Genomic DNA, 67527 nt, shown 5'->3' with positions numbered 1-67527 from the left:
GAATAAAGAATTGCTGTTTGAACCTACAAGGCTTTGTGGCGGCTCGGTTATTTGTCCCCAGCCAGACTGTGGCATTTGGTGGCCCGTGCCGGGAACGCCTAAACCTTGGAAGTAAGTGAAATTGCTCGCCCCTGAGGAAGAGCGAGAGAATGGGTGACCATTTAAAAAAAAAAAAAGTGTTCTTGTTTTGATTTATTTTGTTTTTATTTCAAATTGCCTCTCTCTAGAACTTTCTCAGGCAAACTGGGGAAAATGGTTGGCTCAAGGTTTGAAGTTGTTCACCCCTGAGATAGAGATAGAAATGGACCATGAATACACATTTCAAGAAAATAGGAAATTTGATACAATGCATTTTTGTTCCGTTTTGGTTTCATTCTGTTTCAGTTTTGTTTTGTGTTATCTTTATAGTAGAAATATGGGATCAGAAATTAGTAAAAAACAAACTGAAAGAGTGTTAAGTAAATTGTTAGAGATTCAAACTATGTAGAAAATATGTTAGATCAAGCAAAAGAGAAGGTCTCTCGAGCTAGTCAGACAGAGGAAGAAAATTTAAAGGAAGAAAGCTTAGAGGAGAAACAGCTATGGGGGGGAAGCTACAACAGGAGGCTGCTACTAACACCGTTCTATCACCAGAGGGTGTAATTCAACCAACAGCTCCACCTATGGAGACAGCTGAGTGGCCCTCAACCCCTGTAGTTGATAGATGGGATCCTGAGACAGGACCTCAAAGATTAGCATGCCCTGTACTTGAGCAGGCAGGAGGGCAGCAAATTCACCGTGCTTTAGATTTCAAAACAGTGAAGCAGCTGAAAGAGGCTGTAACAACCTATGGTCCCCAAGCATCCTTCACTGTAAGCATGGTCGAATCCATTACCAACTTGGACATGACGCCAGCAGATTGGACTAGTATGTGTAAAGATGTGCTAAATGGAGGACAATATTTGTTATGGAAGGTTGCCGATGAGGAATTTTGCATGGAGACAGCTAGGCGAAATGCAACACCAGTTATCCTCAGAGAAATCTAGATATGTTGTTAGGAAAAGGACCTTATGAGGGTCCGAGGCAACAGATTGAATATGATCCTGCCATATATTCACAAATTGCTGCAGATGCAGTTAGGGCATGGAAGACTTTACAAGGACATGGAGATTTACAAGGTCAATTATCTAAGGTAATACAAGGAGCTAATGAACCTTACGCTGAATTTGTAGATAGGCTTATTCAAACAGCTACCAGAGTTTATGGGGATACAGAACAAGCAATGCCATTAATAAAACAACTGGCTTAAGAGCAAGAAAATCGTTTCTGCAAGCAGTCCATTAAACCATGGAAACATGAAGATTTAAACACACATATTAAATTATGTAGAGACATTAATGAACAAGGGCAAGTCTTGGCAGCTGCAGTACAACAGGCTTTAGATGCCAGGTCGAAAACATGCTACAATTGTGAACAAACAGGACATTTTAAAAAGAGTTGTCCCAAAGGAGGAGGGTTTAACAAAGCTAGGTATCAAAGGAGTAGATGCCATAGAGGAAGACATTAGGCTAATGAATGCCGTTCTCAAACAACCATAGAGGTTACTCTGTTATCAAAAAACGGACAAGGACCAGGTGTTTACCCACGATATTGTGGAGAAAAGCATCGGGCTCCATTGCCAAAAAACGGACAGGGGGGCCCAATGCTCCGGGGCCCACAACCACAAATATATGGAGCACTGGAGGAACCCAGCGACACCATCAGGGTAGTGCCTAGGACACATTGTCCATTAGATCTCTCATCAGACAAACCAGAGGGAGCTCAGGGTTGGACATCTGTGCCTCCGCCAGAGCAGTACTAACTCCAGAGATGGGAGTTCAAATCATTCCCACAGGGTTAAAAGGACCTCTTCCCCAAAAAACAGTAGGTATATTATTGGGACACAGTTCTTCTACTCTAAAAGGACTTATAATAAGTCCTGGGGTAATTGATCCCGATTATGAAGGTGAAATAAAAATTATAGCTAGTTCTCCAAGAGGTATATCAGTAATTTCACCAGGAGATATAATAGCACATTTATTAATAATACCCAGCCTGCATGATAAATTTTCCAGTAGTACTATAGAAAGAGATTCCAGGGGATTAGGCTCCACAGGCATAGATTGGGCTATGCTGTCTTTAAATTTAGATTCTAGCCCAATGCTAAAACTAAATATTCAAGGATATGAATTTAATGGGCTACTGGACACAGGTGCAGACCTTAGCATCATATCTCTTTAAGAATGGCCGAAACAATGGCCATTACAACAGGCCACTCAAACACTTTTTGAGGCCTAGGAGTGGCAACTAATCCCCATAGAAGTGCAATGGTATTAGATTGGAAGGATCCTGAAGGATGTGAAGGAACTATACAGCCATATGTATTGGATCATCTTCCTATAAATTTATGGGGACGAGATGTCCTAGATCAATTAGGTTTGACATTAACAAATAACATCAATCCAAATGTGCCCCCTATTAGGGCTGGACAAGGTTTTAGGAAAGAAAAAAGATTAGGAGAACAAGAACAAGGTATAGTAGCACCAATTCAAATAGATTAAGGAATAAATAGACATGGATTGGGTTTTCAGAAGGGGTCATTGGGACAATAAAAATTACTTGGAAATCAGAAAGACCAGTATGGGTTCCTCAGTGGCCCCTGACTAAAGAAAAGATACAAGTAGCCCATGACCTGGTCAAACAACAGTTATTGGAGGGACATATACAACCTTCCATATCTCCCCATAATACTCCCATTTTTGTCATTAAAAAGAAATCTGGTAAATTAAGATTATTGCAAGATTTAAGAGCCATTAATAATGAGATGGTTATTATGGGACCTGCTCAATCAGAGATTCCCCAATTGTCTGCTTTGCCAAAAACCTGGTATGTTTTAGCTATAGAGATTAAAGATTGTTTGTTTTTAATTCCAATTCATCCTGAGGATAGTGCACGTTTTGCATTTACTATCCCTGCACTGAATCATGAAGGAACTGATCAGAGATACGAATGGAAAGTACTCCCAACTATGTGTCAAATTTATGTTAACAAAGCAATCCAGCCACTTAGAAATCAAAATCCTGAACTACAAATATTTCACTATATGGATGATGTATTATTAGCACACAAAGATAAAAACACATTGGTAGAATGTTATGCCACACTTACAAATTTATTTAAAAATTATAATCTAGAGATAGCAATAAATAAAGTACAATTAAATTTTCCAATTAATTATTTAGGAGTTCTATTATCCTCAACCATGGTCCGTCCACCAAAAATTCAAATACGAGTAGATCAACTCAAATCACTTAATGACTTTCAAAAGTTATTAGGAGACACAAATTGGATAAGGCCTTATCTAGGCATACCAACAGGAGAGTTGGGACATTTATTTGATATCCTAAAAAGTCCATCAGATCCAAATTCACCCCGCATGTTAACGCCGGAAGCAAGAAAGGCATTAAAAGTCATTGAAACATATATGGAAAATATGCATTTGGATAGAATTGATATAAGTTTGCCTTTATTATTTATTGTACTACCAACAAAAAAATATTCCTATAGGAGTATTTTGGCAAGAAGGTCCATTATTATGGATACATTTATCTTATTCTTCTAACACTATTCTTACTAGGTATCCTGAGGCTGTAGGACAATTAATACTCAAAGGAATAAAAGCAGCAAAGGGAGTGTTTGGAATTTCTCCCAATAAAATTATTACTCCATGTACTATGAACCAAATTGATGAGTTAGCTAATGAGTTAAATACTTGGGCAATAATCATGTGTAAATCTAATGTTTCATTTAATAATCACTTACCATCTAATCCTTTATTGTATTTTTGGTCTTTGCATCCTGTAGTTTTTCCAAAAATGACAAGAAAAACACCTATCATGAATGCTCCAAATATATTCACTGATGGGTCAAATAATGGTACAGCAGCAGTAGTTACACCTGATCAAACTTTTACATTTTTAGTACCCAAACAATCAGCTCAAAAGGTAGAGCTTAATGCAGTACTACAAGCTTTTGTGATGTTTAAAGATTCTGTATTTAATTTATTTTCTGATAGTCAGTATATAGTTAATGCTATAGTATCCCTTGAAGATGCTGGTAGGATTTCCCCTTCCTCTACTGTTTTCTCCTATACAATGTCTAATCTGGGACAGAAAAGATCCATTCTTTATAGGACATATCAGAGCACATACAGGATTGCCTGGAGCCCTTAGTTTGGGTAATGATTTAGCAGATAAAAGTATACATGACATACATATTTTCTCTACCCTAGAAGAAGCTACAAATTTTCATAAAGGGTTCCATGTCAATGCTAATACTTTACAAAAGTGTTTTAAAATAACTAAGGAACAAGCTAGACAAATAATAAAACAATGTCAAAATTGTGTGACCTTTTTACCACAAGTTAATCTTGGAGTCATCCTAGAGGACTGATACCTAATCATATTTGGCAGATGGACGTCACACACTTGCCAGAATTTGGAAAATTAAAATATTTGCATGTTACAGTTGATACTTCTTCCAGATTTTTGATGGGCTCCTTTCATGCCGGAGAAAAAACTAAAGATATTATAGCTCATTGCTTACAACATTTTGCCACTGTGGGCGTTCCAAAACAGTTAAAAACAGATAATAGCCCTGGCTATACCTCTACCTCTTTTAAGCAACTTTGCTCATTATTTAGCATTACTCACATAACAGGAATCCCATAAAATCCACAGGGACAAGGCATTGTTGAAAGAGCTCATCAAACTATTAAAATGTACTTATTAAAGTAAAAAGAGGGAATTGGGAAGGGTTATATATCCCCCAAAGATAAAATTAAAATAATCCTTTTTACTCTAAACTTTTATGTTATGTTATGTTACTTTGGAAGGATATTTTAACAGGACAATGGAAAGGTCCTGACCCAGTGATTGTCTGGAGTCGGGGTTCTGTTTGTGTGTTTCCACAGGAAGAACAGCAGCCGATTTGGATTCCAGAGAGACTAACCAAAGCAATTTCTACAGACCAAAAAGAAGATGATTTGACTCAAATCCATAACAGCTGATATCCAGAACTCCAGCTTGGCTATTCTTACATCTGTGACAATGATTCTCCCACACCTGGAGGCTAATGAATAATGAACACCATTAAGGCCTATTTCAAATGTAAAAAACCTTGGGGCTTGCTTGTGGGAATACTTTCAGGCCCATATGCAAGTTACAGGAAGAAGGATGGGATATTAAAAAAAAAAAAAGTCAAACCCAGTTGGTAACCAGGATACCTTTTTTCAATATCTACTTTATTGTTGCTTTTTCCTACATCATAAAGTTCTATTTTATTTTTTGAGCTCATACAGACCTAGGTTAATGTTTTTCTGATCAGTTCTATTTTTTGACTGTGGAGTTTTTAAACATTACAATGGAGATTTCACTTGTATAAAGCTACAAGGCCTTTACTATTGTCTTATGTGTTGTATGTTATGTGTGCACACTTCTGTTTTGTGTTGTATGTCTGTATGTGCGTATGTCCATATATCATATATGAGGAGCGCTCATGAAAAAATGGATCCAAATATTTTTTTTATTCACGTGATTTAAATGGTTTAATTTAAATTAGGTAAACAGCAGTTGAGGATTGTTTTTAAAGGTGGTTAACAGATCTGTTTGTTTAATTTCACCTTTCCTTTTCATTATATTTAATAATTCTGTTCAGGATAATGTAAATTGCTCAGAAAATTATTTTCTTAGTGCCTGCTGGAATGTTACATAATTTCTTTTTAGCCATCACTGCCAGAATTCCTATCTTCATCCCAGTGCCAGTGAAGACAAAGATAAAACCAAACTATAGCTTCTTTGATAGCTATCACAGTAAACTGTATAAACTGATGCATCAGTGAATAATAACTCAACAAGTGATGCTCAATCAAGGAGTCGATTTACTTTGGGAGGAAATTGACATATTGATGGATTCCTCTGCTCTGAACTGCTTGCAGAACTTCCCTGGATTATGTATTACTTGTATGCATTGTTAACTATCTGTTGGTGCAGCATATTGTGGTAGTGCTGGGGCATCTTTGCTGATGGTGTCATCAGTGGTACAATTTTTCCAAAACAGCCGTCATTTGGCTTGGTGTCATGGCATTTTGCATCCTCCTCCCTTCTGCTTGTGATAGTCTAAAATTTGGGGGCCAACAGAGGTGAGGAAAAGAACCTCACACCCCCACTGGTGCAAAGGCCAAATTTGGGGGCCAACAGAGGTGAGGCAAAGAACCTCTCCCCCCCACTGGTGCAAAGGCCTATCCACAAGTATGGCTGTATGCTGAACCTGTAGTCAATGATGGGTATCATCCAATTGCAATGGTACCAACCTAAGACAGGAGGCTGACGCCTTAAGGTCAGCTCATCCAATGATGGGTAAAGACCATATGTAGTATTAGACAACCTAAGACAGGCACGGTCCCTAAGCCACATGCTGTTGTTTAATTAAACAGAAGTGTGGAGATGTTGAGAGCCACAGTGGAGTCAGAATGATGCCTGGCATATTGCCAGAGGGAATGGTTGAAAGGTGCTGCTAGCGAACCATTGAGATGATTATTTGAGTTAAGCTGTATATAATTGCTGTGATACTGGGTTGATTGAGTTGTATATGGACCCTGCTCTGGGAATAGGGCAGCTCTGGGAATCTGTGCCCGCTACTTTGGAGTTCCCGTGGAGTTCTCGTGGGGGTTCCGAGAGATTGGGCGTGCAGAGCCAGGTGGAGGGTGTGTGTTCCCGAGTAGTGTGTTTGCAGTGCTGGTGAGAGTTGGGGAATAAAGAATTGCTGTTTGAACCTACAAGGCTTTGTGGTGGCTCGGTTATTTGTGCCAGCCAGACTGTGGCAACTGGGGATTGAACTCAGGGGCACTTGGCCACTGAACCACATCTCCAGACCTATTTGTATTTTATTTAGAGACAGGGTCTCAATAAGTTGCTTAGCTCCTCACCATTGCTGAGGCCAGTTTTGAATTCTCGGATCCTCCTGCCTCATCTTCCTAAACCCCTGGGATGACATGTGTACACCATTGCACCCGGCAATGCCCTTTATTTATGATGATGCTTTCAAGTTTAACAACCATGTGGGCTGCAGTGGCTCATAAAACATTGAAAGAGGACTGGCATGTGGCTCAGCACCCCTGAGTTCAATCCCCAGTACCAAAAAAAAAAAAAAAGAAAGAAAAAGAAAAAGAAAGAAAAAAAAAGGTTAGCAACCATGGTACAATATAATTGCATCAGGAAGAATCCTTATCTTACGATGTATGCCCAGAGTTCATACAATCCACATTTTCTTTTCTTCTCTTCCTCCTTTTCCTACCCTGATACCAGGGATTTAAACCATGGGAGCTTTACCACTGAGCCACAAACCCAGGCTTTTTTAATTTTTGAGACATGGTCTCACTAAATTGCTTAGGACCTTGCTAAATTGCTGAGACTTGCCTCAAACTTGTGATCCTCCTGCCTCAGCCTCCTGATTCTCTGGGATTATAGGCCTATTCTTTTTGACTCACTTGACTCTTTTTTTCGTACTGGGGATTGAACCCAGGAGAGGTTTACCATTAAGCTACATGCTCAGTCCTTCTATGAATTTTTATTTTAAGATACGGTTTTGCTCTATTGTCTAGGCTGGCCTGGAATTTACAATCCTTATGTCTCAGCCTACCAAATATCTGGGATTACAAGCATGTGCCACTGAACCTATGATAATCCACATTTTCTGACAATTCCTCTATTTCCATGGATAAACCAGAGCAGTCATTTGGTAGGATAGGATTTCCTCTTTTCTGCCGCCCACAGGGAATAGCACCAGGGTCAATAGGGACCTGAGTTAGACTCATCCAAATTTTTCTCCCAGGAATTTGATACTGGGCTCAAGAATTCCAATCAGTTTCTATTTTGGCTGAGAGGAGGAACATGACAAAATCTGGGAAGAGATAAGAAAAAGACAAACTGGGCATGGTGGCATAATCCCAGCAACTCAGGAGGCTGTGGCAATAGCATTGCAAATTCAAAGCCAGCCTCAGCAATTTAGTGAGGTCCTAAAATGTCTCAAAATGAAAAATTTAAAAAGGGCTGGGGATGTGGCTTAGTGTTTAAGCACCCCTGAGTTCAATCCCAGAAGAGAAAAAAAAATGAAGAAGAGGAAGTGGAAGATCCGAAGGAGGAGGAGGAGAAGAAAGAGAGAGAGAAGAAAAAAAGAAAGGAAGGAAGGAAAGAAAGGAAAGGAAAGGAAAGGAAAGGAAGGAAGGAAGGAAGGAAGGAAAGGCCTATCCATGGCGGGCAGCAAGGGTCCTCAGAGGAAAGAAGAAAGGAGCCAGTTACTGGAATCTGTTTGCATCATGTGATTCTATCTATATGTTGTCCCCAGCTGCCTGGATTCAGTGTGGTATTAGACTCAAGTCTGGCCAGTTAGTTCTCCTTTTAGGAATTTGGCAGCAGCTTCAGTCTTTCTCTGTAGCTGGATGTACACAGAGGAGACTGGGGAATTAGAGAACTGGCATGTTCTGACTAGAGAAGGAGAGGGGTTAGTCTCTGGCCAGAAAGAAGAATGTCGAAGACAAATCATGGAGAGAAAGGCTTTCCTTCCTTTGTCCCCATGTGTATCTCAAATAAGATCCATTTTTACTTAGGAAGCTTGGGTTGACTTCTGTACTTGTCAAGATTCTCCAGAGACATAATCATTAGAAGATAGAGGGCTGAGGATATGGCTCAGTGGTAGGGTACTTGTCTAACATACTCAAAGTCCTGGGTTTGATCTCTAGTATTGGGGTGATGGGGGGACTAATAATAGAGGATAGATAGATGGGAAACAAATTATTTCAGGAATCTTAGGCCAGAAGCCTGACTTCGGGATCCCAACAAATCAGGTTTTGCCATTCTCTGCTCCTCCACGAAAAAAAAAAAAGCAATAATGAAAAGCAGAAAAGGAACTTTAATCAATATGGCCATATTAGAAAGGCAAAGCACCCCAGCTCTACCTTTGGGGTAATGGCATGGGGTTTAAGTTTAAATAGAAGGAGAATTGGGGCAGGAGACAAGAGGTATACTTAAAGTCTTGATCAGGGCTGGGGAGGTGGCTCAAGCGGTAGCGCGCTCGCCTGGCATGCGTGCGACCTGGGTTCGATCCTCAGCACCACATACCAACAAAGATGTTGTGTCCGCCGAGAACTAAAAAATAAATATTAAAAACTCTCTCTCTCTCTCCTCTCTCACTCTCTCTTTAAAAAAAAAAAAAAAAAGATATGCATGGCCACCTTGACCTGCTCTCATGGATACTTTAAAAAAAAAAAAAAAAAAAAGTCTTGATCATAGTGTGGTTTGGTTCATCATTTTCTCAGTTCTGGTTCTGTAAGGTGGCTCCAGAGGAGTCCTTACCACTTTAGGGGGGCAATCTCTATTGCTGCTCAGGATGTTTATCAAACCTCTGATCCCATGAGATGAATGCCTCAGCTTAATGCTTAGAGGGGGCAGTCTCATCCTGGGGATCTGCTTACAAGGCTCCACTATTCCTGGAAGGTGTAGGACAATGAATAGAGACTTCCAGACATCATTCCAGGGGTCTGGAACAAGCCATTGTAAAAGTTGACAGTTGTATGCGCCTCTTAAAAATACCTTAGTTAGAGCTGGGTGCAGTGGCACACGCCTGTAATCCCAGCGGTTTAGGAGGCTAAGACAGGAGAATCGCAAGTTCAAAGCCAGTCTCAGCAATAGTGAAGTGCTAAGCAACTCAGTGAAATGCTGTTTCTAAAAAAAAAGAAAAAAGAAAGAAAAGAAAAAAAAACCAAAAAAACAGGGCTGGGAATGTGGCTCAGTGGTCGAGTGCCCCAGAGTTCAATCCACATTACCAAAAAAAAAAAAAAAAAAAAAATTTAGTTAGGCTGGGCCTGGTGGCATACCCTGGGTTTAATCCCCAGTACCAAAAAAAGGTTCATTGGTTACTAGTAAGCATGTGGGAGGTAGATAAGCCTGGATTCAAACCCTGGCTCTGTCACTTGGCAGCTCCTGACTCGAGTCCTTTTCTTAGATAAATAAATCTACCCTATAATTCTTTTCTCTATACATTTGCTTATGCTGTTCCTTTATTAGGAATTTCCCTTTTTTCCATACTTTTCATTTCTTTTTCTTTTTCTTTTTTGATACCAGGGATTGAACTCAGGTGCACTCAACCAAAACTCCAGCTCTATTTTTTGTATTTTATTTAGAGACAGGATCTCATTGAGTTGCTTAGCCCTACCTCACTTTTGCTGAGGCTGGCTTTGAATCTCAATCCTCATACCTTAGCCTCCCGAGCTCCTGGGATGACAGGTGTATGCCACCATGCCTAGCCTTTCTCCATACTTTTCTAAGAAAAAAAAAAGTCTGGGGGGACTGGGGTTATGGCTCAGCGGTGGAGTGCTCACCTAGCATGTGCAAGGCACTGAGTTCGATCCTCAGAACCACATAAAAATAAAAACAAATAAAAATGAAGGTATTGTGTCCAATTACAACTAAAAAATTAAAAATTAAAAAAAAAAAAGTATGGCTGGGTGTGGTGGTACAAGCCTGTAATTTCAGTGACTCAACTCTGGAGGCTGAGGCAGGAGAAACCTAAGTTCTGGGCAAGCTTGGGCAATATAGCAAGAACCTACCTCAAATTTTAAAAGAAAATAAAAAGGGCTGGGGATGTAGCTCACTGGTAGAGCACCCCAGGGTTCAATCCCCAGTATTGCAATAAAAAAATAAAAATAAGGGGCTTTTGTTGTGACTCAGTGGTAGAGTGCTTGCTTAGCACAAGTGAAGCACTGGGCTCGATCCTCAGCACTATATAAAAATAAATTTAAAAATAAAGATATTGTAACTATCTACTACTAAAAATAAAAAATAAAATAAAAAGATAAAAATAAAAGTGAGCTCTCTTGAGTGTGTGTTTCTTGCTCATTCCTGTCCTATCTCACCTATGCTCAGTTTCCCTTCTACTGTGTTATGGATAAGCACAGTGGTCTTTAACAGATGTGTCCCCTTGATTTTCTACTTCCTAGTCTCCAGAACTGTGAGCCAAATAAACTTCTATTGTTTATAATTTACTTAATCTGTGGTATTTTATTACAGCAGCAGAAAACCTACTAAAACACCTAGGAATCAGTTAAAACTTTTTTGGTAGCACATTAACAAAATTGTGATTATTTATTTAGTAAGTTTTTTTTTGCTGTACTAGGGATAGAACCCAGGGACACTCTATCACAGAGCCACACCCCAAGCCCTTTTTATTTTTTACTTTGAGACAGGCTCTCACTAAATTCCTGAGGCTGGCCTCAAGCTTGCATTCCTCTTGTCTTAGCCTCCCATTTAGCTGGGATTACAGGCCTGTGCCACCATGCCCAGCATGATGACTTAATTTTAGATGTCAACTCGATTGCATTCATGAATATTCTGAGTGATGGTAAAGCATTATTTTTTGTCTGTGAGGATATTTCCAGAGCAGATTGGCAGGTGAGTCTGAGTGGGAAAGATCTGCCCTCATTATGTGTGGGTACCATCCTGTTGGCTTGGGGTCTGCATAGACAAAAAAGGCAGAGAAAGGATGATGTCCCCTCTCCTGCAGCTGGGCATACTGTTCCACTCCTGTCCTCATTAGAACTACTCCATGTCTTACATCAGTGACACCTCCTACCTCTGTGTTTTCTGGCCTTTGGCCTCAGATTGATTATTATGCCATCTTCTTCCCTGATTTTGAGGCCTTTGGACTTGAAATGAGCCATGATACTGGCATCCCAGCGTCTTGAGCTTTCAGATGGGCTGTCATAGAACTTTTCAGCCTTTCTGATCATGTGAGTCAACTGCCCTAATGACATAACAGAGTAATAGAAGCGGCTTTTGCTAAAAGCACTGACTTTTCATTTGGGCCTACAGATGCCCCAAATGGAACTGAAAGCAGGATAAAGCTTGACATTTCTGCCTTCATTTTGTATCTGTCTTCAGACTTCTGCTCAGTTCTGTATGAAGGCATATTAATCATTTAAGGAGTGTTCATCTAAAGACTGATAATAAGGTTGATTAGTTCTAAATTTACCTAACATTTTGTCTGCCTTTAAGACTGAGGACACCAAGGTAAGACTAACTAAGGTATTTTTATTTTTATTTTTGGTGGGGTGGGTAGCGGGGATTGAACTCAGGGGCACTGAACCACCGATCCACATCCACATCCCCAGTCCTATTTTGTATTTTATTTAGAGACAGTGTCTCTCACTGAATTACTTAGTGCTTTGCCATTGCTGAGGAGGGCTTTCAACTCGTGATCCTCCTGTCTCAGCCTCCTGAGCTGCTGGAATTACAGTTGTGTGCCACCACACCAGGTACCACTGATCTTTTTGAAGGAATATGATTCCTCTGGATTTAGGGCAGATGACTTCTTAATCTGAATCTGTAAAATGCAGGAACTAAATTAGATGATACCTAAGGCTTGGTCTAGGATTCCTTCCTGTGAATCCAACTTCAGATTCATTGCAGTTTATTTTTTGGCCATCCTGGGTCTGGTAGATCAAATGAGCCTGCCAACGTTTGGGATCTTCTAGGAATTTCTAAAAAAAGTTCTGAGTCCTTGGAGGCTATCCAGAGGACTTATACTGAGGTTCACGCCTCATCTCAGAACATTCCTGTGAAGGGGTGTGACTTGCAGGCTCAAAGCATCTGATCCGGCCACCCGAGGTCAGATAGTACATTTGAGCCACAGAGAAGGACCCACCTGGGGAATCTGGGGAGCAATTTCCAAGCATTTAAAATGGCAAATGGAGTCAGAGGATGCCTCTGAGAATAGCCATTCCAAGGATGATAAACTCCAGTTCGCTGGCTTGTTTCTTTTGGCTTCCACAATGTTTACTGAAAAATTTGAACTAGTTGCCAAATATTTAAAAATGGGAGATTCCCAGATTTCTATATTCTCAAAAGACATGACAACACATGGAAACCACCATTTCCATGATTGGCTGGACTCTGACAGCCCCTTTGCTATGCTGCCTTCTACAGTCCTGGAGTCCCTATATGCCCATAAACCCCTGGCCCCTGAGGCACAGGATTCTGGGAGGCCTGATGCAGGTCAATTCCCTTGTTCTACAGATAAGGCAGCAGAATCAAGAGTGAGAAAAGGACTAAAACTAGAATCACAAAGACTAGAGAGACCCCAGATTGCTCCCAACTCTCAGCTCCCAGATCTGTTTTTCTTTCCTCTGAAAGAAGGAAGCCATGAACCAGAAAATCAGAAATTCTTGTGCTTGATGTAAAGCTCAAGAACCTATTGAAGGCCTGGAATCTCACATAGAATAAAATAGCAGTTTCTATTGGACTGGTGCCTCACAATTGCATGTAACCTACCACCTCTTTCTCTTCACCCTTACCCCAGAAGTTTAAGAATCACCAAACAGGGCTAGGGTTGTAGCTCAGTGGTAGAGCACTTGTTTAGCATGTGTGAGGCACTGGGTTTGATTCTCAGCACTGCAAATAAATAAATGAAATAAAGGTCTATCAACAACTAAAAAATAATAATTAAAAAAAATAAAAAGAATCACCAGACATTGGAATAGACTATATTCTTGCCCATATAGTTCTAGCTGCCAGAAAAGAAATATGCTGGAATCTTTGTTCTTTACCACTCAGAATTTGACTGTGGTTTCCCACAGAAAGCCTGCCCTGAACCCAGTGTGGTAGAACACACTGGTGATCACGGCAACTTGTGAGTCTGAGGCAGGAGGATCTCAAGTTTGAGGCCAACCTCAGCAACTTAGTGATGCCTTAAAAAACTTAGTGAGAACCTGTCTCAAAATAATAAATAGGGCTGGGGATGTAGCTCAAGTGGTAACGCGCTCGCCTGGCATTTGCGGGGCACTGGGTTCGATCCTCAGCACCACATAAAAATAAAATAAAGATGTTGTGTCCACCGAAAACTAAAAAATAAATATTAAAAAATTCTCTCTCTCTCTCAAATAAATAAATAAATAGGGATAGGGATGTGACTCAGTAGTTAAGTGCCCTGGGCTAAATCCCCTATACCAAAACCAAACCAAAACAAAAACCTAGTAAGTCCATCATGGGGGTCTAACCTTCATAACCTCATTAATTTTAATACTTTTCAAAGGTCCTCAACCTCCAGATAACACTAAAATAAATTTGAGGATTAAGATTAAGACATACAGCTTGGCATAATGGTGCATGCCTGAGGCTGTGATCTCAGTAACTCTGGAGCTGAGGTGGGAGGATCACAAGTTCAAGGCCAGACTCACCCACTTAGCAAGGCCTTAAGCAACTTAGTGAAACCTTGTCTCAATATAAAACAATAAAAAGGGCTAGGGATGTAGCTCAGTGGTAAATCCCCTGTGCCAAACCATAACAAAATACTTAAGGTGAAAAGAACGTGTCCCACAAACACACCTACCTGCAGTTCCAGTGTTAACGCTGCAATATGTTTATGACACATTGGCTCATTTAAGTAGGATTTAAGCAAGATAAACTGGGCTGGGGATGTGGCTTAGTGGTAAAGCACTTGCTTGCATGGGGACCCCTGAGTTTGCTCCCCAGCGTGGGGAGGGAGAGGAAACAAGATAAAGTTGTATATGTTCATTAGCATTATGAATTTGAAAGTTATGCATTAAAATAGGAAAAATGTTTGGATGAAATGTTTGAACAAACATTTTTAGTTTTTAGTTTTTCTGTTTCAGTGGTTGGGCTATGGATATATATATATATATATATATATATATTTTTTTTTTCCTTTCCTTTTGCTTTTATTAATTTTCTCAAATTATCCCTTAAAAAACAACAACAAAATGGTAAAAAGCCGAGCGTGGTGGCACACGCCTGTAATTCTAGCAGCTCAAGAGGCTGATGCAGTATTGAAAGTTCAAAGCCAGCCTCAGCAAAAGCAAGGCACTAAACAACTCAATGAGACCCTGTGTTTAAATAGGGCTGGGGTTGTGGCTCAGGGGTTGAGTATCCCTGAGTTCAATTCCTGGTACCAAAAAAAAAAAAAAAAGGTAAAAATAAGATCTCTTTCTTTCTCTTATTTTTTTCCAAGGGTCTGTGCTAGTTTTTTTTTTTTTTTTTTTTTTTTTTTTTTTTTTTTTTTTTTTTTTTTTGCGAGGGGATGGGTGGGTCTCACTCATTCTAGGCAAGTGATCTATCACTGAGCAACATCCACCATCCTCAGGAGGACTAGTTTAGTGGCATCCAAGCCAGGATATCATGGATCACCTTGGTAGCGAGCCACAATAATAGGAATTACTTTTTTTTTTTTTTTTTTTTGGCACTGGGGATTGAATTCAAGTTTGTTTGTTTTGTTTTGTTTTGTTTTGTTTACCACTGAGCTACATCCCCAGTCCTTTTTACTTTTTGTTTTGAGGCAGGGTTTCAATAAATATCCCAGGCTAGCCTCAAACTTGCAATATTCCTGCTTCAGCCTCCTGAAACTGAGATTATAGGTGTGCACTACTGTACCTGCCTAAAAATTTAAAAATTTTTCAAATATTCATTTAACAGATATTTGAGTCCCTGAGCAAGTTAGCAAGATTTGTCTCAAAAACAATATTTAAAAGTCTGGGGATGTAGCTTAATGCTACAGTGCTTACAAAGCATGTGTGAGGCCCTGGGCTTGATCCCCAGAACTGTTTAAAAACAAAAGGCCCTGACATTTGAAACTTTGCCTAGTGAAAAATACAAAATAAGAACTAATAGTAGCTGGAAATGATGGTGCACGCCTATAATCCCAATGGCTCTGGAGCCTGAGATAGGAGAATTGCAAGTTCAAAGCCAGCCTCAACAAAAGTAAGGTGCTAAGCAACTCTGAGACCCTGTCTCTAAAGAAAATACAAAATAGGGCTGGGGATGTGGTTCAGTGGTCAAGTGCCCCTGAGTTCAATCCTTGATACCAAAAAACAAAACAAAACAAAACAAAAAAAAACCCTCAAAACTAATAGTGAAGTTGGAGATGTTCTGAAAGGAGAGAGATAATAAGGTACTATTGTCAACTTTAACAAAAAGAATTCATTATTTAGAATACGTGGGGCAGCCTCTCTGAGGAATGCATTCAAACAGGGATCAATTTATAAGCTGGAAAGAGTATTTTGTTTTTGTATTTCCTCTGTTATGAGTTGCCTACTTGTGTGTGTCTTTTGTTTTTATTTGTTCCAATTAGTTATACATGACAGTAGGATGCATTTTGACACATCATACATAAATGGAGTACAACTTCTCATTCTTCTGGTTGTACATGATATAGAATTACACCACCAGGGTAATGCACATAGAGTAATAATGTCTGATTCATTCTACTATCTTTCCTATCCCCATTACTCGTGTCTCTTGCCCATTTATTTTTTCTTGAAGTCTTCTTTTTCTAAATTGAGATAAAATTCATATAAAAGTCACCTTGTAAAAACACATGATTAAGGGGCTTGGACTGTAGCTTAGTGGCAGAGCATTTGCCTATCATATATGAGGTACTAGTTTCGATCCTTAGTACCATATAAAAATAAACAAATAAAATAAAGGCATTCTGTCCATCTACAACTACAAAACAATTAAAAAAAAATATGAGGGCTGGGGATATAGCTCATTTGGTATTATGCTTGCCTTGCCTTGCATGCACAAGGCCTGGGTTCAATCTCTAGCACCACAAAAAATAAAAATTAAAAAAAAATATGATTCAGTGGCATTTAATGTATTCACAGGGTTGTGCGATGGAACATTCTTTTAAATATTTTTTTCATTATTTGTTTATTGTATTGGAGAATAAAACCCATTGAGTTCCTATCCCCACACCTCATTTAAAAAAAAAATTGTAGTTGTAGATGGACAGACTACCTTTATTTTATTTGTTTATTTTTTAAAAAAAATATTTATTTTTGAATTGTAGTTGGACACAAGCTTTATATTATTTATTTAGTTTTATATGGTGCTGAGGATTGAACCCAGGGCCTCACACATGCTAGGCAAGCTCTCTACCACTGAACTATAGCCCCAGCCTCCATTTCTTTCTTTCTTCTTCTTCTTCTTTGTTGAACTCAGGGGTACTTGACCACTGAGCCACATTCCAGCCCTATTTTATATTTTATTTAGAGAGGGTCTCACTGAGTTGCTTAGTGCCTCATTTTGGTGAGGCTGGCTTTGAACTCGCAACTCTCCTGTCTCAGCCCCCCCCCCAAGCTGGCATTACAGGCATGTGCCACCACACCCAGCACTTTTCTTTTCTTTTTTTTTTTTTCCCAGAGAGTCTTGCTATGTTCGTGAGGTTGACCTGCAACCTGCAATCCTCCTACCTCAACCATCTGAGTTACAAGAAATATAATCATGGCCACCACACCTGCCCCTAACTGATTTTATTTTTATTTTATTTTAAGAAACTCTAGCCACAGCAATAGACAGACAAAAGAAATTAAAGGGATATGGATAGAAAAGAAGAAATCAAACTATCACCATTTGCCAATGACATGATTCTATATCTAGAGGATCCAAAAAAAAAAATTCCACCAGAAAACTTCTAGAACAAATAAATGAATTCAGCAAAGTAGCAGGATATAAAATCAACACTTATAAATCAAAGGCATTTCTGTACATCAGTGACAAATCGTCTGAAAGAAAAACTAGGAAAACTACCCCATTTACAATAGCCTGAATGAAAAATAAAATACTTGGGAATCAAATTAATGAAAGAGGTGGGCTGGGGATGTGGCTCAGGTGGTATAGCGCTTGCCTGGTGTGCGTGCGGCCCGGGTTCGATCCTCAGGACCACATACAAAGATGTTGTGTCTGCCAAAAACTAAAAAATAAATATTAAGAAAAAAAATTAATGAAAGAGGTGAAAGACCTCTACCAAAGAAAACTACAAAATACTAAAGAAAGAAATTAAAGAAGACCTTAGAAGATGGAAAGATCTCCCTTGTTTTTGGATAGGCAGAATTAGTATTGTCCAAATGACCATACTACCAAAAGCATTATACAGATTTAATACAATTCCAATAAAAATCCCAATGACACTCCTCTAGAAATAGAAAAAGCAATTGTGAAATTCACCTGGAAAAATAAGAGATTCAGAATAGCCAAAGCAATCCTTAACAAGAAGAATGAAGCAGGTGTATCACTATACCAGACCTTAAACTATACTACAGAGCAATAGTCATAAAATCTCATGGTATTGGCACCAAAACAGACTTGTAGATCAATGGTACAGAATAGAGGACACAGAGACAAACTGAAATAAATACAGTTATCTCATACTAGACAAAGGTGCCAAAAACATATATTGGAGAAAAGATAACCTCTTCACAAATGGTTCTGGGAGAACTGGAAATTCATATGCAGCAAAATGAAATTAAGCCTCTATCTCTCATCATGCACAAAACTTAACTCAAAGTGGAACAAGGACCCAGGAATTAGATCAGAGATCCTGCACCTAATAGAAAAAACAGTAGGCCCAAATCTTCATCATGTCGGATTAGCCCTGACTTCCTTAACAAGACTTCTAAAGTAGAAGAAACAAAATCAAGAATCAATAAATTGGGCTGGGGATGTGGCTCAAGCGGTAGCGCGCTCGCCTGGTATGCGTGCGGCCCGGGTTCGATCCTCCAGCACCACATACAAACAAGGATGTTGTGTCCGCCAATAATTAATAAATAAATAAATATTTTAAAAAAAATCAATAAATGGAATGGATTCAAACTGAAAAGCTTCTTCTCAGCAAAAGAAACAATCAGTGAGGTGAAGAGAGAGCTTACAGAATGGAAGCAAATTTTTACCACACACATATCAGAGAGAGCACTTATCTATAGGATATATAAAGAACTCAAAAAACTTAACATCCAAAAAAAACCCAATAACCTAATCAATAAATGGGCCAAGGAAATGAACAGACACTTCTCAGAAGATTATATACAACCAATCAACAAATATATGAAAACATGTTCTACATCTCTAGCAATTAGAGAAATGCAAATCAAAACTACTCTAAGATTTCATCTCACTCCATTCAGAATGGCAGCTATTAAGAATACAAACAACAATAAGTGTTGGCAAGGATATGGGGAAAAAGGCACACTCATACATTACTGGTGGTACTTCAAATTGGTGCAACCAATCTGGAAAGCAGTATGGAGATTCCTTGGAAAATCTGAAGTGGAACCACCATTTGACTCAGCCATCCCACTCCTTAGTTTATATCTGAAGGACTTAAAAATAGCATACTACAGTGATGCAGCCACATCAGTGTTTATAGCAGCACAATTCACAACAGCTAAATTGTGGAACCAACCTAGATGACCTTCAAAAGATGAGTGGATAAAGAAAATGTGGTATATATACACAATGGAATATTACTCAGCATTAAAAGAGAAAATCATGGCTTTTGCAGGTAAATGGGTGGAGTTGGAGAATACCATGCTAAGTGAATTAAGCAAATCCCCCAAAACCAAAGGCTGAATGTTTTCTCTGATGTGTAGATGCTGATCCATAATGGGTGTGGGGGGCAGAGCACAGGAGGAATAGAGGAACATTAGATAGGACAAAGAGGAGGGAGGGGAATGGAGGGGATATGGGGGTAGGAAAGATGACTGAATTAGATGGACACTATTACCCTAAGTATATGTATGAAGACACGAATGGTATGACTCTACTTTGTGTACAACCAGAGATGTGAAAAATTGTGCTCTATATGTGTATTATGAATTGAAATGCATTCTGCTGTCATGTATAACAAATTAGAATAAATAAATAAATTTAATTTAAAAAATAACAGAGAAAAAGGACTGGGATTGTAGCTCAGTGGTAAGGCACCCCTGGGTTCTATCCACAGTTAAAAAAAAAATGCTGTCATGGAGCTGGGATTGTAGCTCAGTGGTAGAATGCCCACCTAGCATGTGTGAGGCCCTGGGTTCAATCCTAAGCACCACATAAAGATAAACATATAAATATTTGTCTATCTACAACTAAAAAACATTTAAAAAATGCTGTCATGATAAAAAAGTTAAACAAAAAAAGGAAAAAGAACTCTTTTTACTTTATTTTAAAATTATTATTATTATCATTATTCAATTTTTAAAAATACTTTTATTTTTTTAAATTTTTTTTTAAGCAGAGAGAGAGAGAGAGAGAATTTTTTAATATTTATTTTTCAATTTTTGGCAGACACAACATCTTTGTTTGTATGTGGTGCTGAGGATCGAACCCAGGCCACACACATGCCAGGCGAGCGCCCTACCGCTTGAGCCACATCCCCAGCCCTATTTTATTTATTTATTTTTATGTAATTCTAAGGATCAAAACTAGTGCCTCACACTTGCTAGGCAAGTGCTACACTGAGCTACAACCCCAGACCCCTAATTTTATTTATTTATTCATTGATTGATACTAGGGATTGAACTCAGGGGCACTCAATCACTGAGTCACATTCCCAGCCCATTTTTTTGGGGGGGGGGTATTGGAGATTGAACTTAGGTGTACTCAACCACTGAGCCACCTCCCCAATGCTACTTTGTATTTTGTTTAGACTCAGGGTCTCATTGAGTTGCGTAGTGCCTTGCTTTTGCTGAAACTGGCTTTGAACTCCTGATCCTCCTGTCTCAGCCCCCTGAGTCACTGGGATCACAGGTATGTGCCACTGCACCTGGCTCTGGCTAATTTTTATCATTATTTATTTATTTTTTGGTATTGGGATTGCACCCAGGGGAGCTTAACCATTGAGCCACAACTCTAGCTCTATTTATTTTTATTTATTTTTTTTTAAAGAAAGAGTGAGAGAGAGAATTTTAATATTTATTTATTTTTTTTTAGTATTTGGCGGACACAACATCTTTGTCTGTATGTGGTGCTGAGGATTGAACCCGGGCCGCATGCACGCCAGGCGAGCGCCCAGCCCTCTATTTATTTATTTATTTATTTATTTATTTATTTATTTATTTATTTATTTATTTATTTCTGAGGCATGTTCTTGCTAACTTACTTGGAGCCTTACTAAATTGCTGAAGCTGGATTTGAACTGGTGAATCTTCTGCCACAGCCTCCCAGGAGTGACTGGGATTATAGGCGTGGACCACTGCTGCCGGCTTTCTTTTCACTTTAAGGATATTAATTCTTTCTCTGTAATATGTAGCCTTTTTTTTTTTTTTTTTTTTAGTTGGCAATTTGCCTTTCCTAGTGTGTGTGTGTGAGAGAGACAGAGACAGAGACAGAGAGGCAGGCCATGGTTTATCATTTACCTTGTTTTCTGTCCCCTTGACTTTTGCCTTCAGTTAACTAGGAACAAAAAAGAAAATCCTGGGGCGGGGTGTGTTGATCAGTGGTATAGTACATGCTTAGCATGTGAAAGGTCCTGGGTTCAATCTCTGCACAGGGTAGTGGGAGTGGAAGAATGAAGAGAAAGAAAAAAAACTCTCAAAAAGTATAGAAAATATAAAATAGTTGTGCCAGATGTGGTGGTTGGCACCTATAATACCAGCAACTCAAGAATGAGGCAGGAGCTTCTGAAGTTCGAGGCCAGCCTCAACAACTTAGCAGAAACCCTGTTTCAAAAGAAAAAAAAAAAAAAAGGGTTAGGGATATAACTCAGTGGTAAAGTGTCCCTGGGTTTAATATCTAGAACCCACCCCTGCCAAAAAATAAAATAAAATAGTTGCACATGAATATTTTTTTTCTTCTTTGTTCTTAATTGAGAGTGACAAAGAGTCAGGAAACTTGGCTGTTTATAAACCACAGGCCACAGCGTCCCTGTCAAGCCCAGAAGACCACAGCACAGATGGGTGGAGGCAGGGTGGGAGATAGGAACTCCTGCAGGATCTTTGATGGAGCCTAAGGAGCTGGCCTCCAGGGCCCACTCTTCCTAGTTACAGTTGTCAAAGAGAAGAAAAAGAGGCCTAGGGTTCAGTGGAAAGAGCCTGACTGTTTTAGTCAGGGAAGTCTGGGCTCTATTTAGATTTCACCCTCCATTGTTGCAAGCTTGGATGAACCACCTGACCTAGTAGTTACCTCACTTATAAAAAGGAGCAGTGCCAGGCCTGGTGGCAAGTTCCTGTCATCCCAGCTCTCTAGAGACAGGCAGACAAATAGCTTGAGCCCAGGAGTTGAGGCAACACTGTGAGACCTCCATCTAAAAAAAGGGGAGGAGGAAGGAATAAAAGAAAAATTATAAAAAGGGAGCAATGATCCTGCTTTCAGAGGAAGGGTATGGGGACTAAACGAATTCCTGGTATCTCTCATACAGAACTACACTGTCCAAAAGTGGCAAAGCTGGAACTTCAACTTACGTCTCTCTTGTTGCAAACACTGAGCTCTGTTCCTACTTAATGTCCTGTGCTTGCTCAGCACCTTATTGCTATTCTTATTAGGGAGTCAATTGTGCAGCATTGCAGAGAGTGAAGGAAGTGGGCTGGTCTCATCTGCCTTCTAAGCAAGCCTGATAAGGTAAGTAGGGTGGTTTCTTGTTGCCTGGCAGAAACTAGGACTACTAGTTCCTAGGCTTCCCTCCCTTACCTCCTCCGTTTAGGTCCTCAACAAAGCATGGCTGCCTGGGTGTTTCGGGAAAGCCTCATGTGAAGGCAGAGTTTCCAAGGCAGCTCACCTTGCTGCATGCTTTGGGTTTCCCTTTCTCCTCTGGCCATTCCTCAGTTTTCTCATCTGTAAAATGGGAATTATCAGAATGGGTAACTCACATGGTACAAAGAGCACTCTCAGTCAGCATTGTGGCTGGCCCAGTTAGTGTTCAGCAATGTTTGCTAGTATTGACAATGCCTTGTTCTTGCCTTATGGGGAGGGGGACTTCAAAATGTGCTGAGAGGAAATACATTTTTATTAGACAAGATTATATAGTACCATTTAAAACAGGACCCAATAATGTTCCAAAAGGAAGAGGAGAAGCAGCAGCAGATGGGTATGATGGCAAGTGACTGTAACTCCTGGTACTTGGGAGACTGAGGCAGGAGGATTGCAAATTAGAGTTCAGTTTGGGCAACACAGAGAGATTCCATCTCTTATGAAAGAAAAAGAAAAATATTATATGTATAATGAGAATAGGACCAAAAAGAAATGTTGGTACTTAACTCTTGGTGGTGAAATTATAGATTCTTTCTTTCTTCTTTCTTTCTCTTTCTCTTTCTTTCTTTTTCTTTCTTTCATTTTTTTGTTGTGCTGGGGATTGAATACAGGGGTGCTCTGCCACTGAGCTATGTCACCAACCCTGTTTATTTTTTATTTTGAGAGAGAGAATCTCATTAAGTTGCCCAGGCTGATTTTGAACTTGCTATCCTCCTGCCTGAGCTTCCTGAGCATCTGGGATTACAGGTGTGCATCACTGTACTTCGTAAATTATAGAACTTTATTTTACTTTTTGGTGTTTTCATATATTTTCTACAATCCACATATCACTTTTCCAATCAGGAAAAGAAAGAGAGCAAACCTTGTGAGAGCTGAGTGGTGTCACTTTGATCTGGGGTATTGGAGGTGATGGTCCAGGGGAAGCCAGCTTGATCAGGTCTGGGAAAGATGGGAGAATTTGAACTGGGGAGGGGAGCCAGGAAAAACCTTTTGTTGTTGTTGTTTTTATCTGTCTCCTCCTCTAGAATTTGGGACCCTTGAGGGTAGGGACTATGGTCTAACTTGTTCACTGTTGTATTCCTAGCATCTTAAAAAAAAAAAAAAAAAAAAGCTTGGTGCTTAGTAGGTGCTCAATCAATACCAGTGTAGTGAATGAATGACCTTGACAGCTCCGCTTAGCCTGGGAGACGAGGATGCTCTTAGTTTGCTATCCAGCTGGTGTGCAGCCAAAACTGAGGTGTGTGGTTTCCATGGCAACAGAAGAAGGTCCGACAGGCCAGCAGCAGGAGGCATATTCAGGGATTGTGAGCTCTGCATGTTTTCAAGGTGTGGCCTAGAAATTGGGAATATGGCAATGGGCTTTTTCAACAGATGTTGAGAGGAAAAGGGCTTCATAAATATGATTAACTCAGTACTTTACTGAAAAGGTTTGTCAAATTAATCAATGAATACTCATTTAGGTTGTACAAGTCTTTTAAAGGAGTTGGGGGATGGGGGCTTTTAGTATTGAAATTCCAGGAACTTAGGAAAATTTGATTTTATTCCAGAACCAGCTGAGTGACCTTGGATGAGTTACTTAACATCTCTGGGTCTCAGCATGCTCATTCATAAAATGGGAGGTTTGATCACTCTAAAATTACTTATTTAAAAACCCTGCATTGTAGGAGCATAAATGGTGTGGCCCCCCTGGCAAACATTTGATGGTTCTACAAAATGTTAAGCAGTATTATATGACGTAGCAATCCACTCCTGGATATATGCCCCAGAGAAATGGACATTGTTGCTTAAACAAATATTGTGCATAACTGTTCCTAGAAGCACTATTCATAATAGCTAAACTACCATCAGTAAGTGAACAGACAAAGATGCACACAATGGAATACCATTCATCATAAAAAGGAATGAAGTATTGATACATGTTCCAAGATGAATGAGTCTCAAAAACATTATATTAATAGAAAGAAATCTGATTTTTTTCCAAGCACAGTGGCTCACACCTATAATCCCAGTGACTCAGAAGGCTTAGGCAAGTGAATCTCAAGTTCAAGACTAACTTCAGCAATTTAGTGAGACCCTGTCTCAAGATTAAGAGGACTGGAGATGTAGTTTAGTAACTTGGGTAATGTGCCCCTGGGAGGGAGGGAGGAAGGAAGGAAAGAAGCCAAACCCAAAGATCACATATGTTGTATAACTCCATTTATATTTATATAAAATATTCCAAGTAGGTAAATTCATAGAGACAGAAAACTGATTGGTGGTTGTCAGGATTTGGGGGAAGAGGGGAATAAAGAATGACTTTTTAATGGATATAGAATTTTCTATTTTAGGTACTGGGGATTGAACCCAGAGGTGCTTAACCATTGAGCCACATCCCCAGCCCTTTTTATATTTTATTTAGAGACAGGGTCTTTCTAAGCTGTTTAGGATCTTGCTTGATCCTCCTGCCAAACGCTCTGGAGCTGCTGAGATTACAGGCCTGTGCCTTCACACCCAGCTAGTGAATTATATTCTATGTGTGTGTTAATAAGAGACAGAGGAGAAAGAGAGAGTGGGAGGGTCAGACAGATGGACAGACTGGGGATTTAACCCAGGGGCACTCTACCACTGAGCACCCTTTTTAAATTGATTGTGAGACAGGGTCTTGCTAAGTTGCCCAGCCCAGGCTCAAACTTGCAATCCTCCTGCCTCAGCTTCCCAAATTGCTGCGATTACAGGGTAAGTACCACTTTGTCTAGCTGAATTACCTAACGTATAAATTCACATAATATATGGAATGTGAATTTCACCTTAAAAAAAAAAAAAAGATAGATGTGTATTCTGCATGCATGCCTTGAAGCCTGAAGTTACATAATGGATTCCTTGAGAACCCAAAGGATGAATAGGATGGAAAGAAGAGTTATGAATGAAATTGACAGGTCAGCATAGGTCAGTTCTCCAGTCATTGCACAATTACAATTGTCAAATGACATTGAGGATAAAGCTCTGGGTTGGGGTCAGAACTGAGATCTGGACCTTTTTTGATCACTAAAGATTCTGGACATTCAGGCTCCTTGAACACACATAGGGCTGATGTGTGTTCTCCATTTTCCTCAGGGTACTGTGGATGAATATTTGGAAAGCATTCTGTGAGTTTATCTTCACAGGGTGAACCCCTGGAATACAGCAAGTTATGACATCCTAGGAACCTCTGATGGGGTTCTGAAGTCACTGGTGAATAGGGCTAGTCAAGTTAATCTGCTGGGATCCTGGTACCATCCCTAACTGTTTGGTCTTGGACAAGTCACTCTCTTCTTCCAGTTTCTCCAGTAGTAAATGGAAATAGCTACACCTACCTTGAAGGGAAGATGTGTGTGCACAGTGGACACTCATAGTTAGATCCCTGCCCCTTTTCTTTGTGGCTGCTCCTGTAGCACTCTGGAACACAAGAATTAGAATTTGCCTCCCAAAAGCTTTGGTTGAATGGTTATGGTACTAGCCTGCACAGTTTGGGCTCAAGAGTTCAGATTTCCTATCTCAAGCCTCCTTCATTCTCTCCAAAAGGAGTTTGGCATATTCTATGCCTTAAGGAGGGTGGAATGTGCAGAGACTGAACCCAGAATTAGCCTCTGCAGTCATGATCCTCATCTCTGAGACAGGTGCTGCTGCCTAAGGTGTATGTGTGCAAGTCAGGAAATCGACTGGACTTTGGCTCAAGTGACCAGCACCAGGATACACAATCAGAGGGTGCCAGTATAGGATTCGAACTTGAGTTCTCCCGCCACGCCACGCCCGGAAGCCGCAGGGCGCGCGTGGCTGGACGCGAGCTGGCGCAGCGGTGGGAATCCCGAGCGAAGTTGGAAGCCGGGCCTGTTCATTTGCATGCTAATACCCAGAATGCTTTTCCCCACACACCGCTTCTCTTAATGGAAGCGCTCAGTTTGGAACCGGGGAAAGTTTGGAACACATACTTAGCTCCCTCTTTGCAACTGTGGGAACTTGCCGCTCGCTTACACGATACCTGCAGCCCCAGGATCTGAGCTGAGCGGCTCGGCGGCGGCTGCTTGCGCTTCCCGGGCAGACGAACCTTGGTGTCCAACCCTCGAGCGGTAGCATCCTGGGGCGGGCAGGGGACAAAGCGTCCAGGCCTGGCAGCGGGGCCCGTGGCCACAGCCCGGTGTTTCTAGGGGCTGCGTGTACTGGGAATGCTCCGGGCTTGAGCAAGGCCCGAGGGCGCTCCTCGACCCTTGAGGCATCTCTACTTCCCTAGAGACTCCTGGGAAGCGCGGGGGGTCCCTGCTCTTGTCCGTCGCCCTATTGGTGCCATTTCCCTGAGCTGGTGACTTCCCGCTCCCCGAGGCACAAAGCTCGACGAAGGGCGGTTTGGGGAGAGGCTAGCGGCTGGCCTCATGTCTCCTGGGCGCCTAGCCCATTCACTTTGGTCAGTGAGCAGGGTGCAGAAGCGGCTCTCGCAGTTTCGCCTGCCCCGGCAAGGACCCCCAGCCCTTCCTGGGGCTGGAAGCAGGGAAGCGGTCACAAGAGAGCTCTGGGGATTTTGCGCATCAAAGCGGGGTTACCAGAGTGCCAACATTCGTCCAACCTGCGGGTGCGCACCGCAGACTGGGGGGCCCGGATCTACACCCTTCGGTCTTCCACCCCCCGCCCGCTCGCCGCCACACTCAGCGGGCAGGGGAGGGGCAGTAGGAGCGGGTTTGCTGGCTCGGCGCTACGTTTGCATTGGTCCGGGGGGGCTAGACTGCAGCCCCCGGCCCCGCGGGCGGGGTGGGTAGGCGGGGGCCGACGGGGGCTCAAGCTGCTCTTGCATTGGCGGAGCTGGGGAGTGGGGAGGGGGGGCAGGAAGCGGGGGGAGCGGAGCTGCGGGGGGGGCGTATAAATAGGGAAGGGGGGACGTGCATCCTCGGCTGGGTGAGGGGGGGTCTCTCGGCACAAAGAAAGTGGAAAGTTTGCAGAGCGGGGCGGCCCAGGCTAGGGATCCGGGCGCGCACGTGCAGGGCCGGGGGCACCGGGGGCCCCCCACGCCGAGCTCGCGGTTTCTTTTTTTTCTGCAAGCGAGGGGGGGGGTGTTGTTGGTATCGCCCCCTCCTTCTCCTCCCCCCAGGGGTGAAAGTGCAAGAGGAAGTGCAGCCGCTGCCATCTTTCCTCCGCTCCGAACACACGGAGCCCGGGGCCGCAGCGCCGCCGCTCCGCCGCCGCTTGCGCCTGGCCCAGGGAAGGGCCCACCCTGCTGCCGCTGCCCATCCGCTCGCTTCAGCTGCCGCCGCCGCCAGACTCCAGGACTCGGCCTGCGCCACCGCCCCCGTGCGCGCCCCGCCGCCGCCGCCTTCGCCTTTTGTTTCCTCTGCTCCGGCGCCCCCGCCCCGGCTCGCGCTTTGCAGGGGACGCAACGCGCGCCCCCAGCGGGCCCGGGAAAAGCCGCGCGCGCGCCTGCGCGGCGGACCCCTTCTCCTCCTCCCCGCGTGTGCGCGCCCCTCCTGGCTGCGCGCCGGCGCCGCCTGGCGGGCGGGAGGGGAGGTGGCAGGCGCGGTTGCAGGAGGGGCGCACCTCTTCGCTCGCTTACCCCCGTGAAGGTAGACTGTGAAGGGGAGGCGGGCAGGCGGAGAGAAGAGAGCTGCTAGCCATCCAATTGGGGTGGGGGTGGCTATGTTGGGAGTGGTGCGCCCCGTAGTCTAGACAGTACGATCCGGGCAGGGGGCGTGTGCGCTGGGCGCACCTGCGAGACTACAGAGCCCCAGGCGGGCACGTGTGGGGAGTGTGGACACATTCGCTGCGCCCCGCTTTTCGCTGCCTAGGGGAAGGGAGGGGGGCGGGCGGAGGGTGCCGCGGCCCGGTTATTGGGGAGGGGGCGGTGGCCATGGAGCGGGTAAACGACGCTTCCTGCGGCCCGTCGGGCTGCTACACCTACCAGGTGAGCAGACACAGTACAGAGATGCTGCACAACCTGAACCAGCAGCGCAAAAACGGCGGGCGCTTCTGCGACGTGCTTTTGCGGGTGGGCGATGAGAGCTTCCCAGCGCACCGCGCTGTGCTGGCCGCCTGCAGCGAGTACTTTGAGTCGGTGTTCAGTGCCCAGTTGGGCGACGGCGGAGCTGCGGACGGGGGTCCCGCTGATGTGGGGGGCGCGGCGGCAGCTCCCGGCGGCGGGGCCGGGGGCAGCCGGGAGTTGGAAATGCACACCATCAGTTCCAAGGTGTTCGGGGACATCCTGGACTTCGCTTACACTTCCCGCATTGTGGTACGCCTGGAGAGCTTCCCAGAGCTTATGACGGCCGCCAAGTTCCTGCTGATGAGATCGGTCATCGAGATCTGCCAGGAAGTCATCAAACAGTCCAATGTGCAGATTTTGGTGCCCCCTGCCCGCGCCGACATCATGCTCTTTCGGCCCCCTGGGACTTCTGACTTGGGCTTCCCTTTGGACATGACTAACGGGGCAGCCTTGGCAGCCAACAGCAATGGTATCGCAGGCAGCATGCAGCCTGAGGAGGAAGCAGCCCGGGCCGCAGGTGCAGCCATTGCGAGCCAAGCCTCTTTGCCTGTGTTACCTGGGGTGGACCGCTTGCCCATGGTGGCTGGACCCCTGTCCCCCCAACTGCTGACTTCCCCATTTCCCAATGTGACATCAAGTGCCCCTCCACTGAGTGGCAAGCGGGGCCGGGGCCGTCCAAGGAAGGCCAACCTGCTGGACTCAATGTTTGGGTCCCCAGGGGGCCTAAGGGAGGCAGGCATCCTTCCATGTGGCCTTTGTGGGAAGGTGTTCACTGATGCCAACCGCCTCCGGCAGCATGAGGCTCAGCATGGTGTCACCAGCCTCCAACTGGGCTACATCGACCTGCCTCCTCCGAGGCTGGGTGAGAATGGGCTCCCCATCTCTGAGGATCCCGATGGCCCGCGAAAGAGGAGCCGGACCAGGAAGCAGGTGGCTTGTGAGATCTGCGGCAAGATCTTCCGAGATGTGTACCATCTAAACCGGCACAAGCTGTCCCACTCTGGGGAGAAGCCCTACTCCTGTCCTGTGTGTGGGCTGCGGTTCAAGAGAAAAGACCGCATGTCTTACCATGTGCGGTCCCATGATGGGTCGGTGGGCAAGCCGTACATCTGCCAGAGCTGTGGGAAAGGCTTCTCCAGGTGAGAAAGGCACCCTCCCCTCCCCTGCCATGACCTTAGTTCTGGTTCATGTAACAGTTTCTTGCAAAGATCTGGGGATATGGGACTTGTGGAGGATCACTAGATCTTAATAGGACCATCCTGGGTTTCAGGAGATTGTTTTAAGAGTATTCATTTTGAAATGGGGTGGTCAAGACCTGCTTTCTCTTCCTTCAGGCAAGTTCTCTGGCACTAGACATACCCTACTGTCTTTCCCAAGGGGCCTGTGGGAAGGGGCCAGATTCTTCTGGCCAGAGCCATGGCCTGGCCATTCTTCTCCCTGGGCTCCCTTTGTGTTTCCGGCACCAGGCGTGGGGCCCACTCTGGGGGCGGGAGGCTGGGCTCCTCTGCAGACTTTCCCTGCTTGAATAGCTGTGGAGGGAAGGACTGGAACAAGTGCATCTGGGACTCTTTACACTCCTGAGGCACCAGATCCCCCAACACAGCCATCCTGGATTAGTACAGACTCCAGCTTTGCCCCTTACAGGATCCTGGGATTGAGAGACACAGAGCCGAGCGCCCAGAGCTGCATTGTAATACTGAAATCGTTGATCTTCTCTAACCTGGTGGCCCCAGAAACTAATCAAACCCACAGATCCCCTATATGTACTCATTAGTTTTTCAGGAAAGAATGGAAGGAGGGCAGGACCTCTTTTTAGATTCTAGTGAGCCTGGTAGGGAACTGAGGACTTGTCTGGGAGCAGAGGGCTTTTTAATTTTTTTTTTTTTGCTTTTCTCTTAGAGAATATTCAGAATAAAAGACTGGTTTTAACTTGAATCTTGAAGACCTTGTGTATGAACCTAGGGATGGAAAACTCCCTCAGAGGGGCCCCAATTAGGAACCAGTCTTACCGGTCAGGCAGCCCCTGCCCACCTGCTCAGGCGGGCATCTGGCTTACCAGCCTAGCTGGGGACTTAAGGCTTCATTGCTGGTCTCTGGGGACTGAATTCCATCCGGGTGGCATTCATTGGCTGCTGTGGCGGGAGAGGCTGGGGGAGGGGAACACTGAGTTTCTAAGGGGCTTTAGTCTGGACAATGAATCACACCCCCTCCCGGAAAGGCTGCAGCAAGGCCTCATTCTAAAGCCTCCACCTCCGGTCCTAGAAATCATTTGAGTTTCTACTGGGGGAAATTGTCAGGGGTGGGTAGGCAGAATCAGAAACAAATGTTCACTTCCCTTCCCCCTCTAGAGAAAACTAGGGCAGAGAGCCTGGGCCTATGGAGCCAGACCCTGGTGGTGACTTATCTTTGTCATGCTGGGTTAGAGAAGAGGGAGTCCTTTCCTGTAGTGTGTGTGTGTAGGGCCTTGTGGGTGTTGTGTGGTCTAGTCAAATTTATACCTCGTATTTCATGTCCTGTTTTTAAGTCCCTCTTGGTTGTCTTTTTTCCAGGCCTGATCACCTGAATGGACACATCAAGCAGGTGCACACTTCTGAGCGACCTCACAAGTGTCAGGTAGGGGCCGGGCCAGGGCAAAAATGGGCAGAAGGAGAATGTTGCTGTTCTCACAGCCTCGGCCATGAGCAAGCTGCTGTGTGTGCTGGGGCCGGCTGACTGACCACCGCTTTGCACACCTCCCCACTCTGTCCCTCTACCTTCCCTCTGTCCTCCTTTGTTCCTTACCCCAGCCCTCCTTCCCCCATGGCTGATGTTCTTTCCTTCTTGGTTGCTTGGTCTTGGTTCCCACCCTGTCTCTGTCTTCATTCTTTTGCTTGGCTTTCCTCTCCTGGTGTTTGTTGGCTCCTTGGATGATGGGCCACATTGTTCAAGTGTTGTCCTGGGGGACCTGGTACCTTGCTGGGCCCAACTGCTGGTTCTAAGCAGTTTGCAGGTATTGCACAGATTTTAAGTGGCTCTGGGAGGTCTAGCCAATAACTTTCCCCTTTGTCTGGTCTGAGTTAGAGCTCTATCCGGGTCCCCTCGGCCTAGAATACAAGGCAGTGAGGGAGGCAAGTAGTAAGGAGTGGGTGGTCTTATCTCTTAACACCAGCACCTGCTTAAACTATCCTGAGCCACAGATTCAAGCAGCCAGGGCATTTGGAGGATTGGAGAGCAAGCATCTCCTTTTCCCTCAGGCTCTCTGCATAGTAGCAGCACTTTGGGAAAGCCGGATGAGATTCTTACCCTTGTCTGCTTGAACAACATCTGGGGACCCTGCTGGTGCCCAGAAAAGTGAGTTTCCTCTCCTGGCCACTGAACATTCCTTTGTGAATGGAAAACATGCTTCTGTCTTCTTGGTTGTCTCCCCCTCTCGTGGGCCAAGTTGCTACCAAATGAGGGCAAGACAGGGTTGTGGATACTACTACAACCTCTAGCATGGACAAGCTACTTCTCCTTAAACTGTTGGTGGCATGGGAGAGGGTTCAGGGAGACCTGTAGGGAGGGATGGATGTGCTATAGTAGGGCAAAAAGCCCCCAGGGGCCAAGCATGGACTATAGCTAGGTGGTCTCTCCCAAAGAGGATGACCCAGGGTGGGCCTGCTGGGATCTATCTTTGCCTGCTTCCTTCTCTCTATCTCTTGATTTTTTCATCACAGAGCACATTCTGACTCTCCCAGGTAGTGTGCTGAGGAGCCCCGGGCAGAATAGGAGGAGCCCAGAGGGCAGTGGGGGCATGCCCGGTGGCCTGGGGGGGTAACCTGCACTCTCTGCCCTTTTTCCAGGTGTGGGTTGGGAGCAGCAGCGGCCTGCCGCCCCTGGAACCTCTTCCTAGCGACCTGCCATCATGGGACTTTGCCCAGCCTGCTTTGTGGAGGTCGTCCCATTCAGTTCCTGACACCGCCTTTTCCCTTTCTCTAAAAAAATCATTCCCAGCCCTTGAAAACCTGGGCCCAACACACTCCAGCAACGCTCTCTTCTGCCCAGCCCCGCCAGGATATCTGAGGCAGGGCTGGACCACCCCAGAGAGTAGCCGGGCCTTTACCCAGTGGCCTGTAGGCTAGCCTGGGCTTCCTTGGAGATGGTGTACGGTGGAGGGGAATGGGAGTAGTGACTGGCCTGAGACCCCAGTTTTAGGAGAGGCCAGTAAGGTGGTTCCTACCCATCATGCCCAGCTCCTCCAGGGATGACTTGGTAGTTTGTCCCAGCTCAGGGTCCCCAGATAGGGGTAGCAGGGAGCACCCTTCTGGATCCCCCCAGTAGCCTCCAAGTTTCTTTCTGGGATCTCTTGCCTGCTTCCCCTCCCCACCCCTGCAACAGGTGGTAAGCCTGGGCCTGCTGGAGGTTGGTGCTTTCCCAGGAACTAAGCCACTAGTTTATTTCCTTTTCCTCCCCTGGCAACACTTTCCCATAAGGCATGGGAAGTGGGGTCTGGCCACCCTCCTCCCACACTGGGAGTGATACTGCCTCCAGAGAAGCCTCTGGTGCAACTCCACCGAGGATCAACTGTGCTGCCCTTTCCCCTTCCCATTCAGATAGGTCCTGCTTTCATTTCTGGCTAGTAAATTAGACTTTTGTGCTTTTGAGGTTTTTTAGCTGATCTGCTCAGGAACTAAACTAACCAGTAGCTTTATATTGGGCTATTCCAGTATATAGCTTTAGGGGTTGAAAAAGCAGATATTGATCCTTCGATCCCACTGGTATGTCCCTCAGCCCCTGCATGCTCCATGGGGAGAAGAGGAGTGATGATAAAAGTTTTCATTCTAACATTTGAGGCTTTGTGTGTTTTGTCCTTGGTCTGTGTCATAACACTGACATCATTGTCCCTTGGTGTATAAGCCCCACTCCTGCCCTGCTCTTCCAGCACACACTTTCACAGACCTGCTCACCCCCTTCTGGCCCTGTTGTCAGAACTCTCCTAATGAGGACCCAGCAGGTGAAGATATGCTGGCTCTCATATTCTGGGCTTGGTTAAACAGTAAGGGCACCTGTTTGGCATGATGTGGTATGCGGAAAGCATCAGAAGTGAAGAGATGGCTTTCTGGGAGTTGGTTCCTTGAGCCCTTGGCAGGTTGGGCACAGGCCATATAACCTCTCAGCCCTTCCTGATGCCACAGATGAAAGGGGCCAGTTACAGAGTCTGGTGCCATGGCTTGAGTGGAAAGTCCATCTGAATGTAGGGGTAGGAAGCCTCAAGTTTGGCAGGGACTCACAAGTCTACTTGATGCTTGGTCCAGTTCTCCTTGACTGGTTCATGGGCCCCAGGCACTGCCAGATTTGTGCCTGTGGGACATGTCACCCAGGTGGAGTGTAGCCTAAAACTGAGAGTGGGGAGCAACTTAAGACTTTTCCCATTGCTTCCAATGGCCCCACTTGTTGGGCTGGTTAGAGAAGGAATGAATCGGGGTACCCTCAAGAAGAAGGGATTAACAAGGCATATGGAGCTGGACCTCTGTGTATTTGCCATTAGACTTTTCCTGCACAGTAGGAAAAAGGCTGCTCAAGATGTCCTCTGAAGCTGCCAGACTTCAAAGACCACCAGGGGTAGGGGTGTGCACTAGTGTCCTTGGTACTGTTTGGGCCCCATTCCCAAGCTGCTCAACTCTCAGAAAGAAAACCTTTAGAAAGTGTGGGAGGTGAGCTCAGTGTTGAGTGGTAGTGACCAGAGGTGATGGCCCAAGCTCAGGAAGTCTGGACCAGGACCTGGCAGATGTGCTTCCTAATATTAGCAGGCTGTGTAAAGCACTGGCTGTGGGCAGGGCAAGCATTTCAAGTACCACAAGTGATCAGCATTCTGCTGCTAGCTGGCTTTCTTCCCATCAGAGTCCCTCTGTCTTCTTGTCTCCAGAACAGGGAGTACTCTTCTCCTGAGTGACCCTAGCTTGGAGGTTCTGGGTGTCCCCTTCTTTGAAATCTGTCTCTCGGCCAATTCTCTTTACTCCTGGGTCGTGTGACCAGGCTCTTTCATGTTTTATGTTGTCTGAACTTCTGGCAGGCCTAGACTTGGACGCGTACACTTTTACAATTTACCCAGAAAACCTTGGGGACTCTAGCCATAGAGGGTTAATCCTGGCACAGAGAAGCCAACAATCACTTCAGCTTGGCTTTGTAACACAGTGAAAGTTTTTGTTGTGTGTGTGTGTGTTTTCTTTCCCCAGTAGCAGATTTACATTCCTAATTATGTTTGTTCGGGCTGAAGTTAGCTTTCATTCCTTGAGAGATAATCAATGGAGGATGGGGTGGGGGAAGCCAGCCTGCTCTGGGATTTTAATTTTGCTTAGCTAATCCCCAAATGGACAATCCACTTGTGGATAATTGAGGGTTGGCTGTCCATCATCTTTAGGTAGAAAGGCATGACAGGCAAAGCCTTTAGAGGGCAGATCCAAATAAAGGCTGGCAAGAGAAACAAGGCATCTCTTTCATACCCCTCTACTGGCTCCCTCTCCTGGGGACTATGGGAGAGAGAATGCTGAATGTGTGCTTTCAGCTCCATTTTCTTATACCTGATCCATGTTGCTTCCTTTGAGTTCTGAGGCTTAGAACATACTCCAGCTCACTGCTGGAAGGGTGGTTCTCAGGTCACTGCCTAGCAAAACCAACTCTTGTCCGTGGGATAAATGGACAGGTACACCATCTCTCCCAGTGGTATTTATGGCAGCCCTTGCTCTGGTTTACAGGCTGATTGGCTGGATGGAGGTTTCTGAGTTTCTCTCCCACTGTGGCACGTCATCAGGTCACAAAGTGCCAGACTGAGGTGGGGCCCACCTGGGATCATAAGACCAAGTACCCAGGATGTTTTCTCTCTTTCTTTCTTTTCTTTTCTTTTTTTTTTTTTTTTTTTTTTGGTACCAGGGATTGAACCCAGGACACTCTACCACTGAGCTACATCCCTAGCCCTTTTTATTTCTTTAGAAAGGGTCTCGCTAAGTTGCTGAGGCTGATCTTGGAACTTGTGATCCTTATGTCTTGGTCTCCTGAGTCTCTGGGATTACAGGCATACCACTGCACCTGGCTTGTAGGATGCTTTCTAAGTTACCCATGTGCTGAAATTTCCCTGTACAAATCCATTCATTTTTCCCTAGCAGGGGAGTCATGGTTACCAAGTACACTGTGTTAATAAGCACCAGCATTTTTTTTTGCTACCTCTTCCAAATCTGATGATGGAAAGAGCAGACTCAGAGCTGGTTTACACCCCAGCTGTCCTGTGTCCTCTCAGAGTCTCCATTTTCCTAGATGTAAACTGGGAAAAGAAGATCTGAGTAGTTAGGAGGATTACTCCAGTACTTACCTGGCTGTGGTGAGGGTGTTTAGATTGCTATTTTTTTTTTCTTTTTTAGAGATTGCTACTTTCTTCAGTAGCTAAGTTTTGGGCTTTGGGCAAATTCATTTTCTAAAGTTAGCTTCCTCATTAATCAAACAAATAAACTGAACATTAAAATAATAATAAAAAAACTCCAATAGATAAAAGCAGTATTGCATTAGTGTAACTTGTTCTGTTCAAGTTTATCACTTTTACAATAAAACAATGACTGGAAACAGCAAGGTTTGTGCTAGAGCAGAGATATTTGGAGCCAGATTAGTAAATGGTGATATCTTCTACCTCTACAACATTGTATGTGTTTGCTTCTTGCTTTGATTGTATAGTAAGGAGTCAGATAAACATTTGTAAATAGTGACAGTGTTCAGACACTTACCATGAGATTTCAGGTCCTGAGGATCTACTTCTAAACAGACTACTGGAATATCTCCATTCTAGTTAGTTAATGGGTAGTGGTTCTTCAGTGGGTTAATAGTTGATCTGTAGACTGGGGATGTGGCTCAGTGGTAGAGTGCTTGCCTTGCATGCATGAAGCCCTGAGTTCAGTCTTCAGCACCACTGGGGGAAAAAAGTTGATCTGAAATGTGTAATGCCCTTAAAGGGAAATGCTGCTTTCTTTCATAGTTCTAAAGCAGTAAGCACACACATAGAGAAAAGAAACGAGTGAAACTTGACTAGAACCCCTGAAGTACCTCCAAGGAACCAAAATAGCTTGAACATAACTAGTTTCACCCCTTCTCAGGCTTTCTGACATTTTGTTTCCCCCAAGGCTGGTGTTACCTTTTCACATCTCAGCAGAGGAAGGGATGGTAGTGAGAGATATTGCCCGATACTAAGGTCCTCTGGTACTGGGAAATACCTGGAGACCTGGGACCTGGGACCCGGGGTGCAAATGCTTGGGTCATCTATTCCTGGAACCTGGCTGTGAGTTGGTGTTCACACTATGGCTTTCCTTGGCTGTGTACAACTAGAAGTGGTCACACAGCCTTCCTCAGAAGGCTGCTATAACTGTAACAATGGACTACATGAGACAGATGCCTCTAATAGGCTAAGGGGCAGGTCCTTCTCAGTCAGTGTAGTCTGATATCATTGTTTTGTTATTACCAGCTCTTCCTCACCTTAACATTTCACAAATGCTTTCAAAGCTTCCACCTCTTGGCCTTGTTCTTTCCGAGGATTCTCACATTAATAGAATATTATGAGCTGTTGCCTTTCCCTTTCTCTCCTCTGCTCCCTGACTCTTTTGTCTCTCTTTACTGGGAATTAAATCCAGGGGCACTTTACCTCTGAGCTACATCCCCAGCCCTTTTTTTTTTTTTTTTTTTATTTTACCTTTTGCTAAGTTACCAAGGCTGGCCTTGAACTTGTCATCCTCTTGTCTCATTATCCCAAAGCTGCTGGAGATATAGGCATGTGCCATTGTGCTCAGCTGATGGGCTGCTTTTTCAATTCAAAGTCATAAAATTATTATGAAGAGTCATCTCTGTGCTTCATCCTGCTTTTCCATTTCTCTGCAACCAAGACTAATGTCCCTTTTGAATAAAATGAACAAATTGAATTCTTTTTTTTTTTTTTAATTTTTTTTAACATTTTATTTTTTAGTTTTCGGCGGACACAACATCTTTGTTGGTATGTGGTGCTGAGGATCGAACCCGGGCCGCACGCATGCCAGGCGAGCGCGCTACCGCTTGAGCCACATCCCCAGCCCAAACACTTAGCTTTGAATTCTTTGTATAAAACTAGAGGAAAGCTTGGGATGGAAAACAGAAAGACTGGTTTAGATGCCAGTAATTCATCTGTAATTCACTTATAGCCAGCACACCTGAAGTCAATGCTTAATGATTAAGAATGAACGAATATTGGGCTGGGGTTGTAATTCAGTGGTAGAGCGCTTGCCTAGCATGTATAAGGCACTAGATTCGATCCTCAGCACCACATAAATATTAATAAAGGTTTTGTGTCCATCTACAATTCTGTGTGTGTGTGTGTGTGTGTGTGTGTGTGTGTGTGTGTGTGTATGAAAGAATGGACAAATATCTAACACTTAACTTTGTAGAGGTGTGTAGAATTTATCTTGCCATGTTCTGGGAATGTTCATAGAACCAGTAATTCCAACTCAGATGTTCTATAAGGAGGCATCATGGGAAATAAGAGCAGCTACTTGGCATTCTGGGTCGAGAGCCTGAGCCAGACTCTAAAGCTCCTTCTAAAGAGAGTCCAAGCTCTGGCCAGAACCTGTTTTTGTTTCATGTTTTGGTTGGTCAAGTGAGGAATGCAGGGTTTCATCTCATCTCATTTTCCTTTCTGCCCTCAGACCTGCAATGCTTCTTTTGCCACCCGAGACCGTCTGCGCTCCCACCTGGCCTGTCATGAAGACAAGGTGCCCTGCCAGGTGTGTGGGAAGTACTTGCGGGCAGCATACATGGCAGACCACCTAAAGAAGCACAGTGAGGGGCCCAGCAACTTCTGCAGTATCTGTAATCGAGGTAATCTTCCCACTGTTTCTTCACTTCCAGAGGATGGGCCTGAGCTTGTATGGGAGGCCCAGGAGTGTCTTGACCACCCTGCCTCAGACTCTACTCTTTGCACAGCCTTCCCTTCCCACTGAATAATAAATGCCTTCGTCACCCAGCTAGCTGTTTGCAATCCCTTCCTTCCTAAGAAGTTTGGGGTGCTTGAAATGGAAGGTCCTGGGAGACCTAAGATGGAAATAAAGAGAGAGGTGATTCCCCAGCGTGGACCCATAACACATCTGCTGCTCAGGTGGCAGGATGGATGCATTTTGCAAATGTTACTTAACTACTGAAGTTGGAAGGGGAGTTGTTGGTTCTGAGTAGGACATAAAGGGGTCCTGCTTCAAAGATTTTGATGGCTGATTCACTGGCATATGAATCAGCAGCCAGGGAGGAGGTCAAGTCTGGAGATGAACAAGAAGCAGAAACATTCTAGCAGAGTTGGTCAGAAGAGAGAGCTCAAACTCAAGCATGTGGCCTTGACAAGAGAGGAAAGTAGGCGTTCTGAGCAGGGCAGTGTGCTTGAGGATGAGGTTGGCCTAGGTAGTGTTTAACTGTGGCAGCAGTTGAGATGGATGAAATCAGGCTCTGCTGGGTCTAGTTGACTGTTGGAAGTATCGGAAGTTTGTGTTTGCAAGCACAGTGTCTGTGGAGGAGGCTTGCTCTCTGTCTGTGCTACAGGAGGTTGGGCCAGCTGTCTGTGTGGGTGTGAGGATGCTTCTGTACTACATTCTTGCTTTGGCCACGTGAGATGTTGCTGGGGTGTCTGCATCTCTTGGAGCACTCTTGTCTGGAAGTCTGGGGTATGGCTTAGAGGGTTGAACACTGAACCAGGAGTCAGGGGCTCAGGGTTGAGTCCCAGCCCCTTGCTATGTGGCTTTGAGCTCCCCCTTATCCTCACCAAGTCTCAGGTTCTTTTTTTAAATGGGGTCAAGAACACCTCCCTTTCCCACCTCACAGAGTTGTTGTGTGCATTCAAGAAACAAGGTAAGTGAACGTTTTCTGAACCCACAAGGAACTACACATTTGGGAGGCCCCCATCTGTGTATTTTGTAAGAATGGTAGGAAAAATACCGCTCAAAGACATTCTGGTTTGGACCAAGCACAACAATCCTGCAGGTCTTGACTGAACTCCTTGGGTGCCTGTGCTGTCTCTGTGTGTACTGAGGTTCCTGATGTGGGGAGGTTGCTGAATAGCAGGGTATTCTTGGTATCCTGGAACTGGGTGCCTCCCTGAGACTTCACACCTGGGGTTTGCCATGAAGGCAACTGGATGTTGTTGTTTGTTCCACTAGAAAACCTGCTGTGAAAGTTGGTGAAGTAGTAATTAAAGCTGCTTAGGCTGTCTGTCCTGTTTTCTGACATGTCACAGCCCATTTCTGGTGGGAGCTTCCCCTATGGAGCAAGCAGTAGGGTTGTGCATGCAGGGAAAATTATCAGAACAGTTTTGGCCAGGACTGCCTCAGCCCTAGAAAAAGCTGGTTGTTTATCTTGCTTCATGCTAACCTGGCTCCGTGACAGTAACCCAAATAACTCTAAACCTGCTGTAACGCACTGTCAGCAGGCCTTTTATTAAGTTGTCAGTGTTGAAGTTCCCAGTCCCAGAACTGAGGTCAGAGACCAGAATGGAAAAGGATACCAATGATAAAACCTGGAAAGTCCAGCCCAGACTGCGGATCAGAGACCCAGGATCCTTGGGAGTCCAGCTCAGGAGAAGAGCTGAGAGCAGCTGGGAACAGCAGGAAAATTGACCCAGTTAGGAGACAGCTGATGTGGCCAAGCCAAAAACTATTGTATCTCAGAATTTTTCCCCCCAAGAGCTAGCAGAGAGGACTTGGGCAACAGTCATGAGCCTTATGATTAGAGTGGGGAATCCATAGGAGTAAACTGGAGTCCACCTTTTCTCAGAAAAGACAAGACGAGATCTGGATCACAGTTTAAACATTTTTGGGTCCGATAGTCAAAGGAGGAAGTCCCATTCCTCCAAGAAGAAAAAAGAAAGCTCTGGTACTAACCATGCTGGGTATTCAGAAGGAAGAGAAAACAATTGTAGTCTTTATCAAAGAGAAGAAGCATAATGCCACCTCTGGACTCATTTCAAGGGCAGAAATAGGAAGAGGAAAGAAGGCTTTTTTTCTAGGAAGAGGAAGAGGTTCTTTCTGGACAGTAACAACACTGAGAGATTGGAATTAGAATGCAGAGAGAGAGAGCTCTGTGTCATCCTTAGCTCTCCGTCCACCAAGACTGAATACAAAGGCGTTGCCTGAAGAAATGGATGTTCTTGGGGATAGAGTGCTTCCTTCACACCTGAAAGGCTCTGGGTTTCATCCTCAGCACATTAAAAACATTTAAAAAAAATTTTTTTAAAAAGTTATTATTTTTGCAAGAGTTCAAGCAAAGGATAAATGTTAGCTAGCTGGTCAGAACAGTTAAGATTGAATTAGGTGGCTGGGTGCAATTGTGCACACCTGTAATCCCAGTGATTCTGGGGAGGCTGAAGCAGAAGGATTGCAAATTTGAATCAGGTATCCTCTGAGATCCTTCAGTCTCAACAGTTCTTGAACAATCAACTTAACTACCTATAGACCTGCCTTTTTCCAGCCTTTGCTACAAAACTACTGGCTGTGAAGAATGGGAAAGGTAGGAAGATATAGCCTGTGGGCCCTACCCCCACACTTGAGTCCGATGCAAGTTTAGGAGACAGCTGGATGGTGGTACATGACTGTAATCCCAGCGGTTTGGGAGGCTGAGACAGGAGGATTGAGAGTTCAGAGCCATCCTCAGCAACAGCGAGGTGCTAAGCAACTCAGTGAGACCCTGTCTCTAAATAAAATACAAAATAGGGCTGGGGATGTGGCTCAGTGGTTGAGTGCCCCTGAGTTCAATCTCTGGTATCCCCCCCCCCAAAAAAAAGTTTAGGAGACAGGTGACTCTCTTTATCCTAGAGACATATCAGGACATGTTCTTTATCATTTGTAGAAGAAGATTGTTTGTGGTAGAGAGTATATTATAACTAGAAAAGCTTGTTCCCATATTCTCAGGTTGAAGAAATCATTTGAGTTGTGAATATTGGGAAGGAGAGAAGGTCCTGGCCTGGTGATTTTCTTCTTTCTTTTAAAATTTCTTTTTCTTTCTTTTTTTTCTTTACCTTTTTGGTACTGGGCATTGAACCCACAGGCACTTTTCCACTAAGCTACCCACCCTCCTGGTTTTTTGGTTTTTGTTTTCATTTTGAGATAGGTTCTCAATAAGTTGTTGGGGCTGGCCTCGAAGAAGTTTTGATCCTCCAGCTTCAGCTTCCTAAATTGCTGGGATTACAGGCATGTACCACTGTGCCTGGCTTTTTTGTTTAATTAATTAATTTATTTTTTAGCTGTAGATGGACACGATAGCTTTATTTATTTATTTATTTAAATGTGGCGCTGAGGATCCAACCCAGTGCCTCACATGTGCCAGGTGAGTGTTCTACCATGGAGCTACAACACCAGCCCCACTGTGCCTGGCTTTTAAAAAAAAATTCTATGGCAGAAGCTGGGTATATAGTTCAGTTGGTAGAGTGCTTGCGTAGTATGTACAAGGCCCTAGGTTCAATCCCCAGTACCACCAAAACAAACTAACAAAAAAAATTCTATAGCAGTATCTTTGTACAAATATGGGGATAAGGAATAGACTTATTGGGAATCTGCCTTTGACAGAGACATTTGGATTCAAACATTATTGCTTAAAAATAGAAGAAGGTGGGTTCGGTGGCATATGCCTGTAATCCCAGTGGCTCTGGAGGCTAAGGCAAGAGGATCTCAAGTTCAAAGCCAGCCTCAGCAAAATCAAGGCTCTAAGCAACTCAGTGAGATCCTTTCTCTAAATAAAGTACAAAATAGGGCTGGCGGTGTGGTTCAGTGGTTGAGTGCCCCTGAGTTCAATCCCTCCAAATGACCCAGGCAACTTGTCATTCTCATGAATTGACAATCCTAGTGCACAGTTGAATATGGCCTCTCCAGGGTTTGCACAGAGAAAAAACAGTCTCTAATCCCTGCGTGGACATGGAATCTGCCAGAGGAGAATTTGCTTCTGGAATGTGAATTGCTGGGGCACCAGGCAAGAAAATACAACTGAGGAGCAGTGGTCTTTTGCTAATAAACTCTTCATCTCTGAAGAGAGAGGGGGTTTCTTTGGTTGTAGCAGCATCCACATGTGCATAAAGCATTTTCGTCACATGGATCATAGATCCGGATCCTTCAGGCTCTTAGTTAATCAGTGGTGAATGGGCTGGTGAGTTTAGAATTAAGGCTAAATATGTCTGGTTTAAAAGCCGTGTTTTGCTCAGAAGCTCAGCTTGTTTCATCCCAATACTTGGCTGCCAAGTTGCTCTGTGTTTAAATTTTGGGCTTTAAGTGGCAGCTGTGGATCCATTCCTGCTACCCCACCAAGTGGTTTTGCTATAGATAGTGCAATCTACAGCTGGGGTAAAGTCAAGAGACCCAGCCACATGTTTCTCAGACTGTCTTTCAGGAAAAGGCAGAAAATTTTTATTGAGTATCTGTTGTATTCTCCTGGTATAGCTCTCCCTACAAGGAGTAAATATGATAATTCCTGGTGCTTTCCCCCTCCTTTCCCATCTGCTGCGGCATGCCATGGCAGTGCAGGGATAGGGGACATTCATGCTATTTTAGAGGACCACAAAGGATTAAAAACCAAAGGGGGAAAAAAATCTTTTCTAAAGTAATATCATATGTAAGGTTCTTATGCTTTTTGCCAGAGGCCAATATTTCCTGTTTTAGCTTGGTTTTGGAGGTTCCCACAGCACCAACTCAAGGGGCAGGACTAAGAGCCTTTTCCCAGTAGCTTTGTCTTCTTGTTTTTGCCTAGAGCCTCCCTTTTTAAAATGTTTACATGGGCCCAACCAGTCTGTCCTCTGGTGACTGGCCCCAGGCCAACCGCTTCAAGTTGCCATCCAAGATAGCTCACTCTCCTAGGCAGGACAGGACACTGGCACCTTGTACATGCAGATCTTTTGAAGTAGCTGTGTTGAAAGGAAAGAAATTCTCTGTATTTCACATTTCCTTCCAGAACTACCAACTGCTGCTGTTAGGAGTGTGTAAGCTTTCCACAGGCCAGTTCTCTGTCTACTACTTGCTTCCATCCTAACCCACCAATATGGCAGAATATTGGTGATAGTGAAATCTACTGACAGAGTCCAAAGGATGTTTCTAGCACCAGGGCCAAAATACAGGACTCATTAAAGAGTCTTGCCAAATTCTGGTGGCACATGGTTGTAGGATTAGAGTGAGTCCAGGCCTCTTGTTTCATAATAATAATTTCCAACACATAGGTGTTAGGAAAATTCTGTGAAATAGTATGGGCAATATGATAGACCCTGGTATGCTGCCACTATTTACTAAAGATAAGCCTTTATTATAGTTCTAGCAGCATGCAAAATGCTATGGTATTCAGACTTACAAATTTGGGGCAGACATTATATAGTACACTCTATCCTCTGACCCTTTAGCAATAGATCTCACTGTGATCCTGTGATTGTAATTTAAAAAGGGAATGAGAGTGTCTGAGAATGTGTTGACCAGATCTAGAATGGATTAAAGGGATACTGTCAGCACTTGCACCCCAAGTGGGCCATATACTAAAAAAGCTTTGGTTCCTGCTGAAGGCACTTTCTGATCCTTGACCACAGTGTAGTTCAGTGACATACCTCTTTCCTGTGAAACTAAAGTTGAAATTCTTCTACCTGGCCTAACTGATACTGTATGGCTCAAATTGACAGAGCACCTGGGAGTAAGTTGGATCAGCTAGCTCCAAGATGGCTGGATTGCCCCTCCCTCAAAACAAAATAAAGACAAACAGAGATCATCCTGGTTTCTTCTTCTCTAAGTGAATCTGGTGGATGAACCAAAAGAGCACCATATAGAGATGACCATGCCTCTTAAACATAATTTCCTATTTTTGTTGTTGTTCTTCAGAAGGTCTAAGTAGTTACTAAATCCAATTATTCTGAAGGCAGGAAAGTTAGCAAAAGAGAACATATCTTAACAGGTAGAAGGAGGGGAATCCTTGGAGGCATTCCTTGAGGATTTCCTTTTATTGCCATCTGGTTTGATGTTCAGTTTCCCTGTAACAAATGTTAAGTAGGCATTCTGCTGGCTGGGGTCCTGGAGCTGTCCTAGAGCCCCACGTACTTATCTGGCCACATTTCTAGCCATGGTCCCTGCATTTGACCTGGAGTGTGGGCCATCCACTCAAAATGTCACTGAAGCATCCTATAAGCCCAAGGGCAATTGGGAGCAGGATCTGAGGCCATCCCACCAGGTGGCTGGCTGGTTCCTTCAATGAGCCTTTCAGAATGGGCTTTTCAGAGAAGCTGATTCATGGACAGTGCCATTGTTAATCCTCAGCCACTTGGCTCATTTGGCCACAGCTGTTTTTGAGCCAAGGAGGGGGTCCCTTCTAGGTGCAGCTGACCTGGGAAAGCTAGCCAGAGCCGCCAAAGGAGAGGCGCGGGGGAGCAGAGTGGTCTCTCTTGCTGGCCGCGGGATCTCATCTCCTTTTGTCTTGTTTAGGTTTCTCCTCTGCCTCCTACTTAAAGGTCCATGTTAAAACCCACCACGGTGTTCCCCTTCCCCAGGTCTCCAGGCACCAGGAGCCCATCCTGAATGGGGGAGCAGCGTTCCACTGCGCCAGGACCTATGGCAACAAAGGCAAGCGACCCCTTGCTCTGCACTTTGCTTCTCTGCGCAGACTGTGTTGTGGGGGCGCTGGGCCGGGTGTGGGGAGGCGGGAAGGCTGCCGGCTCTCCGGCTGCCTTGAGGAGGCTCAGAGATTGAAGAGGCAGTGGCATCCAAAATAAAAGTCACTGTGGGTATCTCACTCCAGGGTACTGAGTGAAGCTTTAGGGCACTGCCAAAGTCCAGCCTCCGCCTCCTCTTCCCCAGCCCTCCTTCCTCCCACCTGGCCAGCCTCTATTGTCTGGAGCCCTGCAGGGATACCCCAGGCTCAGGGCAGGAAGAGAAGCCCTGCATGATGAGTCCCTCTGGGCCTGTTGGTTGCCTGTTGCCCGTAGGATGGTGTGGAGCTGCAACTGAATGCTTTCTCCTTTGTTGACCCTGTGAGCTTGTAGGAGCCAATGATTGGTTTCTCCCACAGTAGAGGTTGTTGGTTGCTCTGAGTGGTCCTTTCTGGAGAGGCTTGGGCTGTGTTTGTGAGATGCATGGCAATAAATGAGCTACCTGATTATCTCTGATTTGGAGTTGGTTTGTGGAGAGCTCCCAGGCCCACCTTTATTGGTTGATTCAGGTTGTTGTGTTCTATGTCATTGTTGTTGTTACTGTCTTGGAATGAGGCCAAGGGCTTGGACTATGGTAGAGATGGCATGCTCCATGCTCCCATCACAGACCTCCCTTCCCGGCATGGCTTTTTGGACCCAGGCAGGAAGCTGATAGTTGGTAAAAGACTCTGGTGTAAGTCGTGCAAGGCAGAGCAGTGAGGGTTGTCTCTTGGTCTACTTGTCCTGGGCCCTGGGTAGGGACACCCAGCAGACTCAATTGTTCAGAGTTCTTTTAATTTGTGTGCTTTGGCTACATGGTCCTGGAAGGGTTTGAGCAGGAGGAAGGACATGAAGTCAGGGCTTGTGTTTGGATTGGTTTGTGTCTGAGCCATTGATGGAGTCTTGTCATCTAGGAAGAGACCTCATAGTTCTGGTGCTGCCTGCCTTGCAAGGATTGCAGCCAGCTGGTACAGGAGATGAGGCCACTGTTTGACTGCTCAGCAACATCAGAATAGTTGTACCCCAGGAAGCATCCAAGAGAGCACTTAGGAGTTGGGGGTCTTTGAGTCATTCTGGGCAGAAGCAGTAAAGGTCCCCTCTTTGTATCCCTTCCTTAAAGCAGGCTGAAATGATGAAATGATGGTGAGTCATTACATGTACACCTGCATGATGAGTCCACATCGAGGGAGGCTGGCAGCCCCAGGGCCCTGCTGTGTCACCCCCATAGGCACTCCAGGCTCCCAGACTGACCAGCCAAACCTCCATGGGTTCTGTCAGGGCAATGGCTGGCCATCAGCTGCCCTCCATAGGCCTGTGAGCAGGCCTCTCATGACCCCTCCAGAGGGGGCAGCTCCAAAGCTTGGCCTCATCTCTCCCCTGTGTTTTGTTTTTTTCATAGAAGGCCAGAAATGCTCACATCAGGATCCGATTGAGAGCTCTGACTCCTATGGTGACCTCTCAGATGCCAGTGACCTGAAGACGCCGGAGAAGCAGAGCACCAACGGCTCTTTCTCCTGTGACATGGCAGTCCCTAAAAACAAAATGGAGTCTGACGGGGAGAAGAAGTACCCATGCCCTGAATGTGGGAGCTTCTTCCGCTCTAAGTCCTACTTGAACAAACACATCCAGAAGGTGCATGTCCGGGCCCTTGGTGGTCCCCTGGGTGACTTGGGCCCTGCCCTTGGCTCACCATTCTCTCCCCAGCAGAACATGTCTCTCCTCGAGTCCTTTGGGTTTCAGATTGTTCAGTCGGCATTTGCATCATCTTTAGTAGATCCTGAGGTGGACCAGCAACCCATGGGGCCTGAGGGAAAGTGAGGCAGATGCTGTGTCCCCACAGAAACAGCCATCTGGGGACTGCTGAAAAATGCTGTGAATGCGGAGGGAAGTGATGTCTTTGGGTTCTGTAGCTGAGAGATTTTTATTCGTTTTTAACTCCCCCCAATCCTACTCCCTCTCTACTACCCATTCCCCAAATGGTCTTTAGAAATAGGTTCTCATCTGCAGAAATATCTGCAGGTCCCTCTATGGGACAAAGGCAGAAACACTACATAGGCCTTTAAGGCAACACCAGTTCTGGTTTCTCTAATGGGCAGAAATCAGAATCCTGGTGCTCAGTTCTTAGTGATTCCAATTCCAAACCCAAACCCTGTGGCATTCTGGGACCTCAAGAGATTTAGGTTCCATCCCACTTCTCTAATTCCTCATTCCCTCTTCCCATATCCCTCAAAATAAATCATAGTAGGGTCTCCACCCACTCATACAACCTTGATGCCCAACTGTTTTTAAGGAAACCATAAGCCTACAGCATCCCATGGACCATGGGGTGTGTGTCCTCCAAGAGCCCCTCTGAGCTTAGCCCTTGGCCTGGAGGACACCAGACTTTCCTGAGCCTGGCTGGAGGCTAGAATTTCGCTGCTAGGACAAGCTCAGCCATTGAGGACACCCCCACCCCAAATTCCAGTTCTTACACGATTTTAACCATTCAACTTGCTGTTGGGTTTTAATTCTCTAATTATTATTATTATTGTTATTATTTTTTAGGACCAGTTGTAGTGAATTGCTACTGAAAGCTATCCCAGGTGATACAGAGCTCTTTGTAAACCGCAGTCACACAGTTAGGGTTAGTATTAAAACTTCGTTTAGATGTACTATAATTAACTTGGCTAGTTGATTGTTTGGAGTCTATGGAAGAAATAGTTTTATGCAAAAATTTTAAAATGCCAGTCTGGTCAGGAAAGTAGGAGTTTCAGTGCTGTTGGGAATCAGGAAGGCAGGAGAGCCAACAGGTAGGGCTATTGTGTACCTTGGTTGTGTCATACATGAGCAAACCCAGGTTGACCTTGTGATGTGAATTGATCTGATCAGACTGTATTAAAAATGTTAGTACCTTATTCTGCCTGCTCCCTTGAGTCCAGTTTTTCGGCTGGGGGCGGGGGCGGTCTTTGGGACCTGGAAGTGAGCAGTCTACACCCCTGTATCTGGGGTGTGGACAGGATCCCAAGATACTTCTCTTCTTCACTGTACAAGGTCCACTGGGACTATTAAGTGGATGTTCCCACTGAAGACTTAACTGCATCCAATTTTGTAAAAACAAATATTACTACTTGTCTGTACTGCTTGTGTGCCAGGCAGGGTTTTAGGCCCTGTGCTGAACAAGATACATCTGTGGAATTTAATGGGAAAGACAGTTGATAAGCAGATTTAAATATGAGTCTGTATGATGAGGAGTACAAGGGGAAAAAGTGGGCAAGGTGAGGGGATAGTAATAGAGGAGGGTAGGTAGGCTAGTCGAGGAAGGTGTGAGGCAGATATTAGGCCTTTGGGAGAGAGGACCTAGAGAGGGGACTCAATACAGCAACCAGCTAGGAACTAAGAAGGGACATAGGCAGGAAGAAAATCCTCAAGACCAAGGGGCTCTAGACTTTGCAACTTGATGTTACACAAAAGGTTGTGGCATCATTAGTGATGAATGTATGAAGGAAAGTGGGAGAGAGTACAGCAAACAGGGCAAGAAATAAGCATGACAGAAAATTAATGGGAGCAAGAATCAGGATTAAGGGACAGGCAGACTTAAGGCACCCTGGATAGCTTAGAAAATCTCAAAAGAGGGAAACCTTTAAATGAATAGAAACAACATTTAATTTCTAAGCAAAAAGAAAACAGTGATCAAAGAGAGAGAAAAATAAACACAGACCAGGAGGGAACAAAGTATAAACTTACTTAGACCCACATTAATACCAGTAGTCACATTGTTCTGGCTTAAAGGCAGACTCCCAACTGCTTTAAAAAATTTTCATCCATTTACACAAAATCTTGGGTAATGGGCTGGAGTTGTGGCTCAGTGGTAGAGCACTTGTCTAGCATGTGTGAGGCCCTGGGTTTGATTCTCAGCACTACATATAAATAAATGAATAAAATAAAGGTCCATCAACATCTAAAAAATATATATTAAAAAAAAATCTTGGGTAAGTTGTTAGACTGTGAGGAGAGGTGTAGGCCATGTGGTGTGAGTTAGCAAAGAAAAGCTTGACCCTAGAATGCCAAGGTTCTGTGGACATGTGGTTTTGTGACCACCATAGAATCTGCCAACTTATCACACCTGCTGGTTGGTAAGAGAACCTGGCCTTGAGCCAGGGATTTGACTGGGCTGGTCTCAACTCCTTCAGAAGACATTCTTAGTCCTGCCTTCTGGACACCCCTGGTAGGGACTATAGTTAAAAAGGAGTATTTGTCATGGCAGGAGAGGAAGAGTAAAGTAAGCAGCAAGCCCTTTCCAAAACATGACTCACCTGGAGGCTTAAGCAGCAAGTAGAGGTGCCCAGCATTCCTCCCATCCTCTCTATTCTCCATGACACAGGAAGAAAAGCTGGGCAGAACATGGATGCGTAAAGGGTAATGAGTTTTGCACATGGTCTAGAGTAGAGAACCTGAGTTTTGGCTTCTCAGTTCCATCTGCTCACTATCAACCATGGGTAAATCCCTGAGCCTGTGTCTTCATCAGTAAGACAAGCTGAGAAGACTATCAGATACCATTTTCATGGGCAAACAGACTTTGTACCTAACTCTCAGCATCACCTTCCAGATGATAAACAGACTCCAAGAGATGGAAACATTTCCTTTGGGTCACATAGTAAGTGGCAGAGCCAGGATTCAAACTCAGGTCTGTCTTGACTCCAGAGACTGTATTCCCAAGATCCGAGTGATAGTTCCTTAATGCACATGTAAGTACCCCATGCTATTCTCAGCACGGAAGAGGCTCTTATTCTGCCACATCCCAAGAAAGAGGGTCTGAGCAATGCAGCAGAAAAAAGCCACCGAGGGACAGAGGAAGGGCCCAGAAACCCTGGGCCCTTAGTAAGCAAGATTTTCATCCTTAAGACTGACCCTCTGGGGTAACTTGGACTCTACCCCAAGCATTTCTGAGTCACAGTGAAATGAAGGCAAACTTGCCTCTGCTCAAGGGCCTGGGCCAAGAATACATCAAGACTGGGGCACAGCACTCACCTTATGTGGCAGTGACTACCATCTCTGTCCCTGTACAGGTAAGGGAGGCCCAGTTGTATAAGGGAACCTGGTGAACATTATCTGCAGAGAAATATGGCCACTGATAGCTAAGAGTAGATGGGACCCAGGGCCTAGCAGGTGGGGCTGTGGCCAGTCTCAGGATATACTTTTTTGAGATACTTTTTACAATTCTAGCTATACTCCAAGCCTGGGCTTCTTTGTCTAAAGTGGAGATGACAGAAAAGAATAAAGCTTAATAATATGTATCAGGAGCTGAGTACAAAGCCAGGCTTCCCAAGGGTGAATAAATTTAAGTCTTTATTTTGGCCCTCTTCATTCCTTCTCTTGGTGGCCTTGGGGAACCCCTAAAACCAACTGCACATAAGCTCGCTTCCTCTGGATTTTCCCTATGCTGCCCACTTGGTATTCCCAAGCACAGGTCTCCACTTGTATTTTTATTTTTTATGTGTCAGGCCTTTTTGATAAGCTCATAACAAAGTGTTCCTAATAACAATAACCATAATAATGACACACATAGTCGAGTGAAGGGTATCAGGCCCCCTTCTTTATGTGTGTTTACATTTGCCCACCAAGGTAGACACTATTTTTATAACTAAGCAACTTTCCCCAAACACAGCTGTAGGCAGCTCAGTGAGAATCTGAGCCCAGCAGTCCAGGTGTAGGGTCTTTCTTCACTGCCACCCTTCACAGGGGACTGCCATGGCTTGTCCCCAACTGTCCTAGCTAACTGGAGTTCTCCTGCACAACTCCTCTCATCCTCAGAAAATATCATTAGATTCCCAACCCTAAACATAGTATATATATATTCCATGGAAGGCTTTAAGTGTCTAAGTCTTACCTTTTTCACAGCCTTTCTTAGATCAACTACTGATCTGCAGTACTGCATGTCCACTTCTCCAGGTCATCATCACTGTGCCCTGGCTCATGGGTGGCCTCAGGAGACAACCAGCCTGGTGCAGGCCCTGGCACCACCACTTTCTAACTCCACCATTTTGGCAAATGCCTTTGTTTCCTCATTAGAAAATGACAGTTCTTATCCTCACTCCTTATGTTGTGAGGACAAATGAGCTGATACTTGTTAAAGCATTCTTATAAACTCCATTTTGTTTCACCTACACTTTCGCTTTAAGCCAATCACATCCTCATTGTTATGGAAAGAGTGAAAAAGAGCAGGAGTCAGCAAAGTTGTTGTTTTTTTTTTTTCTTTGTAGTGCTTGGGATCAAACGCAGGGCCTCATGCATGACAGGCAAGTGCTGTACCACTGAGCCACATCCCCAACCCAGCAAACTTTCTGTAAAGAGCTAGAAAGTAAACATCTTTGTCTCTGACACAGGTACTCAACTCTGCAGTTGTGGTGCAAGAGCAGCCAGGCACAGACAATACATAAGTGAATGGACGTGACTATGTTCTGGTAAAATTTCATTGATGGATACTGAATACTGAATTTCATAGAATTTTTATATGGTACAAAATATTATCCTTTTGATTTTTTTCAACTATTACATGAAAACTGTAAAAACTGTTCTTAGCTCACAGAATGTAGGAGGGTTGGATCTGGTCCATAGGCTACTGTGTGCAAACCATCCACAAACCTGGCTTCTCTGCTGCTTCTGTAGGCCCTCCCCTGGTTTTAGATCTTGGGCTTCACTCAGACTCGGGTTCCAGCCTCCCGCAGGCTCACAGTTTATGTGAGTTAAATTGATCTGACACCTAGAGCTTGTGATTTCTTGGTCTGCCAGTCTATTCATTGATCCACGCAGAGTGCAATGCCATGTCCCCCAGCCAAGGGCATTCTAAGGAACTCCAAAGCCCACACACAAAAAGCGTCTAGTGTGTTCAGAACTAAACTGCCTGCCCAATTGACTTTCTACACTGTTTTCTGGTTTGGGTCCCCCCCCCCCCCCCCGTACTGGGGGTTTAACCTAGGGGTGCTCTATCGCTCACTAAACTATATCCTTGGCCTTATTTGTTTTGCATGTTTATTTATTTATTTTTGAAACTGAGGATTGAATCCAGAGGTGCTTTACCACTGAGCCACATCCCCAGCCACTTTTTTTTCTTTAATATTTTGTAGTTATAGTTGACACGTGCCTTTATTTTATTTATTTATTTATATGTGGTGCTGAGGATCAAACCCAGGGCCTCGAACATGCTAATCGTGCTCTCTACACCTGAGCCAAAACCCCAGTCCCCCAGCCACTTTTATTTTTTATTTTGAGACAGGATCTCGCTAAGTTGCTCAGGGCCTTGCTAAATTTCTGAGGCTAACCTCAAATTTGTGATTCTCCTGTCTCAGCCTCCCAAGTTGCTGGGATGACAGGTGTGTACCCCATGCCTGGCCATTTATTTATTTTTAAATTTTTAGACAAGGTCTCACTAAATGACCCAGACTGGCCTCCAACCTGTGATTCACCTGCCTCAGCATTCTGAGTAGTGAGGATTACAGGCATGCACCACCACACTGTCTCACTTTGTTTTCATTAATGTCTTTTTGAGGGCGGGGACAGATGGAAGAGGGTAAGCAAGGAGCTGGCAGAAGGAGGGAGGGGAGGAGGGCTCAGTAAATGAGCTACTGACTGAATGCCTGTAATGTCTGTCTGGTTCTTTCTGGGTGCTTACCTACCTCTGCTTTCTGTAATTCCTAAAATGGTTGTTCTCTAAGGTACCAGAGAAAAATGGAGGCTGCCAGTTTAGGAAGTAAGTTCAGAATTTCATAGCTCCTTCCCTTTGCAGGAGGAAATTTCACAGGGATACCCTCTCCTACTTTGAATGACAATGGTTAGCATGCACCCTATAGGTACCTAAAACTTAGAAAGCTATCACCAGAATCTTGCAAAATCCCTCCAGGCCCTTGAAGGAAAGAGGCTAGTGAGATTCTCTCCAGTTTACTTAATCATGCCTGGCTATTGAGCACCTGGCAGCAAGGCCTCCAAATTCTAGTCCTTACACATCCCACCTCTCCCCTCTCCCATGGCTGTTCACCCTCCCCTGCACTTCTCCAAGAGTAGAGGGTGCCTATAAGATGGTATGACATGGGAGGGGGAGGGCAGAATGAGTAATGTCTGCATCTGTATCTCTTATTAAACTGCTGTGAAAGGAAATGTCAAATATTTATCTAAGAGACTAATCCATCCTAACAAAACAAGTTTGCTATGAGGACAGGGTTGGGCTGAGGTAGGAGCCTCTGAATAAAGCTTCTTTGTATCAATGTGAATGGTCACACCAGGAAAATAACTTTTTCCTTCATGGAGGAGTGTACTGCTCTCTGAAAACTGGTACCTAGCCCATAGCCTGTCTATACCAGGCAGAGGTCAAAACCTGTGGCAGTCTTGAGACTATATGATTATTGATTCATTCTCTCTCTCTCTCTCTCTCTCTCTCTCTCTCTCTCTCTCTCTCTCTCTCTCAGTTGTAGATGGACACAATACTTTTATTTATTTATTTATTTTTATGTGGTGCTGAGGATAGAACCAAGTGCCTCACCCAGTGCCTTACACATGGTAGGCAAGCACTCTACCACTGAGCTACAACCACAGCCCAAGGTCATTCTCTTCTGGTATTCTCTCCTTTTTTTTTTTTTGTTGTTGTTTTTGTTTTTAATATTTATTTTTTAGTTCTCGGCGGACACAACATCTTTGTTGGTATGTGGTGCTGAGGATCGAACCCGGGCCGCACGCATGCCAGGCGAGCGTGCTACCGCTTGAGCTACATCCCCAGCCCATGGTATTCTCTCCTTTTGAATCATAGCTTTGCCTTGAGCCTGCTGAATATTTTGGTGCCTGTGTCAAGGAGCAGAAACTCCCTGAGCAGTAGAGGCTGTATTTAATTTTTTTTTAGCTGTTGATGGACCTTTATTTTATTTATTTATATGCGATGCTGAAAATCAAACCCAGTGCCTCACACATGCTAGACAAGCAATCTACCACTAAGCTGCAACCCCAGCTGTTTTTAATTTTTTGTAAAGCTTTTCTTTGGGTGATGATAAACTATTTTTTTACTCATGCAGTTTCCTCCCCTTAAAGTTCTTCTCATGTCTACCTGGGCAACTCTGATTCAGAAGCTCAGATCAGATTGCCCCTTATTTATTCAAGAGCTTTCCCTGTCCACCTCTGCAAGATAGCTGGCATGTATCAGCTCACTATGGGCCAAGTATGGTGCCAGGGCCTTATATACATCAATAACTCTATGAAATAGGTACTATTTTATTCTGAGACCCAGAGAAGTCAAGTGACTGCTAGTGTCACATGGCTATGAAGGGCATAGCCAAGACTTAAATCCAGAATTGACTCCTCTGTGCCACCTCACTGTTCTGTTCTGCATTTATTTCCAATTTTCCATCATCCATTTATTTGTTTGTTTGTTTGTGTGTACATGTATGTATGTATGTGGTGCTGGAGATTGAGCCCAGGGGCTTTGTGCATGCAAGACAAGTGCTCTACCACTGAGCTATATCCCCAGCCCCTGCATTATCTTATTATGGATCTCTCTCCCCACAAGACACCACATTTCTTTGCAAATGGGGTTCATGCAAATGTAATTCATCTCTCTATTCCCATTACCTAGAATGGTGCCTGGCACTTAGCAGCCACTAATTCATTCAATAGATTTTTTTTTTTAAATTTCTCCTAGTACTGAAGATTGAACACAGGGGCACCCTATCATTGAGCTACCTCCCCAGCCCATTTAAAAAGTCTTTCTTTTGAGGCAGAGTCACACTAGGTTGCCTAGGCTGGCCTTGAACTTGTGATCCTCTTGTCTTAGCCTTTGGAAGTCACTGGAATTATAGACATGTGCTATTGTGCTGGTTCAGATATTCTTTCCTGAGAGGCTACTATGTGCTGAGACTTAATGCCCAATTTCAGGAGCTTTGGCATTAAAAAATAGTACAGGATATGAGACATATACAAAAATAAATGTCTATAATTCAAGAAAGAATGTGAGGTGAAGTGTGGGAAAATTAATGTTCTGGTGAAAGTTGAGATGCCAGCCAGGACTGAGAGGTTGGTGGCTTTAGAGTAGGACCCTGGAGCATGCTTAGGACTTGGATGTATAGGCATGGTTAGGGAGGTGAAGGGGAACTTACAGAGGGAGGACAAACTTGCCCTTGAAGTTCAAATGCCCAGCTGACATTTAAAGTGAAAAAAACATTCCACCAAGGGAGAAAGAGCCATGCCAAATTGTAGGAGCTTCTGGAAAAAATTAGCTAGTCATAAGACTGTGAAGGGCTGGGCAGGATAGACCATGTTATAAGGTGTGGGCCACTTTGAGTTAGCACCTACTGTATAAAAGAATGAACATAGATACACAGATAAAATGATGTTATCTGCCTTAATTCAAGGTTGTATTTCACAAAAACACAGCCCTGCCCCTCAGAACTTCTTTGTAAAGCCAGGACCAGAGTCCAGGAGCAAAGATTAGGCTAGGTCACTAGAGAGAGGTGGAACCCAGGATAAGAGGGCTTTAGCTATTTGGGGCCCCTTCCCAGGTTTCATCCCACACCAGGTCCTGAAAACTTTGGGGGATGGGTACCAGGGATTGAACCCAGGGGCGCTTAATCACTGAGCCACATCCCCAGCCCTTTTTATTTTTTGAGACAGGGCCTTGCTAAGTTACTTAGTTGTTGAGGCTAGCCTCTAACTTGCAATCCTCCTGCCTCAACCTCCTGAGTTGCTAGGATTATAGGTGTGTGCCACCATGCCCAGCCTGAAAGTATTTATAAATGCTTTTAACTATGTAAATAAATAAGAAGCATCTGGGAACCCCAATTAGGCCTCATCTATGGAAGTCACAATCCTTGTGGCTTTCAACATTTCCTCAAACTACTATTTAATATCAGCAGCCTGAGCTTCTGCCCTCCTGACCTCCCCTTTATGGGATCATCCTTCTCAATACTAATTTCATAGAATGGTTGTAGCTCATCCCACAAAGGGAGGAAGGTGTCTCCTCTAATATTCCAAGGAGTTCAAGGACTCCTTTTTTTTTTTCTAATTTCTTACTTTAGTAGAATTCCCTCTCACATTTATATATGGTCACTTTCTTTCTATTGGCATCAGCTCAGACATGGAACACACATAACTTTTTCTTTATTTTCTCTGAAATCAGTGTGTACCCAAATTTGAAGTGTTAAAGGGAGAGGTTTAACTCATAGCCAGTACAGACACACCGAATGTTCTAGTCCTTTCATAATTCCTGTCCTAGGGAATATCTCCCTGGCTAGACTGTTCTTCAGAGTCCCTTTGGGTAGCTGGTCATTCTCACTCACCCCTGCTGCTTCCTTACTTTATTGGCTCCCTTATTTCCTTCATCCCTGGGTTTACCTCACCCTATCCCCAAGAATCAAAATTCCTCTCACTATATTTTGCAGAATACTTATCTCTAACTCTGAACTATCTGGACTAGAGAAAAGGAAGAACAAGAATCTATTTTTCTTTTCATATTTCCTGAGCAAAGACAGTTTCCCAAGAGGAATCCTACAGTCAGCTTTTCAGATAACAATCTTTATCTCATCTCATTGTAATAACAATTACTTTTTTTTTCTTAGCAAACACCTCTGATTCTCATGACCATGATAAGTATAGTCATCTCCATTTCACAGATAAGAAAATGGAGGCTCACAGATTTAGCACAGAATGAAAATCCCAAGATTTAGAGTCTGAATATCTTACTTTCAAGCTCACTCTTATGCTGATAGTAGAACTTTTTGGAAAAGAATTTGTTAGAATTTATCAGTCTTAAAAATATCCACTGCATTGGGACTGGGGTTACGGCTCAGTGGTAGAGCACTTGCCTAGTATGTGTGAGGCATGGGGTTTGATTCTCAGAACCATATATAAATAAATAAGTAAAGGTGCATCAATAACTAGCAAAAATATTTTTAAAAATATCCACCTCCTTTAAAGTACTAATTCTACTGGCAGGAAGCTATCCAACAAAGTGATGCTAAACAGCGTAATACACAATAATGTTTGCAAAATGTGAAAGTAGCCTAAATGGCTTGTTAATACATAGCCATTTAAAAATGAAATGGGGGGTTTAGGTTGTGGCTCAGTGGTACAGTGCTTGCCTGGCACCTGTGAGGCACTGGGTTAGTTCATCAGCACCACATAAAAATAAATAAAATAAAGGTATTGTGTCCATCTACAACTAAATATGTGTATTTTTTAAAAATAAATAAAAATAAAAATTAAATGGGGCTGGAAATGTAACTCAATTCTACAGCACTTGCCTAATATGTACAAGGCTCTGGATTTGAACTATAGCATCACTAAAAACAAAGCAAAATAAAGTCTCATAAGCATTGTCTCCATTTGGTATTTAAGATTTATTTTTAATGTTTACATATATAAAAATATTTTTTTTTCTTTTGTAATGCTGGGTATCAAACCAAAGGCCCTGTACATGCTAGGCAAGCATACTACCATTAAGCTACATCCCCCAACTCTAATACTTTTTATTTTAGTACCTGGGATTGAACCCAGAGGCCCTTAACTGCTGAGCCACATCCTCAGCCCTTTTTATATTTTATTTTGAGACAGGATTTCTCTAAGTTGCAGAGGGCCTCCATCAATTACAGAGGCTAGCTTTGAACTTATGATCCTCCTGCCTCTTGAGTTGCTGGGATTACAAGTATGTACCACTATGCACAGTTCCCTAATACTTATTTTTAAATATCATCTCAAACTTCCCTTCAGAACTCTTAGATTATACCTGTTTCTGGGGAAGCAAGACCTGGCCAGGCCCCTGGAGAGCTTGAATAGAAGGTGGGTGTTATAGTTTGGATCTGGAATATCCTCCAAAAGGCCTGGTCCCAAAAGAATTGGTCCCAGGACTGGCGTTTAGCTCAGTGGCAAAGCATGTGTCTAGTATGTGAAAGGTCCTGGGTTTGATCCCCAGCACCATCAAAAGAGAGAGAGAGAGAGAGAGAGAGAGAGAGAGAGAGAAAGAAAAGGCTTGATCCTCAGATTATCATTATTGGGAGGTTGGTGGAGCCTTTAAGAGGTGGGGTCTAGCAGGAGGTCTGTAGATCACTGGGAGCATGCCATTGAAGGGGATAGTGGGGGCCTAGGCCCCTTCTTCTCCTCTTTCACTTTCTGTCATGAGATGAGCCAATATGTTCTGCCATGTGTTTCTGTCATGATATGCTGCCACAGACCCAAGCAATGGGACAAATCACAGACTGAAACCTCTAAAACTATGAGCTTAAATGAACTTTATTTTTTCCTTTATAAGTTGATAAGCTCAAATATTCATTATAGTAGCAGAAAGCAGACAGTGGGGAATGTGATCTGTCTACCAATTCCCCACTTGTTCCTCTCTGCAGTCAGGGTGGGGACAGGGATGGGGAGTTGGTGGTCTTCCTAACTGAATACTTGAGGTAATGGTGGTCTTTTTATTGATTGCTGCTATTATTCAAAATTGGCTGTTGTCTCTCTGTATATGGTAGCATCCAGAAACTTGTTCTTTTGTACAGAACATTTCTGAATCTCTAGCTTCCCTCTCTGTAAAATGGAAAGAATACAAATTACCTTAGTTGGGTGATGTTGAATAGAAAACATGTATGGGGGTGCTGGGGATGTGGTTCAAGTGGTGGTGCGCTTGCCTAGCATGTGTGAGCCACTGGGTTCGTTTCTCAGCTCCACATAAAAATAAAAAATAAAAGATATTGTGTCTACTTAAAATTAAAAAATAAATATTTAAAAAAGAAAAAATGTATGGGAATATTAATAACTCCAAAGAATATGTAAATGTTTATTATTCCTTTGAAGAGTCATATCTACTATTATTTCAAATGGACACCTCCATTCAAGAGATGAAATAGGGCTGGGTGCAGTGGCACATGCCTGTAATCCCAGCAGCTCTGGAGGCTGAGGCAGGAGGATCACAAGTTCAAGGTTAATCTCAACAATTTGGGGAGACTTTCAGCAACTTAATGAAAACCTATCTTGAAATAGAAAATAAAAAGGGTTGGGGGGTGTAGTTCAGTAGTGAAGCACCCCTGCAGTACCAAAAAAAGAAAGAGAGAGAGATGAAATAGGCATTTCTTTCTCTTTTTTTGTACTGAGGATTGAAATCAGGGGCCACTGAGCCACATCCCCAGCCCTATTTTTTATTTAGAGATAGGGTCTCACTGAGTTGCTTAGCGCCTCACTTTTGCTGAGGTTGGCTTTGAACTCACGATCCTCCTGCCTCCACCTCCCAAGCTGCTGGGATGACAGGCGTGCACCACCACACCTGGCTTATTGCTTTCTTTTTGTGTATGTGTATTTTAATGGGGATTAAACACAGGAACTGAGCTACATTCCCCAGCCCTTTTTATTTTTATTTATTTAAAAAAAATTTTAGTTGTATGTGAACACAATATCTTTATTTTTGTTTATTTTTATGTGGCACTGAGGATCGAACCCAGGGCCTCATGCATGCAAGGCAAGCGCTCCACCACTGAACCACAACCCTTGGCCCCTTTTTATATTTTGAGACAGAGTTCAAGGCTAGGCTGGCCTTGAACTTCTGATCCTCCCTGCTTCAGCCTGTATAGCTGTGATTACAGGTGCACCACCAGGCCTGGCTTCAAATAGGTATTTCTTCACTTGAAAGATCTAAAACAACTGGTGATTGTTCCCTCAGATCTGCTTTTCTCCTATTCCTCATTTTAGTAAAGGGCAACTCCATTCTTCCAGTGATGCAAGCCAAAAACCTTGGAGGTAGTTTTGGCCCTTTCCTGTCACACTGTCAGCAGACCCTCCTGTCTATACCTTTAGACTATATCTCCAAGTCAACTGTCTTCTCACTTTTACAACTATACCATACAAGCCACATCACTTCTCTCTTGCAAATATCCTTTACCTGATCTCCTTTCTCTACCCTTTCCTCCCCCTGACCAGCCTCCACACTGCAGTCAGAGTGAGATTTTCAGACCTAAATTGGCTTACATTACTTTGGGCTCCAAAGCCTCCATGGTTTTCATTCTCACTCAAGGAGAAATCCAAAGTCTTTGCCAAGGTATATAAGGCTCCTTATGACCTGGCTCTTGATTCCCTCTCTTATCTTTGTCTTATTATTCTCTCTTTTTCACTTACCCAGCTTGAGCCACATTGGTTGTCTTGCTGTTCCTCCCACAACCCAGCATGCTCCTGCCTCAGGGCCTTTGCACTCTCCAGTTCCTCTGCCTGTTATACTCTTTCCAGATAGCCACAGGGCTTAATCCTCGCTTCATTAGAAAAGGTTTCTCTGGCCACCAAATTTAAAATATCACATTCCTGCCCTGTCCCTTTTTCCTGGTTTATTTTTCTTCTTAGCATTCAGTGCCTTGGACATATTATATCTGTTTATAGTCTGCCTTCCCTATTAGAATGCAGGATTGTCTCCAGCTCCCAGCATAGAAGTGGGGCTGGGAATATAGCTCAGTTGGTAGAGTGCTTGCCTCACATGTACAAGGCCCTGGGTTCAATCCCCAGCACCACACACACAAAATAATAATAATAATAATAATAATAATAATAATAATAATAATAAACAACTGTTGTTGTTTTAGATTTATAGAAAAACTGAGGAAAGTCCAGGAATAGTGGTGCACAACTATAATTCCAGCTACCCGAAAGGCTGAGGCAGGAGAATGACAAGTTTGAGGTCAAGTTAGTGAGACCCTGTCTCAAAATAAAAAGGATTCAGTGGTAAAGCAATCCCTGGATTCAATCCCAGTAAGAAAAAAAAAAAAAAGAAAGAAAGAAAGTGACAGATTTCCCATATTGCCCCTGTCCTTACACATGCCCAGCTTCCCCTGTTATCGACATCTCCCACTGGAGTGATGTATTTGTTACAACTGATGAACCTACACTGACACATCATTATCATTCAAAGTCTCTAGTTGACATTAGGGTTCACTCTTGGCATTGTACATTCTATGGACATCATTATAGTAAAATACAGAATATTTTCACTGCTCTAAAAATCATCTATGTTCTGCCTATTCATTCCCCACTGTTAGCAGTCACTGTAGCCTCCCTTCCTGCCCTCATGCTGGGTGTTGAATCCAGGGACTTGTGTGTGCTAGGCAAGCACTCTATTACTGAGCTGTATCCCCAGCCCTGCAGCCTTTTCAGATTGGCTTCTTTCACTTAGTAATATGCACTTAAGGTTCTTCCATGTGTTCTCATGGCTTTTCATTTCTTTTAGCAGCAAATAATATTCTATTATTTCCATGTACCATGGTATATTTAGTCACTCACCTTACAAAGGACATCTTGATTGCTTCCAAGTTTTGGCAATTATGAACAAAACTGCTATAAACATCCATGTGTAGGTGGTTGGGTGGACATATGTTTTCATCTCCTTTGTATAAATAACAAGGAGCATGATTTCTAGATCATATGTCTAGGTTTTTAAGAAGCCACCAAACTGTCTTCTAAAAGAGGCTGTACCAGCAATCGTGTATTCATACCATCAGGGAATGAAAGTTTTTTTGTGTTCCACACTCTCACCAGCTTTTGGTGGTATTCGTGTTATCAGGTTTCAATATTTTGGCTATACTAATAGGTTTGTAGTAATATTTCATTGTTTTAATTTGCATTTTTCTGATGAATATGATGTGGAGCATTTTGTGGGGTGGGCATTAGGGGTAGAACCCAGGGGCACTTAACCACTGAGCCACATCCCCAGCTCCCTAGCTCCTTTTTTTTTTTTTTTTTTTTTTTTTTTAATTTTGAGACTGGGCCTTGCTAAATTGCTGAGGCTGGCTTTGAACTTGCAATCTTCCTGCCTTAGACTCCCGAATTGCTGGGATTACAGGCATGCACCACCATGCCCTGATAGAGCATCTTTTTATATGCTTATTTGTCATTTGTATATTTTCCTTGTTTAGGTGTTTGTGAAGGTCTTGGCCAATTTTTTCTTGTTGTTGTTGTTCTGAGATTTGAACCCAGGGTGATTTACCACTGAGCCCTTTTTACACCCCCAGCCCTTTTTATGTTTATTTGGAGACTGGACCTTGCTAAATTGCTGAGGCTGGACTTAAAACTTTCAATTCTCTTGTCTTGGCTGCCCAAGTAGCTGGGATTACAGGTGTGCAACATTGCACCCAGCATTTTTGGCCAATTTTTTAAGAGGGTTGTTTGTTTATTGTTGAGTTTTAAGAGTTCTATTTTGGGTAATGGCCCTTTATCAGAAGTGTCTTTTGCAAATATTGGCTTCCATTCTGGTTCATCTACTCGTTCTTTGGACATTGTCTTTCACAGAGCAAGCAAATTTTAATTTTCATGAAATCCTCAATCTTTCCTTATTCCCTTCCTTCCTCTCCCTACCTTCTTTTTGTAACACTGGAGATTTAACCCAGTAGTAATTTACACTGAGCTACACCCAACCCCTTTTATTTTATTTTGAGACAGTGTTTTACTAAGTTGCCAATGCTGGCCTCAAATTTGTGATTGTCCTGTCTCAGCCTTGCAAGTTGCTGGGATTGTAGGCTTGTGCCACCATAGCTGGCTAGATTAATTTTTTTTTTTTTATGTGGATGGCCAATTGTTTCATCACAACTTATTGAAAAGACAATTGTTGGGCTGGGATTGTGGCTCAGTGGTAGAACGCATATGAGGCAGTGGGTTCTATCCTCAGCACCACATAAAAATAAATAAAATAAAGGTATTGTGTCCATTTACAACTAAAAAATATTTTTTTTAAAAAAACAATTTTTTTTTAAAGAGAGTGAGAGAGGAGAGGGAGGGAGAGAGAGAGAGAGAGAGAGAATTTTTAATATTTTATTTTTCAGTTCTCGGCGGACACAACATCTTTGTTGGTATGTGGTGCTGAGGATCAAACCCGGGCCGCACGCATGCTAGGCAAGCACGCTACCGCTTGAGCCACATCCCCAGCCCCTAAAAAATATTTTTAAATAATTTAAAACAAACAAACAAACAAACAAAAACACCAAACCAAAATCCCCAAAACCTAAAAACAAACACACAAACAGACAACACAAAAAGATTGCTTTGAATCCATAGATCAAGTTGGGAAGAACTAACATCTTAATAATACTGAGTCCTCCTATCCATGAACATATAATACCTTATATCTTCATTTATTTAGTTCTTTGATTTTTTCATCAGAGTTTTACAGTCTTACTTAATACCTATCTTGAATGCAGATATTCTGTTAGATTTATGCCTTAGTATTTCATTCAGGAGAGCTAATGTAAGTGGTGTTTTTAATTTCAAATTCTACTAGTTGACTGCTGGTAAGACAGTAGTTGAGTTTTGTATATTAACCATGTATCCTATAACCTTGCTATATAATTGCTTATTAGTTCCAGAAGTTTTCCTGTCAGTTCTTTTGGATTTTCTACAGTAATAATTGTGTCATCTATGAACAAAGACAGTTTGAGTTCTCCCTTCCCAATTCGTATATTTTTATTTCTCTTCTTGTCTTATTGCATTAACTAGGACTTCCAGTACAATGGTGAAAAGGAGTAGTAAGAAGGCACATCCTTGCCTTGTTCCTGGTTTTAGTGAGAAAGCGTATACATTAAGTATAATATTAACTGCAGGTTTTTATAGGTATTTAAAAAATTTGTTTTAGTTGTAGATGGACACAATACCTTTATTTTATTTATTTTTATGTGGTGCTGAGGTTCGAACCCAGTGCCTCACACATGCTAGGCAAGTGCTTTACCACTGAGCCACAACCCCAACCCCTTTATAGGATTTTTAAAAATCAAGTTAAAGATGTTCCCTTCTGTTCCAGAGAGGCTTTTTTTTTTTAAAAAAAAATTATAAATGGGTATTAAACAAATATTTCTTAATGATGATCATTTAATTGCTGAAGTACAATAGTAATATTCTTGCACTGGGGTTCTTCTGGATTCAGTTCCCTTCCTTGTATCTTAGGGAAAATCACATGCTTACCCCTGTCTCCTGAAGGATACAAAAGTTTATTTTTCCATGTTCACATTAAGTGGAATCATACTAGCACTTGGGGTTTGGGATTGGAGAGGAAAGACAGGGCTTTGTCCTTGGCATCCAACCATCTTTTTTTTTTTTTTTTTAAAGAGAGAGAGAGAATTTTAATATTTATTTTTTAGTTTTTTCTGCGGACACAACATCCTTGTTTGTATGTGGTACTGAGGATCCAACCTGGGCCGCATGCATGCCAGGCGAGCGTGCTACCGCTTGAGCCACATCCCAGCCCTGCATCCAACCATCTTTAGCCCTGTACTTGATGACAGCAACTGGTTTGAATATGGAAAGATTAATTCTGCCACAGCCCACTTTCTGGGAAACTGTGTTGTGTAAAAGACAAATATATAAACAACTGAGAAATGTGATCTAAGCTGTGAGTAGGTGTGGAGAATTTATTAAAGAAGGCTGTAAAGAGGACTGGAGAAGAAGGCCCCAGCAAAACCTCCACCCAGAGCATCACAGAGTTGTTAATGGCTTAAGAGTTAGGGGGTGAAATCATGTATCTAATACAAGACCATGAACTCTGAAGATATTCTCATTTATATTTACCATCACCTTTGCCTCAATTTTCACAGGAGCCCCAAACAAAACTCTGCTACTACTCTGCCTGCATGGCAACTATGTCTGATTCAAGGCTGCTTTGTCTTAAAGGGAACAAAGGAACCCATCTCCATTCTTAATATAGGGTTTTGTCCCTATATAATGACAGCTCATTTATGGGTCATTATGTGTCAGAATTCTTCTGGTCTTACAGTGCTACAACCAAGACTACAGTACCCATCTTTGTCCTCCTGTCTTTAGCTGACAATGGGTCCACTTTCCCTGCCCCTTACACAGGAAGCTACATTTCCCAGAACTGTTTTCAACAAGCTGTTCTTTTCCTCCTAAAACCTGCTTGGACTAAGGTTCTTTTTTCCCTTCCAAGAACTTGGCTTTGGCTCTGGCCTGTGCCACAAAGACACCTGTATGCATCTGGCCAGTAGAGGGAGCTAGAAAAACTTAAGATTCTTCAGCTAGACAAAGGGGTGAATGATAGGGCTTTTTCTCAATGTATCCAGGTAATTTTTTTCTCATTTAAGATATACAGAACCAAGTGCATTGCTAAAATGGCTGATTGTGAGGTTTGGATGAATGGAAAGCCACATGGAGTTCATCCATTCAGTTAGTTAATTAACTGATTAATTATTTATATAGCAGTACCAAGGATTGAACCTAGGGGCGCTTAACCACTGAGCCACATCTCCAGCCCTTTTTACATTTTATTTAGAGACTTTTGCTGAGCTGCTTAGGGCCTCACTAAATTGCTGAGGCTGGCTTTGAACTCTCGATCCTCCTGCCTCAGCCTTCCAAGCCTCTGAGATTATAGGCATGTGCCAACACACCCAACAACTTTTAAAAATTTTTGAAATAGGTCTAAAGTGACTAGGCTGGGGGCTGGGGTTGTGGCTCAGTGGTAGAGAGCTTGCCTCACATGTGTGAGTCACTGGGTTCAATTCTCAGCACTGCATATAAATAAATTAATAAAATAAAGGTCCATCAACACTAAAAAATATTTTTAAAAAATAAAGTGACTAGGCTGGCCTTGAACTTGATCATCCTGCCTCAGCCTCCTGAATCATTGGCATTATAGGTGTGTGCACCATGTCCAGCTTTAGTCATCAATCAACTACATGCTAGGCTAGGTATTATGTATAGAGTAATTAAGAAGCTTGCTAAAGTCCCAAAACTCATGTTATAGTGATGAACTAGGAGAATTGGTGAGTGGAGATCTAGGCACTTAGGTCAAAGTGAGCATATGTGTCAGGTTCTTGTGACTCTAAAAGGGACAAACAAAAGAATAGAGTTTGAGGCCAGGAAACACTGATTCTATCAATTAAAAAAAAAAAAAAAAAGGTTAGACAGGGCTGGGGTTGTGGCTCAGCAGTATAGCACTCGCCTCACACGTGCAAGACCCTGGGTTCGATCCTCAGTACCACATAAAAATAATAAGTGAAATAAAGGTATTGTGTCCAATTACAACTAAAAAATAAATATATATATTTTAAAGTTAGACAAAGAATATTGTGTCCAATAAAACTTCTAACAGCATTCAAAATGAAAGCATATCAATTGTTCAAGGGAAAGAACATCAATAACAAGTAGAGTCAGTCAGTCATGAATTGTAATCTCAGCAACTCAGGCTGAGGGAGGAAAATCACAAATTTGAGGCTAGCCTCCCCAATGTAGCATGACCCTAAACAACTTAGTTAGATCCTGTTTCAAAATAAATAAGATCTCCCATACCAAAGAACAAAAACGAACATAATTTTTAAAGATCTGTACACAAAATATAATGTGTGTTATGATTCATGCTTATTTAGAAACAGATTCATTGCATAACTACATACCTAATTAACATTGCTACTATTTTCATTGTCATTTTGGTTTCGGTACTGGGGATTGAAACTAGGGGTACGCTATCATTGAGCTACACCCCCAGTCCTTTTTATTTTTTATTTTGAGAAAGGGTTGAACTAAATTGCCCAAATTTGATACTTCTACCTCAGCATCTCAAGTAGCTGGGATTACAGTGGTGTGTCACCACACTTGGCTGAATTACTACTACTGAAAAAAAGAGGAAGAGAGGGAGAGAGAAAGGAAGGAAATAACAAATAATAATGAGTAATGGAGAGGTTGTGGAGAAATTGGAATCTTGTGGCTATATAAAATGGTTAGCTACTATGGAAATGGTATAGCAATTCCTCCAAAAATTAAAAATAGAATTGCCATATAATCCAGCAATTCTATTATATAAAAGGAACTTTTTAAAAAAAAATTTGCATTACTAATAAAAGGAACTTAACACAGGGTTTCAAAGAGGTTATCTGTATATAATGTTCACAGAAGCATTATTTACAATATCCAAAAAGAAGCAATTTGAATATCCATTGATGGATAAATAAACAAAATGCGATATTTCAGTTTTAAGAAGAAAGGAAATTCTGACATTTGCTACAAAATGGATAACCTTGAGGACTTTATGCTAAATGAAATACACCAGTCACAAAATATAAATACTGTATGATTTCACTTAAATGAGGTACCTACAGTAGTCAAATCCATAGAGTCAGAAAGTAGAATTGCCAGGGTCTGGAGTAGGAGGAATGAGGAATAGTTGCTTAATGAATATTGAATTTTAGCTTGGTGAGATGAAAGGAATTCTGGAAATTGGTTGCATAGCAATGTGAATGTACTTAACACTACTAAATATACACTTAAAATTGGTTATGATGGTAAATTATATATATATATATATATACACATATGTATATATATGTGTGTGTGTATATATATATATA

General features: G+C 43.4%; 1 protein-coding gene across 5 annotated transcripts; it reads left to right on the top strand.

The window, feature by feature from the left end:
• Positions 1 to 28423: 28423 nt before the first annotated feature.
• On the top strand, positions 28424 to 52107 carry Patz1 (POZ/BTB and AT hook containing zinc finger 1). 5 transcript variants are annotated; one of them, XM_026408920.2, is made up of 6 exons: positions 28424 to 29714; positions 31125 to 31188; positions 38244 to 38415; positions 45012 to 45149; positions 46614 to 46846; positions 51577 to 52107. In XM_026408920.2, exons 1-6 carry the CDS (start codon positions 28444 to 28446, stop codon positions 51628 to 51630), a joined length of 1932 nt encoding a protein of 643 aa, XP_026264705.1. In that variant the 5' UTR covers positions 28424 to 28443; the 3' UTR covers positions 51631 to 52107. The 5 variants fall into 5 exon arrangements, with proteins under 5 accessions (XP_026264705.1, XP_026264704.1, XP_026264707.1 ...); XM_026408919.2 differs by lacking the exon at positions 51577 to 52107 and having other exon boundaries at positions 46614 to 48075; XM_026408922.2 differs by lacking the exon at positions 51577 to 52107 and having other exon boundaries at positions 45077 to 45149; positions 46614 to 46745.
• Positions 52108 to 67527: the final 15420 nt, after the last annotated feature.

The sequence above is a fragment of the Urocitellus parryii genome, chromosome 3, assembly GCF_045843805.1.
Source record: "Urocitellus parryii isolate mUroPar1 chromosome 3, mUroPar1.hap1, whole genome shotgun sequence".
Classification (NCBI taxonomy): domain Eukaryota; kingdom Metazoa; phylum Chordata; class Mammalia; order Rodentia; family Sciuridae; genus Urocitellus; species Urocitellus parryii.
The sequence above is the reverse complement of the archived record's forward strand: the minus strand, read 5'-3'. Positions and strand labels throughout refer to the sequence as shown.

Coding starts and splice junctions, on each gene's coding strand:
- Patz1 (XM_026408919.2), top strand. CDS start 28,444: ATGGAGCGGGTAAACGACGCTTCCTGCGGCCCGTCGGGCTGCTACACC. Junction 29,715..31,124: donor TGTGGGAAAGGCTTCTCCAG/GTGAGAAAGGCA, acceptor TCTTTTTTCCAG/GCCTGATCACCTGAATGGAC. Junction 45,150..46,613: donor CAGGACCTATGGCAACAAAG/GCAAGCGACCCC, acceptor TTTTTTTCATAG/AAGGCCAGAAATGCTCACAT.